General features: G+C 36.6%; 3 protein-coding genes and 1 long non-coding RNA gene across 5 annotated transcripts; all 4 read right to left on the bottom strand.

Annotated features, from left to right (window-relative positions):
* Nucleotides 1-2,041: 2,041 nt before the first annotated feature.
* LOC149012480 (uncharacterized) lies at nucleotides 2,042-21,418 on the bottom strand. The gene is given in 4 exon segments (XM_089157619.1): nucleotides 2,042-4,449; nucleotides 4,452-4,905; nucleotides 14,369-14,733; nucleotides 18,650-21,418. Coding segments are annotated over 4 exon segments (5,823 nt in total). The 5' UTR covers nucleotides 21,369-21,418; the 3' UTR covers nucleotides 2,042-2,164.
* LOC149012481 (uncharacterized) lies at nucleotides 8,465-11,619 on the bottom strand. Of its 2 annotated transcripts, XR_016173976.1 has the most exons (5): nucleotides 11,371-11,619; nucleotides 9,995-10,068; nucleotides 9,812-9,919; nucleotides 9,571-9,668; nucleotides 8,465-8,746 (listed from the first exon to the last, which is right to left on the bottom strand). It is a non-coding gene; the product is annotated as an uncharacterized LOC149012481 (long non-coding RNA). The 2 variants fall into 2 exon arrangements; XR_016173975.1 differs by lacking the exons at nucleotides 9,995-10,068; nucleotides 11,371-11,619 and having other exon boundaries at nucleotides 9,812-9,977.
* Nucleotides 21,419-27,057: 5,639 nt separating the features above from the next.
* Nucleotides 27,058-50,532, bottom strand: LOC149012482 (T-complex protein 1 subunit zeta 1). Its single transcript, XM_089160273.1, has 15 exons — nucleotides 50,224-50,532; nucleotides 50,069-50,132; nucleotides 49,747-49,882; nucleotides 48,156-48,307; nucleotides 48,016-48,063; nucleotides 47,727-47,819; nucleotides 43,072-43,178; nucleotides 40,037-40,151; nucleotides 39,877-39,963; nucleotides 36,576-36,780; nucleotides 33,177-33,271; nucleotides 28,738-28,806; nucleotides 28,480-28,587; nucleotides 28,214-28,332; nucleotides 27,058-27,385 (listed from the first exon to the last, which is right to left on the bottom strand). Exons 1-15 carry the CDS (start codon nucleotides 50,355-50,357, stop codon nucleotides 27,310-27,312), a joined length of 1,608 nt encoding a protein of 535 aa, XP_089016399.1. The 5' UTR covers nucleotides 50,358-50,532; the 3' UTR covers nucleotides 27,058-27,309.
* A 6,559-nt stretch (nucleotides 50,533-57,091) lies between these two features.
* On the bottom strand, nucleotides 57,092-58,665 carry LOC149012483 (protein PLANT CADMIUM RESISTANCE 3-like). The gene is made up of 5 exons (XM_089159630.1): nucleotides 58,609-58,665; nucleotides 58,356-58,523; nucleotides 58,212-58,283; nucleotides 57,911-58,120; nucleotides 57,092-57,384 (listed from the first exon to the last, which is right to left on the bottom strand). Exons 2-5 carry the CDS (start codon nucleotides 58,504-58,506, stop codon nucleotides 57,305-57,307), a joined length of 513 nt encoding a protein of 170 aa, XP_089015756.1. The 5' UTR covers nucleotides 58,507-58,523; nucleotides 58,609-58,665; the 3' UTR covers nucleotides 57,092-57,304.
* Nucleotides 58,666-71,406: the final 12,741 nt, after the last annotated feature.

The raw sequence follows: 71,406 nt of genomic DNA on the forward strand, positions 1-71,406 counted from the left end.
GGAGATGCAGCCTTTGTCGTATCTCTTCGCAAGTGGTTTGCTTTCAACATTGGTGTTTGGATTTCAATGAGAATGTCGCCTAGCCTTTGGGTTGTTAATTCGGTGTTGCTATTTTGCAATTTATTTTTCTCTCTTTTTGAGTGCCTAGTCAATTTTCTTTAAGAAGGTGCTTGGTTGGGGGTTCTCCCTCAGACTTAGTATACCACTTGATGAGGAACTGGTGAGCGATGGGTGCGGGGGCAACTATTGTTGTAGGCTTGAGCATTTTATTTTCCTTGTAATTCTTTTTCCGCTCTTTTAATAAAGCTAACTTTTTATTGGAAAAACTAGTAATAGAAGAAAAAAAATTGCTTTAATAAATTAAAGAGATAAAAACAAAGGGTATTTTGGCCATTTAAAAACAATAGTGAACAAGAGAGGAATTAGTTTACTTTTCAATTTTTTAAAATTTTTTTGTTGAGATCTGAGATTCATCCTAGCCAATTTATGTGACTATATCCTCAAAGTAGCTCTTATATATAACTTAAATATACCATTAAGGGGAATTGAACCTTGACCTCTGCACTAAGAGGGTTCATTATTGACAATGCCCAATGGGCTAACTCTTTGGTGGTCAGTTAAATTTTTTTGTAAAGCTTTACTTCATATATTAATAGGTGACCTTCTATCTATACATCAAATTAGAGTCAATCCAATAGTGTATGGTAAAAACATGACTCATGGAGACACCTCTATTGGTTTAAAAGAAATTTGTTCATAATATTCAATAATTTCAATATATTATCATGATTTTTTTAGGTAAAATATTGTTACCTCCTACTGCTCATGATAAAAAAATTTCATTATGAATCAAAATACAATTTTAGAAAACGGTAAAGGAGTAGACAACTTGTTCAAAGAATTAATGGTTCCATTTGACAAACCATTTGGCAAAAATTAAAGCCTGCCTAAAACAACTCTTTTGATAGGACCACCGCCTATAAATTCTTGTCTTTTAAAAAGGATAAAACTTGTGATTGAGTTATCTATATCAATGCTTATTCCTAAGAAAGAATTTAGCTTAAATGTCTATATCTTTATCAGCGATAAGGTTTAGATTTTTTTTTTTTTAATTTGATAAACTTGGTTTTATGCATGGATGAAATTAAAATGATAGTAATGAATTTTGAATCAACATGGTAAAAGTCATACCTCATGGTATGAGACCATCTATTCTAGTAACGTAACCTACTGGCATTCAAGCAAGCGCAAACATGAGGCACACCACAAAGAACGGAACTCAAAGCCTATGAGTGAAGTATTAACACCAAAACAAAAGTCAAAAAAGCAGAAGAGCCCTGCCCCAGAAAACTAAAAACATGGAGCAAGCAAAGCTTTTACTAACCATCCAAAACCTATCTTTATTAGTCGGATTTCTAAAATATACTTTATGATATTAAGTTATTCTTAAATCTAAAGCTTTAGACTTTCAAAAACAATATAATTATTGAAACTTTTTCAAGATTCAATAGCAACTTTAGGGATCTTTGTTTTCTATCCAAAAATTAAAGACAAAGACAATTAATTATAAATAAGAATTAATAGGGTAGATCATGAAATGTGTCTTTTTACTCCAAATACAGTAACTATAATGTGATATGACTTCTTTCTACCTCCCAACCCCTCTTCATATTTCATTTTTCTTTTAAAGTTTTCTGAAAATAATAATTATTATAATTTTTACATTTTTAGCAAGAAACTTGATATATCATTTTTTTCTCTTCCTATTGAATCACTTAATCAAACATAACATTTGTACGCATCCTAATTTATATAATGCATTAATTCAATAAAAAAGAGTTTAATGGTTATTTATTCAAGAAACTTTAAAAATTTATCATCTAGTATAAACTTCATAACATATAATACAACATCACAATTCTAAAATAATTAGGATCAAAATTTACTAAAATATACTTTTGACAAAAAAATTAATGATTAAAATTCTCAAAATTTAAATAGGATGTATGAGATTTACAAATTATTTTTCTATTTTATCCATGTTAATATACAGGTACTTCAAAAGCCCAATTCAAGATAAGCGTTATGTCTTCAATATCATAGTAAAAATGAGGAAAGCTTAAAAAGAATTACAATAAAAGTACAATAAAAAGCAGACAAAAAGTTAAATACCTGGAGCAATATATCCACGAGTTCCTTTAAGTGATGTCCAATTGGATGAGTCCGGATTTAAGAGTTTGGCAATGCCAAAATCGGATACATGAGCCTCAAGTTCCAAGTCTAGCAATATATTTTTACTTGAAATATCCCGATGAATAATTGGTGGAGTACAATCATGATGCAAATAGGACAAAGCATTTGAGATACTTTTAATGATGTTTACTCTTTTTGGCCAATCCAACTCTACGGCCTCTGCTTCATTGCTTAAGATATGTGCCAAGCTTCCTTTTTCCAAGTACTCATAAACAAGAAACATGCATCGTGGATGAGAACAAAACCCATAAATTTTGATAATGTTTCGGTGCCTGATGGTTGTTAATACATGCATCTCATTTTCAAAGCTTTCATCAATTATCACATTGTCTTCCAATGGGTGGAACTTCTTCAAGGCTACCACATGACCTGTAGGTAGGATTGCTCTATAAACACTCCCATAAGTTCCAGTTCCAACACAATATTTGACGTCAAAATCCTCTGTTGCTTGGATTATGTCATCATAAGCAATCTGGCCATCAAAACTCCATATTGACAATATATTTCCATGATTTCTTCTTGTTGCTTCTAAATTTATTTTTTGGATTCTTCTTTTCAAGAAGAAAAAGACAACAATAATTGCAAATGCAAGGATTAGAATTCCTATCAAAGAACCCATGATGGATATGGGGACTTTATGTCTATTTTTTCTATATCCTTCATGTAGATGAGATTGACGGCAAGGAATAAGAACTTGATATTCACCACATAACCCTTTGTTGTTGCTAAATGCTTGTGGCGAAGCAACACGTTGGAAAACTTTAGAATTAGGAACTTCACCATTCAATTGATTGTATGACATATCAAGAGATACCAAGCTGACCATCTCTTCAAGAGAAGGGGGAATGGAGCCCGTGATCATATTGTGAGATAGATTCATCACTACCAATGATGTAAGCTTTGCAAATTGTGTTGGTATCCTGCCATTGAATGAGTTATGACTAAGGTCTAGTAGAACTTGTAGGTGTACTAGGTCACCAATTTGAGATGGAATGCTTCCACTTAGTGAGCTAAAGCCTAAATTTAATGACAATAGCTTGGAGCATTGACTAAGTCATGCAGGGACTGATCCGTTTAGACGATTTGATGATAGATCTAGAGCCTCCAGACTGATTAATTTGCCAATTTCAACTGGTACATGCCCTGAAATTTGATTTTCATTTAAATACAAATAGATCAAGTTGGATAAATTACCAAATTCCTTTGGTATTTCACCAATAAATCTATTGAAAGAAAGATCAAGTCGTCCAAGTCGAGTTAATTGACCAATCTCAGCTGGTATCTTTCCACTGATACAATTTCTAGAAATTTTTAGCACTGATAAATTCTTGCATTGACCCCAATTTGTTGATAGCTCTCCATGCAATTTGTTGTGACTCATATCAATGTAGTAAAGATGTGGATGCACACCAAAACTGTTGCTTATATTTCCTAGAAACTGGTTGTCATCAAATTTGACTCTGATTAAACTTGTGCAATTTCTCAAGTCTGGAATAGGACCCATGAGACTGTTGTTATGAACCACTAGAAGTTGAAGTTTTTGACCTTGGCATATTTGTTGTGGTAAGCTTCCAGATAAGAGGTTGTTACCCAACTCGATATCTACAATGGAGGTTTGGCCACCCAAGTCTTCTGGAATTGGACCGGATAATTGATTGTCAAACAAGTAGAGCATCTTTAGTCTACTTAAATTAGCTAGAGAATGAGGGATCCGACCAACGAGCTTGTTTATGGAGAGGTTCAAGTCGGTTAGATTTTTTATATCTCCAATTTTTGAAGGAATTGGACCGGATAATTGATTCTGAAACAAGTAGAGCGTCTCCAGCCTACTTAAATTAGATAGAGAATGAGGGATCCGACAAATGAGCTTGTTTGTGGCGAGTTCCAAATCAATCAAATTTTTCATATCACCAATTTCTGAAGGTATCAAACCACTGAGTTCATTGGTGTGTAGGTATAGATACCGAAGGTTTCTCAAATTAGCCAGGACAGGGGGGACGACGCCAGTCATGTTATTCCATCTTATTGAGAACTCAACCAGATTTTTCATACTTGCTATTTCTAACGGTATTGTCCCACTAAATTCATTGGCATAAAGGATTAATAATTGCAGTCTACTCAAGCTGGAAAAGGTGGGAGGCAGAACACCGGAAAGGTAATTGTTGGAGAGGTCGAGGTGGGTGTGTTTGGTGAGATACCAATATTCAAGGGTATGGGTCCAGTGAGTTGATTTTTGCTAAGATTGAGACGAAGAAGATTAGGAAAGGAAGAGAAGGTGAAGTTGTGAAGCATACCTTGCAGCTCTGTTTTGAAAAGGTTAATCTCAACGACACTCCCAACTTTGTTGCAAGTTATGCCAAACCAGCTGCACGGTGACGATGAGGATGACGATGATGAGGAAGTGAAGTTCCAAGAATGAATAGCAGAAAGAGAGTAGTTTTGAAGGGTGGCTTTCCATTTGAGGAGAGCCTCAGCCTCAGCCTCAACTTGGGTTGATGACTGAATAGAATAAGATGTGCTACTTCCTGCAGCAAATGCATATGAAGAGAAGAGGAGGAGAAGGCAAATAAGAAACACTATTATGATAGTTGGGAAGAAGAATAATAAGGATGGAGTAGTACTAGTACTGGAGTAATGAGCCATTAATAACTTCTACTGTGGTTTGCAATTTGGTGGTGTGGTATTAGGCAGCTTCTAGGGTGTAATTTATAGAGAAATTTGCATAGGCATAGGATTAGATTGCTCTTAATTGTTTGGTTTTCAGTTCTTCCATGCTCCTACAATCAGAGAGAGTGACTTGGTCATCCACCACGATCTCTTAGAAAACCAAATGTGGTGGAAGATCGATGACCGATCATTTACATGTTTAGTTTAATATCATCGTTCACATATATGAATGTAACCTTCTAACCGATCCATGCTGATGAGTTTAGCTGCCAATCATCCTTGGTGGACTTCAAAGTCGTCAGCCCAAGTGAACGCCAGGAAGAGAGAGAGAGAGAGAGACAGATATTTTAGCTTAGCATAAAAAATAAATGAAAGACAAGTCTATGGTAAGATATGTGGGATATGGACCAGATGTAGGTTATATTATCTTGGAGATATTTTGGGAATTGTGGTGGTGGATGATCGATCAATGACCAAGTCACTCACTCTTGCTTGATGGTTGAACAACTACTTGTTTCCAATAATATTAGAATTTAGAGACATTAATTAAAAACACTGTTGATTGAAATCCCACCAAAGACGACCGATCAAATAATCTTCACCCAGGTCTTGTTAAAAGCATGGAAAATAAGACAAAGCCAAATTATTATTGTTGAAGTCTTCTTCCTAAACATTGCATAAAATCATTGCGAATTGAAATTTGCAATTAGAAAATTTGAAGTCTAGCCTTGCAATGAACGCATCTAAGGAAAAGATTAAAAGAAAGTTTCCTTTTTCTTTCATGGCCAGGAAACATCGAAAAAGTTTAAGACTCCACCAACAAAAAAGTAGACTTCCTTGAGAAGGATAATGGGAGCTCCATTATCATGAAGCTTTAGTTGGTAGATGTGGATGCAACCATTGTTGGCCTAATATTTCTATTACGTGAGGAAATGGACTAGGGTGGGCCCTTCTTAGCTGTTGTCAGAGACAATGAAAGGTGAAGCGATCGATCATGATGGGGCCCACACACTTCATTTTTCTTCCTTGCTTTTTTTTTTTGGCAGAATTTTTCTTCTCTTCCATTGTTGAATTCTTTTTCAGCTCTTTCGGACCATTGATTCTGATTAATTTCTATACATGACACAGGCTTATTTGTCTTGGGAAGTGAGTGAGGTAACCCTAAACCTAAGGTTTCTCAATTTTTTTATTTTTATTTTTTAATTTTTTTATAGACCTTAAACCTAAAGTGACCGAGACAGCAAGGGTAAACTCTTATTTGGTTTTTCCTAAAGCAAAAGCTACCTATTTCTCTTTTGGTTTTGAAAAATTGTTGACACATTTGTCATGATATTTATTATCGGGGTCCAATTTTGGCATCTCTAGAATCAATGTGACTTTTAGTTGAATTGATCTCTGGTGTTCAACCTTGAGGAAGACTGATTTCCCTGCCTTTCCCTGCCTTTCATTATGAAAGTCCAAAGAATAGGGCTACAAAACAGAAACCGTTCAAAGGATTTTGGGACCTACATGATTAAAACCGACGTTAAGAATCTTTTGGATCAATTAAATGAATTTTTGCCGCCTAAAGTTTTGATTCTTGGATGATAGGGTTTAAGACATAGGTTAGTTGAGGTAAAATGTCTCATTTTTCACACAAAGTAATATATCAACCGAGTGATCCAGCCCTCATGTGAATATTATTGATGGTTTCAGGGCAAATCTTGGTTTTGTTATGACCTGTTTTGTTATCTAAATCCAGAGATTTCAAATCCCTGGAAACATGATTCGGAGATTTATACTTGTTTGGTTGTAAAACGTCCTTGAATTTCATGAATCCAGGAATTTCACTTTTTTTCCTAAAAACGTGAATTAAGCCATTCTTGGGTATTGGGTGAAATCCATGGATTCCACTATAAGTATAAAATTGATGAATTTTTTTTTTTTTTTCTGGGATTCACACAGAGTAACCCAACGAAACTCTATGAATTTTGATAGATTTGAGGCTAACCAAACAATTGATTTTTTGAACCATGAATCCGTAGATTCGAAATTCGTGTAACCAAACATGCCCTTAAATATTGTCGTATCATATAGCCCATATCAAGGTTCCTGGAGAACCCAGAGAGAGAGAGAGGGGGGGGGGGTAAAAAAAACCCCTAGATCACCCAATTCCCTTGCAGCTCCAACTCTCAAGTCTTATTGCTTTACGCAGGGTTGTTGGCTTGCTGTGCATTATGCCCTGCGCGTGAGGGTACTCAATAGTAATAGACAGGGGAAATAAAGGTCTTAAGGATGCCTATATCATACCCTCACTGGTTTCAGGTTTGAAAAAAGATTCATTGCATGGTGTTCAAATGCTAGCAACAAGTCTATTTGATTTGGAATAGGTAATGGATCAGAAGAGTACAACCATCAGACATGAGGGGATTACATTCTAAAAGAAACCAAACGACCTCTCTCTTTCTTTTTTGTTTCTGGGTGTTAATGACTAAAATGGTCACCATACACAACCTGGTCTAATTATGTGCCTTGTTCGGTCCGACCCCTTAGTTTGGTCCGAACACACTTCATAAGTTCGGTTCGACCAGATTCAAAGAAGTCTGAACGAAGTAAACTTCTACCGAAAGGTAATCTCCTAGAAGGATAAGTCAGGTAAACAATTCTTCCTAGAGTTATATTTCGAATCTAATTGTGATACTTAAAACTATATAAGCACCTCAAGTAGGCATAAGAAAGTAAGTATCGATATTCGGTATGATGAGTTACTTGAGTCTCTTATTGAGTAATTGAGATCATATCTCCTTGGTACTGACTTGCTCGTCGGAGGCGTACCTCGACCCCCTAAAGGTCGAGCACGTGTTTTGCAGGAACTTGGTAGGGAAGGACGAGTAGGATTTCTTATCAACACTGGGTAATCCGAACGGTCTTTCCAAGAATGGAAACATATGCAACTGCAGGTGGGTGAAGTAGTAAAAACCAAATAGCATGTCACCAGGCAGTATCTCATTGTCCCTCTCAAACCCGTAGAAAGATCTATTGTAGACTTTTGAGAATTACCAAGTAGAAAAGAGATCTAACAAACTTCTCAGGGGCCATTATGTTATCATTGAGTAGAAAAATCTCTTGAAGATAACAGGTTTAGGGTAAGGGCAGCACCGCTCACAGGACCAGAACTCTCTTAATTAAATGTCATTGCCCATATATATGGTAAGAAATGTTTTCATCCCCTCCTCCATTTGGGCGCTGAACGTTTGGAATGGAACTCACAAATCCCACCAGGGGTTTCTGACGTCCTCACCAACTTGTTTTTTGCTACCACCATTACTTTAAATGAGATCCTGGAGACTTCATTTTGAAAACTCTAGTTTTCACAATATAAGGAGTAGCCAATGTGTAGCTACATGTTCACATTAGGTTCGGTTTCTAACAGCTTCAACTTTTTTTTGGTAGGATAACAACATCAACACATACTTTACGCAGGTACCCTAATAAAAAGTACAAAACTTGTGGAATGTGGAGAGCAGTCAGATGCAACTTAAAGCAAACACCCCCCCTACCCCCACCCAAAAAAAAAAGGAAAAAAACAACCCAACAAAAGACAATCAAAAGTCCACACTGAAGTTTACAAAATCAATGACACCACCCAAAAACTTGAGCAATGTGAGACCCTCAAGTAGTTCGTCAGTAGAAAAACAAGTGCTATGTTGATCTTGCAAAACAGATATTCACCCCAAATGCAGATCTCCAAACCCAAAACAAAAGAAAAAACTAGCTTGGCTTCTTCATGTTTCGACCAGCACGAAGTACTTCATCAACAAGCGACAATTGGGAAGCGATAACAGGCCTACACGACAAAAAGGACAATTCTTATTAGAAACAAAATGTAAAAGACACTAAAGAACAGCTATGTAAGAAGATCTATGTATACAAAAGACGAGCCCTGGTCCAAATAAGCACCCACAAGCCAAACACCTAGAAACCCATTGTTTCCATTCTTGGAACTTTAAATACAGAGAAGGCAGGGTTATGTCAAACCCCAAAAAAAGGGAAAAAAAAGGGCAAGATTATAAGTCTCCGAGAAACCTAAATACCCAGAAACATGAAATCGGGTATGGAATTAATCAGCATGCACCGATGGAGTTCACTCCCAAGAACTCTAAAGCTGGTCATCATATTAAAAAAAGGAACTTTCTCAGGGTTTTTTAGTGGAAATATGTGTTGGATAAATTGGAATCAGAATCAATCACAATCATTTATCCCAATTCTTGAAACCGTGGTATTCAAGTACAACCTTTAACATGGAATACAACAATGTTCACATAGGCGACGAGGTTCCCATTGAGATCAAAACTTGATCCCACCATCATTGGTCCAAGTGTACATTCAAAGACACATCTACAGCTCTTCAATTGAGGCACACCCATGCAAAAAGATATATGGGTTTAGAATGGGTGACAACAGTCCTGGTTGTCTTCAAAAGAGTGATACCCATTAAGGACAATTTGTGTAGAATAATGCAAGTCTGCCTTGGATTCAATTTCATGACTATTGAAATTGCTAACCAATAAGTGACTACCACAAAGAGAGAACCAAAGCCTTGTACGGAACACAATTGAAGCACATAACAATAAAGAAACAAAGATTGAATTTCAAACAATGTTACCATACCTCGAGTTTATTATTTGGTGTTTGACACAGTATTTATCAAAAATAGCCTCCATCCCTATGCTGTTCAATCCCACAATGTTCCCATTGTCATGCTCTCCCTAAAAAAAAGGGAGGTGAGGAATCAAGGTGGTTAGGCATCTTCTGATAAATGCCGTATACTCTCATTTCAAAAAACAAAGAAGCAGAAGAATGGGGCTGGAAGTTAGAGAAATGTGATGGAGGATCGCAAAAGAAAAATTACCATGAGCCCAATGACGACATCTTGAGTGTCGAGGCTGGAATTCTCTGATAGAGTTTTTGGTACCACAAGAAGGGCATCAGCGAATGCTTCAGCACCAAGTTGTGCGCGCTGTTTGAATCACAAAAGATGTTAGCACTCAGCAGTATCCAGAGAAATACCAAACAAATCTCACACAAATCTCACCTTGTCATTCCTTTTTGTGAATTTCCTTCCTTTAATTAGCTATATCTAGCTGCAACTTCAAAAGCCCCTGCACCCTGATCAGTAAAAAAGGTAAATAGATAAATTAGCAGATCTTTGCAAAAGAAGGGGAGGAAAAGAAAACATTTCTCAAGTATATATTTGAAAGATTGGGACAAAACTAAAGCATCATAAATAGAGGGATAAATCTCAAATTTTATATCTTCACCAAATATAAACAGTTATAAAATAAAAGAAATTTTGAATAAAATTTTACAATGTGAATAACTCAACATCCTGAACTTAAGAAAGAAAAAGAAACTATGAGAAAGTAATTCATTTTTTTCTCACTTGCCATTGCATTGTCAATTACAGATATTTCTTGCCATGATTCAATTATGAACTTCCTAAAATCTTTAACAACTTCATGAGTTATGCATAGGGAAACCCCCAACTTATTACCTTCCTCTGATTTCTTCAATTGATAATCAAATTTCATTCAAAATCTAAGCAAAAAGGAGGTATCTTACACAGACAATAAGGCTCAATAGGCCACCAAACCCAAAAGAGAAGCTTAGAAAACAAAACCCAGCAGAGAAAACCTTAGAAAACTACGAAGTCATGAAGCAATTCAATTTTACATGTCTCACTTTATTTTATTTTTCTTGTAATTCTTTCTAGAAAACAACGATCTAATTGAAAATTTTTAATTTAGTTATTGAACTAATTGAATTAATAGTTTTTTTCTATCATTGTATATTTGTATAGTTGTATTGATCTAATTATTGAAGAAATTGTTATACTAATTTTTTTTTATTGAAATACTTGAACTAATTGAAAGAATCTTGCTCTTATTCTTTTTAGAAAACCTATGTTTTCTACTTAATTTATGGTAATTGATTATTTTTCCCATATTTATTTAATAGACTTCAAACTTATATTTTCTCCCTACTTTCTTTTTTTTTTTAATTTTTATTGGTAACAAGTTTAATTGTATAATTTTAGCCTGTATGCTCTATTTCAATATATTTTTAATAACTTACTTATAATTGTTTTATCTATATTTTAATCCTCTTATTAATTTATATTTTTTTCCTGTGGACCTAGGGGCGGAGCCAAGGATTGAACACTGGGAAGCGTATATACGTGGGCCAATGCGGGACCCACAGTGGGACCCATCTCAGAATATATTATTATATTCTGACGTGGGATCTACAGTAAAAAAGTAAGTAAATTAATAGGAAGACTAAAAATAGATAATACAATTATAAGTAAATTATAAAAAACAGATAAAAATAAAGTAGGGATTAAAATTATGGGAGAAAACCATTCCCCTCCCTTGCATGAACTAACCAATAGGCTGCAATGGATGAACTTACCATTGTGTCCAAATCCTTCCTCTTCAATTTTGAACCAACAAGCCACAAGCAAAAACATAAATCATGATTCCTACATCACAAGACAAATATAGCTTTAGGCATTGAAACTTGCACAAGAAGTACACATCCTACGATTAACAACTAATAAGTTCAGATGACATTCCCAAGCAAGTTCCAAGATGCTCAACAAAACCATATTCACCTCCAAGGATGACAAAAGGCAATTTCAAATGGAAAATCGATCTTTAACTAAGACGAAAATTATCTTGTCTCAAGTAAGACACTTAGCGACATTATCTCAAATTCTTCTGAAATCCACCACCAACTACCATGATCCCAAGCATGGCCAAATGTTGACCGAGATGATCAAAAATTTGGTTGAATCTGTACTATTTATGGGCAAAACTTTATTCTCAAGTTCGAAATTTCAATCGAGATGCCTCGAAACCAAAATCTACAAAACTCTATTCACAGGTCCCAAATCTCGGACAAAATCTGTGAAATTTTGTAGAACTTGCAGATGTTGCTAATCAATTTTTTTGGCATTTCCCCCATTTTTTTCCAATTTCCAAAGTCTTGGAAGGAACACAGATGACATACATAACAAAAAGAAGAAGAAAAAAAATCAAGATTGAAAGTCATGTAGAGAGTGTCACATATGCTAGATTTATGATTTGGAACATGGTAGACTAGTTATATATTGAAAAAAATGTCTTCTATTTGAGGGTCAATTGACTCTCCAGTATGTGTTGCTTCAACAACTTCGCAATCTTCCCATTGTGATCCATTTTTAGATAAAGAGGGGGAGGAAGGGAAGGGAGGAAGAATCAAGGTGCAGGTTAGATTTTTCTTTTGATATATCCCATTTAAGAAAGCAAAGAAATAGAAGATTGAGAGTAGGGGACAGGGGAGATGGGAAGAAGGATTCTGATCAAAGGAAATTACCATGAACCTAGTGATATATAACATCTTCATCAACACTAGAAATCTTTTGCACGCGTTTTGAGTACCACAAAAATGACATCAAAAAAATACTTCCAACTTCATAATTTTAAATTAAAGAGATGTCAGCAATATCCAAAGAAACCAATGTTAAACTATCAATTGGTATTTTTTCTTATCCGTTATCCCCCGATCCCTAAGGTTAGGGTAGGGTATGGCAAGTGAAAAATCCTTGGATCCCCTGCCTTGATGTGAGTAAATCGATAAGCCCTAATACAAGTTTTGAATATGAGTCAACAGGTGCAAGGGGTATAGACTAGATGAGAAGAAAACTACTTTTGTAAGTGTACAAATGAGAAAGCAGATTTTTTTGGGTCAACAATATGAAGAGAAAGCAGATTTACCACTTATACACAAAAGCAGAGATGTTGGGATTCCCATCTTACGAGTCTACTAGCTTTTGAGAAATTCTGATCATGGTTGTCACTAGAATATCTTAGATTCTGAAACTTTCTTTGTTGTAATTACCTGATAATGATCCACGCACCAAGGCTAGCATAAGATAACAAACAAAGAAAAGAAACATGAGAACTTATAACAAGAGGATATGGTAAACTCATAAAACAAACTAACAACTACAAAACATAGAAATTTACAGAAATGTGGAATTAAAACCCAAAATTGGGAGGGAGTGGCTAGGCTTCCACATGTTTCAACCAACATGAATTACCTCTTCAACAAGTAACAATTGGGAAACGATAACATGATTGGAAATAGAAATGTTTGTTAGGAATACATTGTCAAAGACATTGAACGATCACACTTTAGGATCTATGTGTACAAACCAAATAACAAACCACTATCCACCCACCCTATTAGACCCATTGTTTCCATTCCTAGACCTTTGAATACACTCAAGATAGGGTTTTATACTAAGTACCAATGGAATCACTCTCCAAGAACCATGAAGACAATTTTAAACCATGAAATTTAGGATGGAAGTGTTTAGTGTGGACATAATTGGTCTCGAAGAACCCTATCTTCAAGTGAGTCTTGCCCATTGAGATACAAAGCATGGTTGGACATCAATTACGCCATATTGGGTGAAAAGTCCAAGGCTGCCCCATCTCATTAATCAATACATAACTCTTTTTTTGTTAAAATTAATCAATACATATATTCCCAAAGGAGTTGCACGAGGAAAGCACCAAAGCTACAAGGAACACTTTCCTACTACATAACAACAAGGAATAAAGTTTTTGAGTTTCAACTAGAGAGTATCAACATACCCTAAGCTTATCATCTGGCCCTTGGAAGTAATTAAAAAATGCCCTGCTTTTAGGGTCATTTAACTCTGCAGGTTGCTGCTTCAATTCCACAATGTTCCTCTTGCCATGCTCTCCCTAGATAAAGAGGCGGGGGGAAGGGGATGATAATGGTGGTTATTTAGCATTCTTGTAATAAATACAATATATTCATATTCCCACTAGCAAAGTGAACCACCCCCCCCCCTCCCAAAAAAAAAAAAAAGAAGATTGGTATAGAGGGAGGGAACTACGATGCAAGATTCTAGCAAGAAATTTACTGTGAATTCGAAGATAACATCTTCAAGTGTCAAGCTTAGAATTTCCAACTAGAGTATTGGGACCGCCAAGCTGTGCGCTTTATTTATATTAAAATAGATATCAACCATTCATCCATAGAAAAAACACTACCATTTATCTATCTTACCACACAAAAAAGCTTACCTTTAAGCCATAGTGGAGCAATGTCATTATCGTGTCAATGTCCTCTTTCAATTTCATACTCATAAATGACATCTATATCATGAATTCTGCTGCATCCTCTGTTCACGTAATAGAAAATTAAAAACCACTTCGATGTTTAAAGTGGAAATGTCAATTATTCAATACTTACAAAATGCTGGAAAAAAAATGAAGATATATTCTTGAAAACTAGACTGAAATTAAATACTGTAAATTGGTAGAAAGTTGACCTTGAGTGCTTTTAGCTAATTTCGAAAGTAGTCTCAAATGAATTTCTTTAACTCCCATTAGTTGAATGACTCTTCAACATCTCTCAAGTCACCTATAGTAATAGACTGAAAATTCTCCACAAATGTTGGTCGGAAAAAAAGTAGCTCTTTTGATACTTGACGCATGGTTGGACGAGATCGTGGATTATTGCAAAGGCATGCAATTGCTATTCTCACAATAGAAATGAGATCATTTGCAATATTCTGACTTGATGGAAAAGTGATGCGAGAGTCTAATATGTCCCGTAATAGAATCTTTTGACCAACTAATGATGTTAATGAAGAGATAAATTCCATTGGATGACTTCCCATAATTATTTCCAATGCTACTATTCCAAAACTGTATACGTCACACTTAGTAGTTAATGTCATGGTATAAGCAAGCTCTGCAAGAGAAGAAAAAAAATGCCTTATTGAAAATGTATAAACAAGACAACAAATAACTTTTACAATAGAAAATACAACAAATTACTATATATTTTAAATTTTATTTATAAAAGAGAATGGTCTAGGCATCAAAATAGCCACCCTCCCCCTGAACTTTGCTTGTGCAGAAACTTTTGCACCAAGTTTGTCCTTTTGTAAAGAGAATAGTCTAGACATACTAGCTGACATTTGACACTCAATTTTTTTAGTTATTTACTCTTTGTTATTCCATATTTTACGTAGTCCACGCATTGCTCTATTTTATTTTATTTTTTTAATTTCTTTCTTCTTCTTTCACAATTATATGATTTCTTTTTAATTTTTTTCCCTTCTTATAGAAACCCAATAAATGTAATTAGATGTTTTTATTATTTATTTCTTCAGAATCCATTAAGCATAACAATATGAATTTTTTTTTATTTCCACCAAAGGAGAAATGAAAATATTAATAAAAATTTTCAGAATAAAAAATTCATAGGGGGGGAAGTAAAAAAATTCACCTAATCAAGTATGTGGCTACAATAGGGAGAAAAGAAAGCAAAAAAAAATTACCATGGATGTTGTGCGCAAAGAGGTGAGGAATTGGATATTAGATTTTCAGGTGCTTTTTCATTCCATTAGTTGAGGTTTCGTCATTTTTTATTTGGTTCAGAAGGGTACATGATTGGAGTGTGGAGATGCAACCCTTGTCATATCTCTTTGCAAGTGGTTTGGTTTCAACGTTGGCGTCTGGATTTCAATGTGAATGCCGCCCAACCTTCAACAAAACTATTTTGGGTTGTTAATTCGGTGCTGCGAGTTTGCAAATTATTTCTCTCTTTTTGAATGCTTAGTTAGTTTTCTTTAAGAGGGTGCTTGGTTGGAGGGTTCTCCCTCAGACTTAGTATACCACTTGATGAGGAACTGGTGAGCGATGAGTGTATTGGGGGAAACTATTGTTGTGAGTTTGGGTGTTTTATTTTCCTTGTAATTTTTTCCCGCTCTTTTAATAAAGCTAACTTTTTATTTAAAAAAAAGAAAAAAGAAAAAAGAAAGAAATAAACTAGTAATAGAAAAAAGGGATAATTACTGTTGCCCCCTTGTACTCTAATTTTATTACTACTTTATCCCCTCTACTTTTTAAAATTGCTAATCCAACCTTTAACTTTGTTTAAAATTACTAATGCCCCCTTCCGTTAAGCTCAGTTAGTTTACTGATGATGTGGCATCTATATATTTTTTTTAAAATCAACTAAATAATCCTACAATTATCTCTTTACTTATTTACTCTTTTGCAAGTTATAATACTATCCTTAATTAATTATGGAGAAAAATTAACTTTAAATTAATTTCTCTTTTCTAAAAAGAAACTACCGAATAAAGAAAAGACTTGATTTTTCTTCTCTAAAAGAATTCGCTGAATAAAGGAAATATGTGATTAAATAAAACTTAAAATAGAAACTAAAATATTAGGAAATATCAAATGTAATTCAAAGTTGAAAATTGAAAATCTCCTAATATATGCTAACCATTGTACAAAGTGTGTGGTCCCACCAAAGCCAAAATTTATTGTAAAATATAAGATTTTAAGGATATAATTGATATTCAATATAGTTTCTAAAAATAAGGGTAATGTCATATTTTTAATTTCTTAATTTTAATGAAGGGCAAAATAGACATTACATATTTGATGTTAACAACCACTTAACACCATTAGAAGTGAGGGGGGCAACAGTAAGTTCATAAAGAAAGAGGTTTGATTAGTAATAAAACCAAACTACAAGGGGGCAATAGTAATTATTCCTAAAAAAAAAATTTTGATTTAATAAATTAAAGAGATAAAAATAAAGGGTAATTTGGTCATTTAAAAATAGTAGGGAAAAAGAGAGGAAACCATTTACTTTTTCTTTCTTTCTTTTTCCTTCTTTTTTTATTTATTTATTTTTTCTTAATTTTTTTAAATTTTTTTTAATTTTTTAATTTTATATAATATACCACCAAGGGAAATTGAACACAAACCTCTGCACTAAGAGGGTTCATCATTAGCAATGCCCAATGGGCCAACTCTTCGGTGGTCAATTAAAATTTTTTGCAAAGTTTTATTTCATATATTAATAGGTGACCTTGGGATCTATTTATACATCAATTGGAGTCAATCCAATAGTGTATGGTAAAAACATATGACTCATGGAGACACCTCTATCGCTTTGAAAGAAATTTGTTCATAATATTCAATAATTTAAGTATATTAGCATGATTTTCATAGGTAAAATATTGTTTCCTCTTACTGCTCATGATAACAAACTTTCATTATGAATCAAAATACAATTTCAAAAAACTATAAAGGAGTAGACAACCAGTCCAAAGAATTAATGGTTCCATTTGACGTGCCATTTGGCAAAAATTAAAGCATGCCTGAAACAACTCTTCTGATAGGACTGCCTATAAATTATTGTCTTTTAAAATGGATAAAATTTGTGATTCAGTTATCTATATCAATGCTTATTGCTAAGAAAAATTTAGCTTAAATGTCTATATCTCTATCAGCAATAAGGTGTAGATTTATTTATTTATTTATTTATTTATTTTTTAATAATTTGATAAACTTGGTTTTATGCACAGAAGAAATTACAATGACAGTAATGCATTTTTGATCAACATGGTATAAGTCATAGCTCATGGTATGAGACTGTGTATTCTAGTAACGTAACCTAATGGTATTCAAGCAAGCACAAGCATGAGGCAACGCCACAAGGAACGGAACTCAGAACCTATGAGTGAAGTACTAACACCAAAACAAAAGTAAAAAAGAACAGAAGAGCCCTGCCCCCGAAAAACCAAAAACATGGAGCAAGCAAAGCTATTTTACTAATCATCCAAAACCTAGCTTTATTAGCTAGATTTCTAAGATATACTTTATGATATTAAGTTATTCTTAAATTTTAAAGCTTTAGACTTTCCAAAACAATATAATTAGGGAAGTGGTAGCTGAACGGCCGTGTAAATTGCTTGGCTGAACGGTTCTCGAAATCCTACCATTAAATTTGTTAGAATTAAATCTGAGTCGTCCATCATAAACGCTTCAGATTTAATTCAATACATTTAATGGTAGGATTTATTTATAGAGCCGTTCAGCTACATTTATGCCATATAATTATTGAAACTTATTTAAAATTCAATCGCAACTTGAGGGATATTTATGTTCTATCCAAAAATTAAAAACAAAAACAATCAATTATAAATTATAATTAATACGGTAGATCATAAAATGCGGTATTTTTACTTCAAATACAGTAACTATATGACTTCTTTCTACTTCCCAACCCCTCTTCATATTTCATTTTTCTTTTAAAGTTTTCAATAATTATTATGTTTTTTTTTCTTTTTTTCTTTTTTACATTTTCACCAAGAAACTTGAGATATCATTTAAAATTGTTTTTCCTAACTCAATCACTTAATCAAACATAACATTTGTACCCATCCTAATTTATATAATGCATTAATTCAATAAAAAAGAGTTTAATGGTTATTTATTCAAGAAACTTTAAAAATTTGTCATGTATTATAAACTTCATAACATATAATACAACACGACAATTCTAAAATAATTTGGATCAAAATTGACTAAAATATATTTTTTGACAAAAAATTTAATGATTATACACTAAAATTCTCAAAATTTAAATAGGATGTATGAGATTTAAAAATTAATTTTCTATTTTATCCATGTTAATATACAGATACTTCAAAAGCCCAATTCAAGATAAGCATTATGTTTTCAATATCATAGTAAAAATGAGGAAAGCTTAAAAAGAATTACAATAAAAGTATAATAAAAAGCAGCTTAAAAAGAATTACAATAAAAGTATAATAAAAAGTAAATGTAAAATTAAATACCTGGAGCAGTATATCCATAAGTTCATTTAAGTGACGTCCAGTTAGATGAGTCTGGATTTAAAATTCTGGCAATACCAAAATCGGATACATGAGCCTCAAGTTCCAAGTCTAGCAATATATTTTTGCTTGAAATATCCCGATGAATAATTGGCAGTGTACAATCATGATGCAAATAGGACAAAGCATTTATGATACTTTGAATGATGTTTACTCTTTTTGGCCAATCCAACTCTACTGCCTCTGCTTCATTGCTCAAGATATGTGCCAAGCTTCCTTTATCCATGTACTCATAAACAAGAAACGTGCATCGTGGATGGGAACAAAACCCGTAAAGTTTGATAATGTTTCGATGCCTGATGTTTGTTAATACATGCATCTCATTTTCAAAGCTTTCATCAATTATCACATTGCCTTCAATTTGGTGAAACTTCTTCAAGGCTACCACATGACCTGTAGGTAGGATTGCTCTGTAAACACTCCCACAAGTTCCACTTCCAACACAATATTTGACGTCAAAATCCTCAGTTGCTTGGATTATGTCATCATAAGCAATCTTGCCATTAAAATTCCATAGTGACAATATATTGCCATGATTTATTCTTGTTGCTTCTGCGTTTCTTTTTTGAATTCTTTGTTTCAAGAAGAAAAAGACAACAATAATTGCAAATGCAAGGGCTAGAATTAATATCAAATAACCCATGATGGATATGGGGACTTTATGTCTATTTTTTCTATATAGATGAGATCGATTGCAAGGAATAAGACCTTCATATTCACCACATAATCCTTTGTTGTTATTAAATGCTTGTGGCGAAGCAACACGTTGGAAAACCTTAGAATTAGGAACTTCACCATTCAATTGATTGTAAGACAAATCAAGAGATGCCAAGCTAACCATCTCTTCAAGAGAAGGGGGAATGGAGCCCATGATCATATTGTGAGATAGATTCATCACTACCAATGATGTAAGCTTTGCAAATTGTGTTGGTATCCTGCCATTGAATGAGTTATGACTAAGATCCAATAGAACTTGTAGGTATACTAAGTCACCAATTTGAGATGGAATGCTTCCACTCAGTGAATTGAAGCCCAAATTTAATGACAATAGTTTGGAGCATTGGCTAAGTTGTGCAAGCACCGATCCGTTTAGACGATTTGATGATAGGTCTAGAACCTCCAGATTGATTAATTTCCCAATTTCAATTGGAATATGCCCTGAAATTTGATTTTCATTTAAATACAAATAGATCAAGTTGGATAAATTACCAAGTTCCTTCGGTATTTCACCAACAATTCTATTAAAAGAAAGATCAAGTCGTCCAAGTCGAGTTAACTGACCAATCTCAGCTGGTATCTTTCCACTGATATCATTTCTAGAAATGTTTAGCACTGACAAATTTTTGCATTGTCCCCAATTTGGTGATAACTCTCCATACAATTTGTTGTGACCCATATCAATGTAGTAAAGATGTGGATGCACACCAAAACTGTTGCTTATATTTCCTAGAAACTGGTTGTTATCAAATCTGACTCTGATTAAACTTGTGCAGTTTCTCAAGTCTGGAATAGGACCCATGAGACTGTTGTTTTGAACCACTAGAAGTTGAAGTTTTTGACTTTGACATATTTGTTGTGGTAAGCTTCCAGATAAGAGGTTGTTACCCAACTCGATTTCTACAATGGAGGTTTGGCCACCCAAGTCTTTCGGAATTGGACCGGATAATTGATTGTCAAACAAGTAGAGCATCTGTAGTCTACTTAAATTAGCTAGAGAATGAGGGATCCGACCAACGAGCTTGTTTACGGAGAGGTCCAAGTCGGTCAGATTTTTCATATCTCCAATTTTTGAAGGAATTGGACCGGATAATTGATTCTCAAACAAGTAGAGCGTCTCCAGCCTACTTAAATTAGATAGAGAATGAGGGATCCGACCAATGAGCTTGTTTGTGGTGAGTTCCAAATCAATCAGATTTTTCATATCACCAATTTCTGAAGGAATCAGACCACTGAGTTCATTGGTGTGCAGGTATAGATACCGAAGGTTGCTCAAATTAGCCAGGACAGGGGGGACGACACCAGTCAGGTTATTCCATCCTATTGAGAACTCAACCAGATTTTTCATTCTTGCTATCTCTAACGGTATTGTCCCACTAAATTCATTGGCATGAAGGGTTAAGAATTGCAGTCTACTCAAATTGGAAAAAGTGGGAGGCAGAACACCAGAAAGGTAATTGTTGGAGAGGTCAAGGTCAGTGAGTTTGGTGAGATTACCAACATTCAAGGGTATGGGTCCAGTGAGTTGATTTTCGCTGAGATTGAGACGAAGAAGATTAGGAAAGGAAGAGAAGGTGAAGTTGTGAAGCATACCTTGCAGCTGTGTTTTGATAAGGTTAATCCCAACGACGCTCCCAACTTTGTTGCAAGTTATGCCAAACCAGTTGCACGGTGACGATGAGGATGATGATGATGAGGAAGTGAAGTTCCAAGAATGGAGAGCAGAAAGAGAGTAGTTTTGAAGGGTGGCTTTCCATTTGAGGAGAGCCTTAGCCTCAGCCTCAGCCTCAACTTGGGTTGACGATCGATAAGAATAAGATACGTTACTTCCCACAACAAATGCAGATGAAGAGAAGAGGAGGAGAGGGCAAATAAGAAACGCTATTATGAGAGTTGGGAAGAAGAATAACAAAGATGGAGTAGTACTAGTGGAGTAATGAGCCATTTGTAACTTTCCACTGTGGTTTGCAATTTGGTGGTGTGGTATTAGGCAGCTTCCAGTGTGTAATTTATAGAGAAAATTGTGCGGGCATTGGATTGGATTGGATTGATGCTCTTTATGTTTTTGGTCTTCAGTTCTTCCCGCTCCTACGATCAAAGAGAGTGACTTGGTCATCCACCACGATCTTGTAGATAAACCAAATGTGGTGGAAGATCGATGACCGATCATTTACATGTTTAGTTTAATATCATTGTTCACATATATGAATGTAACCTTCTAACCGATCCATGCTGATGAGTTTAGCTGCCAATCATCCTTAATTGGTGGACTTCAAACGCCAGGAAGAGAGAGAGAGAGAGACAGATATTTTAGCTTAGCATAAAAAAAGTGAAAGACAAGTCTATGGTGAGATATGTGGGATATGGACCAGATGTAGATTATATTATCCTGGAGATATTTTGGGAATTGTGGTGGTGGATGATCAATGACCAAGTCACTCACTATAGCTTGATGGTTGCTACAGAACAAAACAACGGAGATTTAATTTTCAGCTGCCGTAGGATAGGAGATGGGGGGGAGAAGACTTTTAAGCAAACAAAACCCAAAAAACCAGAACCAATTCAAGACCACTAATATCCTGTTTAATGTGGTTTGGAGCATCGAGATCGTTAGGTAGGAATGAATTACTAAGAAAACATAACATATGCTGAAAGTTCAAATCAGTGACTAGACAGGTTGAGTTGGGTAGTTCCAGAGTTCCAGTGGTGGTTGGAATTAAGGGTAAATTAGTAAATAGGGGTTCTGTTAGGAAAGAAATTTCATACAAGGTAAAAATCTTTCTTATTGACTATTGCGTGGTATGTGTAATACCACTATTTATACAGTACGTACAAGGATGATTTTATCTGTACGTAGTACGTGCCATCAATACATTTGTCATGTATGGCATGTATTATCTATACTATATTACAATAAAAATAGGAAGTATATATGAATAAGGAAGAAGACAAGGTAGAGTGATGAGGATGAGAGTTGGTGAATTTGAATTTCATCCAATTAAGCAATTGTTCTTGGTGGACTTCAAGTCGTCTAGCCAAGTGAGCGCCGGAGAGACAGATATTTTAGGTTATGTTATCCGGGAGATATTTTGGGAATTGTGGTGGTGGATGATCAAGGACCAAGTCACTCACTCTTGCTTGATAGTTGCCATACAACAAAACACCAGAGACTTTTCGACTGCCGTAAGAGACGGGGGAGAAGACTTTTAAATTTGCACATGAGGCAGGAGAGAAGTGAACCCCACCACTACGAGCTGAATGTCCCTAGTAGAGCCAGTGAATAACACAAACAAAAACACGCGAAAAAAAATAAAAATAAAAATGAAAACATCACTTAATATCCCGTTTAGCTGTGACTTGGATCTAGATCTTCAGGTACAATAATAAAAAGATTTCTGACTAATGTCAGGAAACTCAATTTTGAAGTAATTAAAAAAAAATAATAATAATAAATTAAGTAGTCAAATTATTGAAGTTGAAATTAGAGATGATGAGGAAAATTTGATTGACTTGGAACTTCTCCTATTAACTAACCAAATGTAGAAGCAAACCCCCTTCTTGTCATTGTATAGTGTAGAAGAAGAGAAATCAAGGAATCAAGGCATTGAAGCATCGAACGGGAAGCTAGGGCCAAGTGGGCGCTTAGCAAGCAAGAGAGATCTCTTGGATTTTCTTCATATTTTTAATAGTAAAACAAACTCTTTGAACAAAGAAAAGTGAAGGACATTGGGGGCTTACTACATGAGGAATTAGCATTTTGCTTTAGTCCAACGCATTTAGTGTGCATGACTATTCTGCAAAAAAATAAAGAACCGTTGGATTGAGATCTCGGATGAAATTAGTTCGATCATTGAAAAACAAGCAGTAGTTATGATCAAAAACTCGCCCGAGATCTCAATCTGATGGCTTGTTTTCTAATTGAATGTGTCCTATGCATTAACTGAAGCTCAATCCGAGGAGATAGACTAGGAGAACCCTTCCTTAGCTATTGTCAAAGATAATGAAAAGTGAAGGGATCGATCATGAATGGGCCCCACACGCTTCATTTTTCTTCCTTTCTATTGAACTCCTTTTAAGCTCCTTCTGGCAGTTGATTTTAATTAATTTTTGTAAACACAAGCTTTTTATTTGTCTTCGACACATATCTTCGGATGCGAGTTAGGTAACCCTAAACCTAAAATTTCTCCTTTTTTCCTAAAACCCTAAACCTAAAGTGACCGAGAGAACATCGAGTGAACTCGTAAAATTTCTCTTTTTTCCTAAAACCCTAGATCTAAAGTGACCAAGAGAGCAAGAGTACTCTTAATTGGTTGTTTCTAAAGCAAAAGCTGCCTATTTTCTCTATTGGTTTTGAAAAATTATTGACACATTTTGTGATGATATTTATGATTTGGGTCCCAAATTTTGGCATCTCTAGAATCAATGAGACTTTTAGTCCTATTGATCTCTGGAGTTCAAACTTGAGGAAGACTAATTTTTCCTGCCTTTTATCATGAAAATCTAAGCATGGGCCAGAAAACAACAATCTCATTCAAAGGACTTGGAGCCCCAGATGATTAAAACCAACGTTAAGAATCTTTTAGACCAATTAATGAATTTTGAACACCTAGCTAAAGTTTTGAAAACTTTGGGTTTAAGACTTTTAAGCTTGTTTATGAGGCAAGCGAGAAGAGGACCACCAAAAGAAAATTAATGGAGACTTTTCACCTGCCGTAGAAGACAAAGCATGGAAAATAAGACAAAGCCAAATTAATATTGTTCAAGTCTTCCTCCTAAATGTTGCATAAAACAATTGCCAATTGAAATTTACAATTAGAAAATTTGAGGTCTTGTCTTGCAATGAGTGTTAGGAAAATACTAAAAGAAGGTTTCCTTTTTGCTTTCATGGCTAGGAAACATCGAAAAAGTTTAAGACTCCACCAACGAAAAAGAAGACTTCCTTGATAAAATAGAAGTAACAGACACTGAACAGAAGTCTCCACGAAATAATGAAATCATATTTATTACGACTAAACAAGGAAACAGAAGAACATAGCAACTGAATCAAAGGATCGGATATAGGCCATTCAATCGTAATCGTAACAGACTGGGCCCCCTTGATAGTGGTCAACAGCATGGTTGCACCTCTTAAAAACATGAAATAATTTATAATCCAAAAAACAACTACCAAGGTGGCAAATATCATCTAAGATGGGCTAAATGTCGTGGGCCACAAAGTGTGTTTTTTTATTATGATTAATGGACGTAATCAAGTCCAATGCATCCGATTCCACCTGCATATAGTCCACTCCTTCAGCGAAAGCGTAGAGTAGCCTAATCGCATAGCGAGGGCTTCCACCATTAGTGCCTAAGAGGTTTCTTCAGGTTCTGATACAACAAACACGAGTGTGCCGTTGCAATCTCTAAGAATGAAGCCCAACCCCATATTTCCATTTTCAACAATAAAATATGCATCTGCATTTAGCTTCATATAAGGCCTAGATGGGGCCCTCCATATCTGATGTACATTCTCAACAAAAGATCTGTGGGCCCTCTAGGAGATCATAGGAGATGAATGGCTGTTGACCACGTATTATGGGGGGGCCACAAGGTTAGGGTGATGGGATTAGAAGGTCTCAGCCAACTCGACAACCATTGCAAGGATTCTTATTTTTTTAAATGTTCTATTATTTTTTACTTATGGGCCCCACATAATTTGTGGTTGTAATGTCGTGGGAGAGTAAACATTGAGTGCTATCCGTCAGGGGAGATGATCCACACTCATATTTCTATTACGCGTGAAAATGGATTAGGGTGGGTCCTTCTTAGCTGTTGTAGAGATGTTGAAAGGTGAAGGGATCGATCATGAATGGGTCCCTCACGCTTCATTTTTCTTCCTTTCTATTGAACTCCATTTCAGCTCTTTCCGACCGTTGATTCTGATTAATTTTCATACATAACACAGACTTATTTGGATTCAACTTCAGTGTCGTGCAATAAGCTACGTATGGCCGCAATCTCCTCGAGTGGTTGAGGTCAAAATCTCAAAATATACAAATCGGATGGTCGAAATTTCACCATCGATTATCCATTCCATCTCACCGTATGCAGTTGAGTGCTATGCATTAATTACGCAGCTCAGCATTGAAGATCCATCCGATTTATTTGTCTTCAACACGTATCTTGGATCATACCAAAAAAAAAAACACGTATCTTGGAAAATGAGTTAGGCAACCCTAAACCTAAAGATTCTCATTTCTTTTTCTTTTTTTTTTTTTGTTAGACCTAAAAGTGACAGAGAGAGCAAGAGTGAACTCTTATTTGGTTTTTCCTAAAGCAAAAGCTACCAATTTCTCTATTGGTTTTGAAAAATTGTCAACACATTTGTCATGATTTTTATTATCTGGGTCCCAAATTTTGGCATCCCCAGAATCAATGACTTTTAATTGAATTGATCTCTGATGTTCAAACTTGAGGAAGACAAATTTTCCAGCCTTTCATTATGAAAGTCCGAGAATGGGGCCACAAAACAGCAATCGTTTAAAGGATTTTGGAACCTAGATGATTAAAACCGACGTAATTAAGAATCATTTAAATCAATTAAATGAATTTTAGCCACCTAAAGTTTTGAAACAAGATTCTTTGATGATAGGGTTTAAGACATTAGTTAGTAGAGGTAAAAGGTCTCATTTTCCACACAAAGTAATGTATCAGCCAATTGAGTGATCCACTCATGTGAATATTATTGATAGGCCATTTCAGGCTTTTCATTCTTCGAGAGATTTAACTGAGACCAAACTGCCCAAGATCACCCAATTCCCCTGCAGCAGCAACTTTCAAGTTTCATTGTTTTACGCAGGGTTGCTGGCCTGCTGTGCATTATGCCCTGTAGGTGAGGGTACTCAGTAGTAACAAACAGGGAAATAAAGGTCTATTTCATACCCTCACCGGCTTCAGGTTGGAAAAAAGATTCATGGCAAGGTGTTCAAATGCTAGCAACAGGTGATTAAATTCTAAAAGAAACCAAACGACCTTTCCATAACTGAAAAAATATGCAACTGCAGGTGAGTGAAGTCGTAAAAACCAAGCACCACGTCACCAGCGAGTATGTCATCGTCCCTCTCAACCCCCTAGAAAGATCTAACAGAGATTTTTGAAACTTATCAAGTAGAAAAGAGATCTAGCAAACTTCTCACCGGCCATTACATTATCAACCCTGTAGAAAAATCACCTGGAAGACAATGGGTTCAGGGCATGGGTAACACCGCTAGCAGCACCAGAACTCTTAAGCAGCATTACTCATACATGGTAAGAAATGTTTTCATTACCTCCTCCATAGGGGCACCGCGCCGTACATTTGTAATGGAACTCACAAATCCCACCAAGGGGATTATGTACTGACCAACTTTTTTTATCTGCTACTATACGGGTGGGGGGGGAATTTTTTTACCTGCTACCACCATTACTTCAAATGAGACCTGGAGAGTTCATTTTGACAACTCTTGTTTTCACAATATTAGGAGTAGCCAATATGTTTACATTAGGTTCAGTTTCTAACAGCATCAGCTCATACTTTGGTGCCCTAATAAAATGTACAAAACTTGTGGAATGTAGAGAGCAGTCAGGTGCAACTTAAACACTCCTCTTACCCCCCCCCCCCCAACCCCAAACAAAAAAAACAAAAAAAGAAACAGACCCACCCACCAGGAGTAAAAAACAGAAGCAAACTGACAGAAGACGATCACAAGTCCACATTGAAGTCTACAAAACCAATGACACCACCCAAAAACTCGAGCAATGTTCTACCCTAAAGTTGTTCGTCAGCAGAAAAACAAGTGCTATGTTGATCTTGCAACAACAGATATTCACCCCAAATGCAGATCTCAAGACCCAAAATAAAAGAAAAACTAGCTTGGCTTCCTCATGTTTCGACCAGCACGAATTACCTCATCAACAAGCAACAATTGGGAAGCAATAACAGGCCTGCACAACAAAAAAGGAAAATTCCTATGAGAAACAAAATGTAAAAGACACTAAAGAACAGCTATGTAAGAAGATCTAGGTATACAAAAAACATGTCCTGGTCCAAATAGGCACCCACAAGCCAAACACCCTATGAAACCCACTGTTTCCATTCCCAGAACTTTAGACACAGAAAAGGCAGGGGTTATATTAATAAATAAAATAAAAATTAAAAAATGCAGGGTTATAAGTCTCCAAGAAACCTAAACACGAGGAAACATGAAATCAGGTATGGAATTAATCAGCACCAATAGAATTCACTTCCAAGAACCCAAAAACCGGTCATATTCAAAAACAGGAAGTCTCAAGTTTCAAGTGGAAATGTGTTGGATAAATTGGAATCAGGATCAATCAAAAGCATTTGCTACCAATTCTTGAAACCACGGTAACCAAGTACAGTGTTAACATGGAATACAACAATGTTCACATAGACGACCAGGTTCCCATTGAGATCAAAACATGAACCCACCATCATTGGTCCAAGTGCATATTCAAAGACACATCTACAACTCTTCAATTGAAGCACACCAAGAAAATATATGGGCTTAGCATGAATGACAACACTCCAATCTAGGACTACTGTCTTCAAAAGAGTCATACCCATTAAGAACAGTTTAGTAGAATAACGCAAGACTGCCTTGGATTCAATTTCATGACTATTGAAATCACTAACCAATATCACCATATGTGTGACTACCACGAAGAGAGAACCAAAGCCTTGTACGGAACACACTTGAAATACAAAACAATAAAGAAATAAAGATTGAATTTCAAACAGTATAACCATACCCTGAGTTTATTATTTGGCGTTTGACAGAATAGTTATCAAAAATGCCCTCCATCTGAGGGTCAATTGGCTCTCCAGTATGCTGGTTCAATCCCACAATGTTCCCATTGTCATACTCTCCCTAGAAAAAAAGGTAGGTGAGGAATCAAGGTGGTTAGCCTTCTTCTGATAAATGCCGCATATTCTCATTTCAGAAAACAAAGAAGCAGAAGAATGGGGCAGGGAGTAAGAGAAATGGGATGGAGGATTTCGGAAAGAAAAAATTTACCGTGAGCCCAATGATGACATCTTGAGTGTCGAGGCCAGAATTCTCTGCTAGAGTTTTTGGTACCACAAGAAGGGCATCAGCGAATGCTTCAACACCAAGTTGTGCGCGCTGTTTGAATTACAAAAGATGTCAGCACTCAGCAGTATCCAGAGGAATACCAAACAAACCTCACCTTGTCATCCCTTTTTTTTGGCTGAATTTCCTTCCTTTAATTAGCCATAATTAAGGCATTTTGAGAGAAGTTAAAGTTACAATTACCCCTTGAACAGTTTTCTTAACTTCGTTGATTAGATACTGTCTAGCTGCAACTTCAAAAGCCCCTGCACCCTGATCAGTAAAAAGAAGTAAATGAATAAATTAGCAAATCTCTCCAAAAAGAAAGGGAGGAAAAGAAAACATTTCTCAAGCATATATTTGAAAGACTGGGACCAAAACCTAAAGGGTTATAAATATAGAGATGAGTCTCAAATTTTATATCTTTACCAAATATAATCAATTGTAAAATAAAAGAACTTTGAACAAAATTTTACAATGTGAATAACTCACCATCCTAAACTTGAGAAAGAAAAAGAAACTACGAGGAAGTAATTCATTCTTTCTCACTCGCTGTTGGAATGTCAATTACGGATATTCCTTGCCATGAATCAGTTATGAACTTGCTAGAATCTTTACCAACTTTATGAGTTATGCCTGGGGAAACCCCCAACTTATTACATTCCTCTGGTTTCCTCAGCTGATAATCAAATTTCATTCAAAATTTCAGCAAAAGAGGAGGGATCTTGCACAGACAAGAAGGGCCAGTAGTCCACCAAACCAAAAGAGAAGCTAGAAAACAAAACCTAGCTTTAACATGCAACTATTCCTTCATGAATTAATCTATAATTGAAAAGAACTTGAAAAACATATCAGCCACAAAGTAATAGATTAATGCACCTTCACCCATGCGTCCGTGTGTGTGTGTGAGGGGAGGGGGTCAAGATCATCGCCACAAGCACATGAACAGAGTTGTACGGCAGTTTGAATAATGCCAGCACAAACAAAATAACATTTTTCAAGAGAAGATTTTGTATGCCATGGAAAGTCTCTTCCTCGTGACCAAATCTATCACAACTAATTTACTTTCAGATTTCAGTCTGTGCATTATGATTGAAGACTTTTTGACACCATACAGGGGTATTGCAACACATAAGTATGACCGAACTTTCAACGGAAAATATTCTCGATACTCTTGGAGTTCCAATCCCCTGATCATTTCCTTACCTAAAATCCCCAAGCCCATGGAACGTTGGTCTTTCTCATTGAATTCACTAGGTTCTCCATTCCCATGTTCTAAAATAAGTTGGAACCACACTCGACCATTTATGTAGCTTATAACCAGGGTTTCAATATCATCCAGTCCAAATTTTGTACACTTGCACCTTGACTTCAATGGTTAACCTATTACTTGATCTCTAACAGTTAGGGCTGGGTACGACAAGTTAAGAACCTTGCAGCCTCTGCCCTGATGTGGTTGCTAAGCGAAATCAGTAAGCCCTATGCAAGTTTCACAAGGCAGACAAGTGTCAAGCAATACACAGCGCCGAGTCCATTGTCATCCTGTGAAAGGGGTATAAGCTAGATTGCTAGAATCGACAAAATAACTTTCATAGGTGCACCATGCACCAATGACAAAGCACATTAGTATCTGGACAGCAAAACAAGATGCTAACAATCCTATGTAAGGATCTCTAAGCCAACTTTTGAGAAATTCTGAAAATGACTGGCCTAGAAACCCTTACATTCTGAAACTCCCCTTCTTAATTGCCTAATAGTTATGCAAGCACCAAGACAATCATAAAATAACAAACTACGAAACCTGAGAATTTACACCAAGGCAATAAGTTAAACTCAGAAAACAGCTTAAACCAAATATCCATTACCAACTTTCAAGAGAGTGTGTGTGTGTGTGTGTGTGCAAGGGCTTGAGGGAACAAAATGATAAAGCTGTATCAGGTTAACCTCAGCCATGAAGGCAACAGCATAAAATGAAGTCCCACTTGTGGTCGATCTTGTGTAAATTGGGTCTGAGAAATCATTTTAGTGGTTCGCGTTGAGATCAAATCTTCATCTCCAAACCCATACCATAAAGTTCCAGCACCAGCAACTGGAACATAGCACTATGGCACCCTTCATGCCTCACAGAAGATTAAGCAGCCCATCACGGATCGAGCCACAGAAAGGCCAACAGTATTAAAGGTCTCAGGTACCAAACAGTTAAACAAACTGTTAAACCCCTGTTAGAAACAGGCAGCTGGGCCATATATGAGCACCCATATACAAGTGTGAGCTCAATTTGAAAAAACCCAAAGAAAAAACCAACCCAACCTCCCAGAAAGGAGAAAGGGAAAAAAAGCAGTTTGGTGAGCACCACATCCATCAGTAGCGTGACTTAATCAAAAGTCCTCTAAACATCCCATCATGAAGAACCCTTCACTTGTTACTTAATGAACTTCCTGGGAGCAATTTTAAATCATACTTAATGAACTTCCTAGGAGCAAAAATTTCACATCATAACCAATTAATAAAATGCGAAAGGTTATGAAGATCCTCAATTTCTATTGCCGTTAATGTACACCTACACTGCTCAATACCAATTATGACTTTTGAAAATGTTTGCTCAGAGATGACACTCCAACTTCAATTTCAAGTAGCATACCCAGTGCACAAGTCTGATGAGGATAATAATGTACACAGCCTGACCCCTACATTGCAGAAAGGCACCTCCCTTACATGAACTCACCAATAACCTTACCATTGTGTCAAAGTCCTCCCCCTTCAATTTCACACTCACAAGTCACATACAAAAACATACAATCATGATTCCTACATCACAAGACAAATAAAGTTATACGCATTGAAACTTGCACAAGATGTACACATCCTACAATTATCAACTAATAAGTTCAGATGACATTGAGCCATTGCTTGAACATTTCTCATTCTTGGCCCTGCCCAAGCAATTTCCAAGATGCTCAACAAAACCATACACCTCCAAGGATGACACAAGGCAATTTCAAATGGAAAATCGATCTTTAACTATTATCCTGCCTCAAGTAAGACACCTTATCTCAAATTTTTCTGAAATCCACCACCAACCACCATGATCCCAAGCATCGTCCAAATGTCAACCGAGATGACCGAAATTTTGGTCAAATCTATACTATAAGCAAAACTTTATTCCCAAGTTTGAAATTTCAATTGAGATGGATCGAAACCAAAATCTACAAAACCCTATTCAGAAGTCCCAACTCTTGGTCAAATCTGTGAAATTTTGCAGAACTAACAGGTGTCGCTGGTCAAAAATGTGGGGATTTCCCCCATTTTTTGCCAATTTTATCTCTTTCAACCTCTTTTTCACTAAAAATCATCAATCATTTGTCTTCCTTCATCTTGTTTGTTGCTTGTTGAATAGCTATAAAGTCCTTACGGAGTATATGATGGAGTTGTTGGATATAGAGTACTCTAAAGCTTTACTAGAGTATGTGTGTCGATGGATCCACCCAAGCAATCAACTTGAAACTGAAGCCTAGGAGTTTCTTTTTGGTTATTGTATTTGTAATCTTCTATCAAACCTTTGACATATGCAATACAATTTGTTCAATTTTTCAAAGTTGGTGTTTCTTGGAAACTCTCATGGATACTAAAACTTGATTGTTAACTCTTCACAGGTCATTTTTAGCAAAATGCTTGTGCCATTGTGTTCTTTATGCTTTAAATAGGTAGTATGCAAGAAATGAAACCAAAAAAAGAAGAAGAAAAAAAACCCTGGAACCTGGTGTCAAAACTATCTAGAAAAATTCCCAAGTTCCGACTAAGACCGAAATTTCAGTACCGTCTCGATGAGGCTGGAAACCAAATTTTGAACCTTGATCCCAAGGAATAGAAGGAAATCAGAAGTCATTAACTGAAGTAAACAGATTCAATGAAATGTAGTAACCTATTCAACATCCAACCAGACAGCTATATGTAGAGTGAACTCAACCATGGCCTAAAAACAAGTCAACTGGGGATCCTACATTGACAAAAATCAGATCAATGTGTTACACATGCACAACTTGTTGAAAAAACACAGCATGAACCCATTACCGAATGTAGAGACCACTGCATGTCTGGTAAGGGTCAAAATGCAAACAGCCTCACCCCAATACTTTCACGGAAAGACTGCCACGAGACACAAAATTGCAACCTCTAGGTCACTGGAAATTACAGTGCCTCCATCTAGTGATTCTAGTCACCTGGTCAAAGCTGAAAATTATAATATACTTTAGAATGTCGCAATCCCAGGAAAATCATCCTGATGATCAAGAAACTATGACCCAGTGCAACTGAATTCAGAATAGAGGGCAAGATGATTTAGTTAATAAATAATACTGAATGTTCGTGCAAATCGCCAACAATCTATTTCCCATTTTGGTAAATCGAAATATTAATAATTTTCTCATAATAATATTGATGAAAGGAGGAGCAGAGTGAGAAACCAACAAAGGAGATCATGAAATAACACTACTGCTAATAAACTAAGCATGGCTTCTATGTATCTTTTACAAGCTCAATATACCTAAAAGATAATAGAAGAAACACTGGCACTAAGATATTTACAAAATCAAATTGGACCGTGAACAGAAGCATTTACAGGAAGCTTGAAAAGATAAGCTCACCAATATAACCGCTTCATCTTCAATTGTATTTTTGACTGCTCTCAGACCATCACGAACGGCATCCTTAATTTGAGCAATGGTATGGTCATTAGGTCCTGCAATATATCATGACAACATAAGAAATTCGAGAACCTGAATGCTTGCAAGAAAGAGAATGAATAAATAAAGGAAGTACACCAAACTTAGATTCAAGGATTTAGAAGGATTTAGCCAGATGTATATTAATGGCAAAAGCCTACTATACAATACCCAGCCAAGGGAAATAGTCGACCATATACTCCAAACATTTGGGGTTCTTTGGCTCCACCAAGGTGGAAGCCTTTGCATTAGTCACAGTTCATCACACAAATGCCTCACCATACCCGTGTAGTTTATTCCTGACTTTCTGCAAGTAAATTTTGCTCAATCAAGTATCATTAAACTAAGATCCTGAAACGTTGGGATAACTGAAATATTTTATTGTTGTTGTGATGTAAACCAGATCTAAGGGTACAGATATTTTAGTAAATTCCCTAAATCTGAGGGTTCCCCAGGAAATCCAGCAAATAGAGAGACTGAATCAGGAGGTTTAGGGTATCCTGGGCTCTAAAAACCATAGTTGTCAAGGCGGCGCTTAAGCGTCTTGGCGGTCTCAGCCATGGCAAAGCAACCATCGTTTTTCTTTAAACCAATAAAGCGGTCGTTTTGTCAGTCGCCTAGGCGTCAAGGCGGGCACCTTGGACGCCTTGGTCACCAAGGTGACGGCTTTATTGGTTTCTATGTTTTAAATTCTTTTTATAAAAAAAATACCAAATCAATTATATGAAATATAATTGCATTTGATTCTAATCTAACGGTTTTTATTGGTTAGTTTTACACATTTATAAAGGACTATGACACATGGAATCAAATCAAAGTAAAATAGGGTGGGGGGAAAAAAACCGAAACTAGATCACTCTTCCTCACGAATTCACAGAACAGAACTCTAACCTAAATAACTTTCACTCTCTCACAAAAGTCTTCATCCTCACGGAACTTCTAGGTTATTAAACTTTGAAGTTTGAATTGTGACTTTGATGCGGTTATGTTTGAAGTTAATGACTATTTTCATTTTTCAATGTTTTGTACTGATTATACGAATGAACGTTTCATTTAAGTTTGCAAAATGTTTCATACTTAAATGCTAAGAATTTCATGTAACTTCTGATATTTGGATCAAATATCAAAAAATTAACACTAGAATGCCTTGACCGCCTAACAATTAACAGCATAACGCTTTGACCACTTATTCGCCACTTTATTAGCGCTTTGTCACCTTGTAAGCCCTCCATCGCCTTGATCGCTTTGACAACCTTGCTAAAAACCCTGCCATAATTGGTACTTCTGATCTCAAAATTCAAACAAAAGTCAAATTAGGGTTTGTACAGGATTCGGCTTGCTAGGGTTAGGGAAAAGAAGAACCTTGCTGTCCTGCAGTTTTAGAACAGTAGAAGTTGATGTTCTGCAAGTTCAGAACTTGATCAGTGGGTCAAGCGCTTCAGTATATCTAAATTTGAGGAACTCAGTCTTCTTGAAGTTTAAAATTCAGCAGACTTTCTTAAGGAAGAAGATGAAGTGCAGGATAAAATCTAAATCAAGAAAACTAAGCAGACTTGGGGAAGTAACTTTAGGATTACAACCTAGGGCTAGGTGCGATATCCTAGGGAAGGGGGAAAGAGACCTAAAGGGTTGAGGATGAGGGATAACAGGGGGTGGGGGCTGCTAAAATCGCAGGGGAGAGAAAGGGACAGGAGAGGCATACCCCACATACGGTTGCAAGGAGAAGTGGTGGGGACTTGCTGAAGCAGAAGAGGAACAGAGTGAGAGGGGTTGCAATGAGGGGGGGTTGTCCAATGGGGCCACACAAGAGAGAGGAAGCGTGGGGATGGTCTGCAGACAAGAGGGATCAGGGAAGGCAGGGAAAGGTGGGGGAAGCTGTTCTACTTACTTGATCTTACTAGGCGGCTGTGATTGAAGGATCAAAGCTTGATGAGTGCTTGCAAACTGCTGGATTGATGATAAGAAGCTGAACTTGAACAATTTTACTCAACTAGGAACCCTGATCCTCAAAACTCAATCAACTTTATTGATAATAAAAAACTGAAAAAAAATATATATAGTATGCTTGGCAATTTATACCTTCAAAGACTCTTTACTTGCATGGAAAATCCTTAACAGACAGAATCTCACCACTTGGCCAAAACTATTAAATTGGAGTCTAATTACTTAAAGACCTCAACCTTTATTTGGAATCTACTTAAAAACACATGCTAATAACTAGACTTTAAACTTAAATAAGCACATGTAAAATTAAGAATTCCAAACTCAACTCAACTCAAATAAAATTCTGAAATATTCTAGAAATACTTGAAGAATTAAGAAAAGGGAGCAAAATGCCCAAAACAACCCCCAAATAGGGGTCCCCCAAGTTATGGACTTATGGTGGCTTCTTGGAACCATCCTCGGAGCCCCACTTGAGGTTTCAGACCAGGGGGTCCTTGTGTTCACATCATGTTGTTGCTACTTTTTTTGTGGCTGCTGCTGCTATTGTCGATGTTATTCCTGTTACTATTGTTGCTGCTGCTGTAGTTCAATTTATTGTTAACTGTTGAGTACAATTTGTCAGTCTTACAGAAGACACTAATTAATATGTAGCTGCTGTTTCTTTTAATTTGGCTGTTAACTCATTTATGATGCATCAATACATGGGATAGGTGGGGAGCACTATGCCCATGTGTCACCTGGGCATATTTGAGAATATGGCACAGCAAGAAAAACACTGCTGCACCTTGTCACGTAGGTGGGCATCTTGGGTCACCTTGACAACTAGGATACAAAAGCAGGCATAGGAATAATCAAGACATACTTGGGCCACAGTTCTTCAACTCATGGATTGAGGTTTCGGTTTCGAGGCTGATTTCGACCTGGCAAAAAACTGAAATCTCCAGGTTTCGACCGAATCAACCCTAGGTTTCTGGCCTTATATGACCTCCATTTCATTTGATTTCTTTCCTACTACACATTTAAAGCATAATAAACACAATGGAACTAGTATTTTACCAAAAAACCACTGAAACAGTTCACTCAAGAATACTAACAAATGATTGGTTCCAAGAAGTACAAACTGTTATTGCATACAGCCATAGAATCATCAACAATTCAGCATACGTGAATTATTTGATGCTAGAACACAAATAAAAAACATTATTTGTACGATCCATATTAAAAATACAAACTTTACTATAGCACGGAAAATTAATATAAGTGTTTCGGTTTCTGCCTTCTGCCAATTCACTCAAGCACACATACCCTCTGCTTGCTTAAAGAAAATGTGTATTTCACTGTCAAGCACACTATGATAATTAAGAGCATCTCATGTACCTTTTATTAAAATTGTACAAGACTGAGGGTGCTTCACATTCTCAACAAATGTATACTTTTCTTCCCCAAGGACATGCTCATACACTAGACCAGCCCATCCCAGACAATCTGGAGTAACATCATCCACAGAATTCACAGCCTCCCCTCCACACGCCAAAACAAGTCGTTCCATATTCCTTCTTTTTGCTCTTCGCAGTGCAATGATCTAAAACTCACAAAGATGAGGTAAAAATAACTGGAATGTCAAAAACATGACCCATAACAATCAAGAATAGTACAACATTATGCAACCACTTCTGAGAATGCATCTGAGAACCAATTTGAGATGCTAGTATCAAAAATAATATGATGTAAGCTTCTTCCATAGTCCTAATAATGCATCAACGTAATAGTTACTAGAATTAAACAAACCTAATTATGACATAGAAAGAAACATATTAGGAGGAAAGAAGAAAAAAAATCCCTGAAGACATTCAGAAAATGTTCCTTCACATAACTACAGTTCCACAACCGTTTCAACAAGAAGCAGATGATAAACAGTGGGACGAGGATCCACCAGAATATATAGCTTCTACAGATTTGTTTTATGAATAGGCTTAATATTTATGCTTTATTATGTAATGGTACTTTTCTTGAATATGTCCATGTTCAAATGGTCTTCCAAACAAAACAAGTTAGACGTCCTACATGATCAGTTAAGAGCTTTGAAATAGATTAGGGTTTAGAAATTATGCTTTAACAACTTTGTTTAGTTCTTCTCAGCTTTAGAAGCAACGGAAATAGGAAAAAATAAGCAACTTCTATTCTTCAGGGACATGAATAAAGTGTCAGTTCAGAAGCATAGAGCTTTTCTGCTCTTGGTTCAATCAGGTATTCACACTTTCACAGCAAGTGCTGATTGCTACTTAAGTTTATTTGATGCTACGTGGCATTTCAAACTGAAAAGTGGCTTTCTGACACATGTTTAGATTGAGTTCTTCAATCTGGTAATGTTTTCTTCCACAGCAAAACCTAGATTGCCTCAAGTAATATCTGACTCAATTAGAGAAAACCTGTTTTGTTAATTTTATCTTCATGATTAGATAGATCCCTATCTAAATTTGTAAGATGACCAATACTCACGGCAAGGGACTAATGACTATAGTTCTAATGCAGAATTGAGGTTCCAGAAGCAATATCAAGAGAGTAATAAGAAGACGACATTCCGAAATCTAACTGACTAGAAATCACAGGCAGTATGAAGATAAGCACAAAGTAACTCAGCTTTGACATGTCATGCAGAACCTGGGAAGACTTAAACCAGCCAGGACCGATTTGAACCAAGCATTGGAGGCCAGCGCAAAACAGGTAAAAGAACCCGGGCGGATTTTTACCAGCTAAGACCAATTCGACCAGAATTAGAAGCCAGCTAGAACCAGACAGCTGCCTCAATTAGAAGATTCCCCAACCAACAAAAAAAAAAATAATTTAACCACACAACTTGGACTACTGCACTAGGACAAAAGACGAAGAAAAGAGGTCTATACACTGTTCACATGAGTAGTGTCACAGACCCGTATTTGATTTAGTGGAAATATTCTTAGAAGTTCTGTACGGCAAAAGACCAGATCGTGTGCCTTCAGTAATTACTATAAAACCACATTAACTAGTTTCTAATTTTGTTCCTTGCATGTTGACTGAATTATAACCCTTAATTTCTATTTTTCGAGTTGCTAATTTTCTATTTTCATTAGGCTGCTATTTCTTAAGTTGTGAATTTCAGTTCAGTTTCAATTTAGAAAGTCCTACTTCTTGTGAAGCTTTAACGAATCTAAAAACAGGCTCTTTCATTGCAATAGAAGAATTTCTTTTGGAAATCAAAATTGCAAGCCATGTTGTCATTGCTTATACTGTAATTCATGTTCAACAGCTAAGACAACCACCCACACCCTGGGGGAACCCCTTTTTTTCTCCTATTTTCTTTCCTTCTTTCTTTTGTTTGAAACAGCTTGTGCTGAGAACTTGAGGTTGCTAACACTGATGAAGAAGACCGTCAAAACTGCTACTAATATCATAAATCATCAAGGTTGCAAGTTGTGTTGTTGCTACTCCCTTCACTCTACCCGATCTTGCTGTTACCCAGAAGCTTGATTTGCTGCAACTTCCAACCCTTATACCTTCATCTTCCATTCAACAAACTTCATAGGGTTAAAGACTCCCACCCCACCTCTTACATTTGCTCCATCTTCCCATCTCACCTTTTAATTGCCTCACCAGTTGACTTAGGCTTCTTATTTCACATTTATTGATGTGATGGGCCTTACAAATAAGCTCATTAAGAAGGGGTAATTTTGGTGCATGGTGTTAGTAGTTAAATTGAGAGTCTGAATTAGATCAGGAAACTTAATAGCAACACAGAATTCTTTATAGAAGTTATTTACTATACCTTAATCAGACTTTTAGAATCACGGTCCCTATCAATTAGATATGATTTGAATAAAGAATACAAGTCTCCAAGAGTTCTGCTGTTGAGCAATGTACATGGGATTCAAATCCCAAACCTGATCTCCTCTTCTTTTCTTCCTCCCAAGAACATCTTCAACCATTCAGCTGCTGTCCAAGAAAGTCTTCAAAACCATTAAGTTGAACACATCCACGAACCCACTTTTAATATTCTTAAACCATAGCCTTAACTTTTCCTCCATCTCTTGAAACCACTCACAAACCCTATAACCTAGACAAAACCATCCAACTATCAGAATACTACTATACTTGGATTCGATCACCCTCAGAGACCTTGGAGAACTCTATCAAAGCTGCATCCCATTTTGCCCATTAGAAACCTCAGATTTATTGTTAATTTAATTTCAGCAATCTTCCACCATAAAACATCACCACACCTTGTATTCCCTACACTCACTTGAGATACCCCCATTATCTAACCCTAGTTTGACCTAAAATTCTATTTTAACCTGATCGAATTCACCACTACATCTCTGATCTGGGTTATTAGCTTCGAGTCGGATCCTTAAAATCCATAACTACATTACCATGGATTGGGAATTAAAACTTAAAATGTGGAGTCAATAGCATGTTAATAAGTTACACTCATTGCATCATTTATTTTTTTGCATTTTTTTCACAATTCCAACAGATGAGCACCTAATCTTGATCCTACGGTCCACGAGCAAAACCCACTTTTCCACTGTGTATTGAAGTGAAAAACCTACGTATGACTTTATAAGAATGAGTAACAAGTCTCAAACCTAAGTCTAGACCAAAAAACAAATCAAGACAGCATTGAAAGTAAGCTATCACTAACCCCTGCTCTAGCAAGAAGGTCCAATGATGGAGGATCAATCCCTTTCTGATTGATAACAACAAAGTTCTTGTCATTTCCTGAGCAAACCTGCATACCAGAAAAGAAGCTTTAGATACTGTTAATACCATTAACTTAAGCATCCTGATTTAAGTCCTTATACCTTGTTTTTTAGTTCGATTATCTGTTTAACTCTCTCATCAACTTGACGCCTTTCAGCTGCAACCATTGCTTCTCTTTGCTCTGCATTTGAGTAGAAAAATCCTGCATTTACCTCACTGAGGGTAACATATTATTAGTACATCTCCTGAAATTTAGTAGCATTCACAATTAAGCTCTACCAAATGTCATGAAAAGAAAAATTAAGTAAAAGCATTGATACACTTAGGGTGTGCTTGTTTCGAAGAAGAGTGGAAAAGGTGAAAAACATTGAGAAACTAGTACTTGTTTCCCACAAATTACCATAAACATGGTTGTTTGGTTAGGTTGCATTGAAACTTCAAGACAATTACATTAAATGCATTTATTCTTGTCTGGTGAAGGTGAAGTGTAGCATCCCGTTCATTCTTTTGAGTGTCTCCTCTCCCATTTCTTTTCTTTCACATATAATAACACCCCATCTTCATTCCCTCCTCCTCCCACTAAATCGGTAAACCCCAACCCTATACAAAGTCCACATTCCATAATTTCATTTCCTTTTCTTTCCTGGTCAACCCAACCCACAACACATGGAAACCTATAAGTTCCCCCCACCTTCTTTATCCACCAAAAACAACAGACCCTAATGGAAAAATGTAGACTGCTGGAACCTGAGACAGATAAGCTCAAATGTAAACAGACATTTTTAAGGTCTGCAATGAGCCAATGACTGTTCAGAATATTTTTTAAGTTTCAAAACACTTTTCTGCTCAGCAGGTTATGCAGTGGCTAATAAGTATGTGTGGGAACCCCTGTGATAATTCATCCTTAAATTTGTGAAAAGCAGGCAAAAAAAACAAGCAAACAGATTTTCATCCTGGTAGTAGACTAGTTTTTCATCCTTTTTATCCCATGACAGATTTTACTTCCTTGATGACAAAAAAGGTGATGGGTAGCACTACAGGAGAGGATAGAGCGAGAAACTCTGAAAATTTCTATCAGAGTGTGGACAAAAGTGTTCATTTAGATTTCTAGACCGTGGACAAACAAAGTCAGGATGCCAAGACTTCCTGTCAACGCCATCTCCTACACCCCACCTCACCCAAACCCCACTAATCTTGATGGAACTCATAAGTAGTAGTGGAAAGTGAACAACAGTCATAAGGAACAATGGTGGTCAGCCACAGGGGAGGAAGGTCTCTCTGGAAGACAAGAGTGTTTGTCTCTCTGGAAGACATGAGTGTTTGTTCCTGCCCTTCTATGCAGTCACTGTTCCTCCCCTTCCAAAATTAGTGCATCTAAAGATCATCTAATGCTATAAAAGAAATTCATCAGATAAAAAACAAGGACAGCAGAATCTGATACAAAGATTGCAACCCCAAGCTGATGTAAATCAGCTGCCTAAGACCAGTCGCATGTAGGCTTATTCCCTGCACCAACAATAGAGTAGGTTTAGGGTGTATGGATTCACCCTATACCAGTGCCAAAATTGTGAAGGCACTTAAACGTTACTTGGAAATTTTACTCAGTCTATGATTTCAGTCATCTTTGGAGTCATAACCCTAATTGGGATTTAGCAGTGAACCTAATTCTATTTTGAGTTTGAATATCTTTATTATCAGAAGTGGTCTACGGATACCAAAAGTAGGCAAATATAAATTAGTGGAAGATGAGGAAGTGATCAATATTCCAAAAGAAATCCCTGGCATTCATGATTCAATTCTTGAAGAGGTGCAGTTGATGGCTAAAATCCTTCATGAGAAGATTACCAACGTTGAGGACTCTAGGCGTATGATGTTCACTGTAAGTTTTAATTCAAAAGTCCATCATATGGAGTTTGTTATACCACCATGGCTATTTGAAGAGAAAGTTCCACACCTTGAAAACATCAATCTTAAAATCTACACGCACCCCCAAAGTCTGTATAAGAAGGTCCAGTCTGTTTTGACTTTTTTTTGGGAGGGTATTTTTATATATAATATACCCAACAACTACAGATGCTTTGGGTAAAGAACTTGAATGTTTTTTAAGAGTTTTGGTGTTGTTGATCAGGGTATATGGGTTGGTATCCCGATCTTCATTTCTTATGTTCTCTTCCTCACTCTTCTTCCTACCCAGCAGATTGATCTCATCTTTTTATCCAACCCCTCCAACAGTATAAATTCTTCCCTTAAAAGGGCAATTGTTTCTTTGATCTCAGATAGGATCATAGATTCAAATATTTGGCCTGCTTGAGTGAGATGATCAGATTCATATTCTCGATTCTCAGATTGCATTACAATTATGTAAAATTTTTAAATGTGCCCAATCATGGTTTTAGAAGGAATCACAAATTTTTGAAACTTCTGGCATGTGACTTCTTATTCCTGTGCTGCTTATCACAAATTTATAGTAATCTAGTTTTAGGAGTAAATCTTGTCTAGTGCCAGCTAATTCATTCACAAAATGTGTTCAAAGTTCACATGAAAATTTTACACATCCAAGGCAAGGACACTCACGAAAAGTCTGAAACAAAGGAACAATAGTGACACATGTTTTCAATACAGATCAACAGCGACCTGATCTCTGAAGGGTTTTATAAGGCCATGTTCAGTCAATTTGCTTTCAAATAATAAACATAGCCAGCCAGGACAAAGAAACAGGGCTCAGGATGTTATAAATTATTGGGAATTCAGAATGAAACTTTATCATGGGAATTTTCAAAATCCTTTACAGTACCAAATTTCTCAAGCCTTTAAGACATCTTTATTGAAACAGACAATTTTTGAAGCACAACTATTTGCAACCCCTAAGAAAAATTCAAATCCATCTAATACACTGTTTTGAAATTAAAAGAGAAGACTCGGGCTCAAACAATAAAATCAACTGAACGGTGCTCTACAAGGAAACCATGTGATTGCACTTTAAATCCCAACTTAAGAACCAGTTGATAAGGCGATTCTTGCTGACCAATAAGTGCAAGTTCATCATAAACCCAACAAAATTGGAGAGTTAATAAACCCAAAAGAAAATAAGTAGAATCATTAAACAGCTTTGACGAAAAAAGTCTCAGATGTTTACCTCTTTTCATACTCCAATGATACATTACATGTCAAAATATAACAATTCTCGGCTCTTCGTTTCATATCAGGATGTCTAGAACCATGATCAAGGACAAGACCCTCCACCTGGAAGAGGGGAAAAAACACATAACAACAGTGGCTACTACTTGAAACTCAAAAATTTATGAATTGAATAACACCCCAGGAGAATAAATAAAAATGTAGTAATAACCACATCATATCTTACAGACCTAGTATTCACCTCATTTCACCAGAAGGGAAAGGGGAAGAAATACAGTATCATGCAAAATTCACAAATATATAAGCATAAGAAGAACAACCAATCTACTTCAGGTCTATCTCAAAACTATCTTCACTTGAACCATAAACCCAAGAGAGAGGGGGGAAGTCTCTTATTTGACATCAATCTGAACTGTGTTCAAGGATGATCCCAACTGATAATGTGTTACTTACAATATCATGTCTCCAAGTACAGTCTAGAAAAAATCAACCATACACAAGCTCCAGCATGCTCCAAACACTCAATCATCCCGAAGTGTTTGAGAAGTGTTGCATTTACTAACTCATTGTAAAGATATATCCCCTGCACATTACATAAGTTTTTGCATGTTCGTCTTTAGATCATTTAGATGTGATACAAAACATCTCCAGTAATAATCAGCCGTTGGTTTGTTTCAAAGAATATCATTTAAGAAAGCAAACATAGAAGTGGGATTATAGGAGATCTATGGAAATGGGATCATCCATAGGTGAAGGAACATGTTTGTGATTCTTATTTAAATATCAAGGATGAATTAAAGGGTGGGTTTTGTGATCCTTACCAGGATTAGACAACAATTATATGTTTAGTTCAGAAATAATCTTATCTATACGGTGAACAACAACAACTCAGCCTTATCCCAACTAAAGGGTCAGCCCCATGGATCCATGCCCCATTATCAGCTCCCTTCAAGGTCTTCCTCAGTTAGACCTGTAAATGGATAGTTGAAATCCGTCTCCGAATTTGCATTTGTACTAGTTTAAGAGTGTCCGATATGAGAACTTTCTTACCGGAAAATATTTGTACCGGTCCAATAAGCAACAGGATTCGTATGCAGATAATTGCTTACAGGATCAGATAATATCCAGTTAAGGGTAAAAAAAAAAATTTAAGTCTGGTATGTTTAAATTTTAAATGGTATATCACCCAGTAACATTTGACACTCACTAAAGTCTGAACTGGTTGACCCTAATTAATAGGTTGAACTAACCCTAAACCCCAACAATTATCCACAGCCAATTGGCCAAATTATGGAAAATCCATTAGATTAAGCATTAATTTTGTTTTATGCACTGATAATTGGATTTGAAAACCAGTAATCAGCAACTAAAAATTGGAAATCGAAATCAAAAAATGACAATCGGCATTCAGTATTCGGATCGAATAATTATCAGGTAACCGATAAAGTTTCAGATTTAAATTCGGATACCTTCTAGCCGGATATCGGACTGGATTCATAAGGTAGTTTTGCTTATCGGGTTCAGATACAGAAAGCGGTGTATCCAAGCCAAATCAAATCTGTTTACAGGTCTATCATCAATACAAGGTCTATGCTACACATGCCTTCTCACCACTTCTACAATAATTTTTGGTCTGCCGACTCTTCTAGTACCTTCAATCTGAATTACGCGACTCGTTTGTACTTGAGCATCCAAAGTCTTCCATTGAAGATGGCCATGCAACCTCATACAATTTTTTTAGTAGGTCATCATGCAAAGAAGCTACTCAAAACTAGCTCTAGTATGATCATTCCTCGCTTTTTCCTCCATGATTTCGCCACTCATCCATTTCAACATCCTCATCTCGTCTGCTCCGAGTTTCTCTATATGATGTTTCTTAACTGCCCAAAATTCTATGTCATGCATCCCCAGATGTAGGATGATCCTATACAATTTTCCTCTTAAGTTTAAAAGGAAATGCCAATCACACACAACTCCAAGAATGCCTCTCCACTTACATCAATCCAATATTAATTGTGCAACATCATGATCGCTTACTTTATTTATGAATGAGCCAAAATACCTGAGATAAGCAGTTATCTGAATCTCCTTCTAATCAAGTATCACCATCTCAGTATTCATCCTAATGTAAACAAAGCTATGCACGATATATTCTATGTTCTACAAATTTTAAAACCTTTTGATTTCAAGGCTGATCTCCATAACTACAACTTGGCGTCAATACCTGATTTGTTCATTTACCAAAACAATGAAATCAGAAATAAAAATACACCAAGGAATCTCATCTTCAACATCTCTAGCATGTAAGTTTCTAACATTTGGTGTACACCGATGAGAACGCAGGAAATGGGACCTTTGCCATGCCCAAGTATCCTTAGTATGCCTGTGTAACATAAATTGCTAACATAAATTGCTAGTTTTTGAAGTCTAAAGAAGTTCACTCGTCAGACACCCAAGTTGTATGTCAAAAGTCTAAACAACCAAAGAAGTCTATAAATCAAAAACACAAAGTATAACACAAAACTAAGAAGTCTAACTTATCCCTCTCCTCCACCCACGGATTAAAGAGATCCAGCTAACATCGACTATGATCTACTCAATACGGGTTATATCACTATCAATGCTACTTCTCTTCGTAGATTATTAGTCCCACTTTGCAAAAAAAAAAATTCTATTGCATTAGATTAACAAAGGAGATTTATATAGGCCACACAGTACAATCATAAAACGTAGAATCTGGCTGTCTTTCATTTTCCTTTATCCAAATCCTACTGCTCAGAGTACAACTTTGTTCTCCCCCAAACCTTTTTGCTTTTCAATTCTTTTGCTATCCTAGAAATCCCATACTTAGATAGGATTCACTTCTATGGGGGGGCCATAACGTCAGAATCACCCCCCCCCCTCCTTTCTTTCTCCAGTTATCACCTCAGGACTTCACATATTATTAGACCAAGAGCCTTGACTACAACAACCACAAAGGAGAGAGCAGAGCAAACTCATGAAGGACCATAGGCTTACAAATATCCCCTTCAATGTACCATTAATAAGGATGAACCACTGTCTGAATTTGAACCAAGTACAACAAAATGCAGAGTGAACACAAGTCCTTATTCTTGAGATGATGTAATTTTTCTTCATCAGAGGCTACATTTCTAATTTTTTTCATCAACTGCTCATTCTTTCCCAGTTGAACACTACAAAAACTAGCATCAACATATATTAGTAAAATGCCAAAAGGCATCAATTCGGTGACTCAGTCAAGTTGATTCAACTCCCAAGCACCAGGTGATATGTCGACTCCAGGTGCATAAGACTCAGTCTAGACAACGTAATGACTTAAGGGACTCCAATGATTGCCTACAAGTCAAACACTGAGTTACTAACACTACACCCTTTACTGGTTCTTTGTTACTAGTCAACAAAGTTTAATACTTTACCTATAAAATTAATAAATTTCCTTGTTATGAAAACTCAAGTTTGTCTTCAAATAATATTTATAACTTATAATAACTCAAACACAATATCTTCTGACCTCCTCCTAGCACAAAAATAACAATGTCATGTCCATGACAAAGGAAAAAAAAAATCTTATTGACAAGACTTCCAATTGACTATACACTCTCCAAGTTGACTCTGCTCCTAAGGTCCCAAGTCCAGTCAAATATGGGAATTAGCAAGCTACAATAACTTCTTCTGCTAGCGAACAACCATTAAGACGTTGATCTGCTTCTAGCACAGGTTGTAGCCTCCTATATAGAGGCAGCAAGTCCAAGGAACTCTTGGGTTCAAACCTCTGTCCCTCCACACCTTCCCTCCTCCTCCCTCTTCCTCCCTCTTTCCATCCCCCAGGCCTATAGGCCCCAGTCCTTGTGACTTTTGATGATGCCTTAAAGAAAAGAAAGAAAAAAAACTAAGACTGCATCCAACATTCCATTGCTAGAGGTTAAGAGTCAACACCTTTCTAGGTAAATTCCAACAAGGCATTGCATAAGCAGGTCTATATTACAGTGGTATCAATCCAGTTGGTCCTAATCACTCCAATGCCCTTAGAGTTGGGACATAGGACCAGACCCCACTCATAATTGGCCCGGTTGGTTCTAGTAACTGTCCCAGTTAAACAATCCTAATTGATCTGAAGACCAAAGACCAATTGAACCCAAAAGAAAGTTATCTTCAGATCATATATACAGCACAAGCTCAAAACCTACAGTAAAAAAAGACAATAATCAACAAAATTAAAGGCCAGGGGACAGAATGGCCCATGATACATGCCATGCTTGGTCCAATCAGTCCTAATTAATTATTCAGTTGTCCTAACTGGTTCTTCAGTTGGATTCTGTTAATGTTTCAGTGTACATCACCTTAATAATTAAGAAACTGGAATAACTATTAATTGGTGCAGTCTGTCTCTTTGAGCCAGATAATCTAATTGTATAATTTGAACTCAACTTTGAGAAATTAAAGTTATGTTCCAATCAAATACCATAAGTCCCTGATAACTTCCCAAGGAAAATCAGAAGAGTGCGCTAAGAAAATCAATATCATACATCTGCATAGACCCATACTTCTAAAAAATATATCGTTTTTGCATAGAGACATTTTACAGGACATATAGCATGAGCCAATGCTGGAGAAAATCAAAGGCAAACATACCAAACGTGTATCTACGTCAAACTTATGGCGCATATGCATAATTTCCACCATAAACAAGTCAATAGGTTCAGCAGGCTTGCGAATGCAGAGAACCTGTTCATATCAATGGCAAACTTTATTAAGCACCAACAAATAACAAACTGTATTGTATGGATCAAAATAGTCTTTCCACTCAAAATGCCTCATGATTCACATCGAGATAAGTATAAATCAAAATAGACTAAACATCTCACTACAATGTATTATACAGATTCAAAATGCAAATTTCTTAAAAAAGCAAAATACTCACCCCATTAACTACTATATCTGTCAATTGATCTGCCAAAGCTTCATATAACTACAACAAAGATCAAACAAGTGAGAACTATAATGAAGAACAAAGACAAATAGCCGAACAAGCAATACAGGGTCACTGAGGATGGATTATACCTTCGTCCTAAGTGTTGTTCTAGCAACCATTTTCAAAATCTCTTTATCAGGCTCATCACCCATCACAACAGGAGTCTTAAATTTCTCAAGAAATTGTAAAGTAGCTCTTTTTGCTACGTCAAAACCATCCACTAATACACGTGGATGCATTCCTGGAAGAGGCACAATTTCCCAGCAAAGACAAAAATTTAGTAAGAGTAACATAAGGGACAAAAATGGGTGGGACTTCTGATATTTTTCCCTAAGCATTCCCACACCACGAATGATACCCGAAAAGAACTTCCAAAATCATGAAAGACTATTTTTAACTTGATACAAAGGAAACATGTAAAGACAGAAAAATAATAATATACACACACACAGACACAGGGTGTAACAAGCATATAAACACATACTGGCACAGGAAAAAACGGAACACCGACATATCTTATTGGTTGATCATCTAATAGAGTATGAATCCCTATAGGTTTCTAGTGTGTTCCCCTAAATTCCCTCCTGTTACCCTTACATGCTTCAAGCTACCACTGCAAATTGGTTCTCACTCACTGTGGCTGAAGGAAAACTTGATATCTTATTCTAAATGCATCTCCTATTTGCATTGCTCTAACACTCTTTCAGCACCATCTTAACCTTGGATATTATTTTGTTCCAAAATTTTCCAATCCAACAATATCTGCACGATAACTAGTCTCCTTAAGTGTGACCTGTCAATTTCATTCTCAGCCCAAAGATTTCAAAGCGGTCATCTCCAATACTGATGATGGTGAACTGTGCTGAAACTAGTGCAATTTAACATGGAGATATTTTATCCTTCATTTAAGTTGTTTAGATTTACTAATCCATATTCACCATATAAAGAAGATATACCCAGTGCATGAAGCTCCCAACAACTGCAGGGTCTGAGGGGATCATAATGCATGCCACATTACCCCTCTGCCTCTGCAGAGAACCTGTTTTCACACCTGAATCAGTGCCCACTTGACCATTTTCAACATACAGATTTCATAGAATTTTAATCCCCCAATTCGTTTGCAGCACATAGAGATATGAGTGAAATTAATTCACAGCTAAACTTCACAAAAATGGCTCATTTGATACAAACAATTGATTCCCTACTAAATAACTGTAGGAAAAAGATTTAAGAAGAGATATAACTTGAAGTTGGAAGTTGGAACTCCAAGGTCATTGTCAAACCCTGTCTTCACCAAAGTAGACAAACAAATATAATTTCTCTGTTTCCCTGCAAACCAAGACGCTATTTGGCCAATTCTGAAACATACTAAGCTTTATCTAATGTCCCTCTCTTCAAGTGCTTCAACATGAAGCACTAGCTTCTAGCTAGTTAGGCAGGTACGACGACTGTGCTACAACAGATCACTCAAGAATGGGACACAACGCACTCAAAAGGCTGCTATTTATCAGAAATACCCAATCCAATTGTATTCAACTTCCTACCCTGTTTTTTCCATTCTAAAAAAAATGAAGAACCATAATACAATACAGTCAAGAGACCGTAAAAGAAACTTATTAGAAGACCTACAGATTTGAAATAAGAAAGCACATGTAAAGAACTCTTAACAGTACTACTAACCTTCGTCAATGTAACGCTCCGACTGTTTCATGAGCTCGCCAATGAAAAGAACAGTAGACGTTGTACCATCACCACTTGTATCATCCTGTGCTACAGCCGTCCTTGCAATCATAATAGCCGTCGGGTTCTGAATTTGCTGCGAATCACCGCCCACAAAACAAGATACAGAAGATTTTCAAAACAGAGACAAAGGAATCCATAAACATGCACCATTATCAACTATATCATAATATAGTATTATAGTATACAAATAGTAGTATCAATCACAACTATGTCCCCCACGGTCTTGGATGAAAAAAAGACTGGTTCTTTTAGGGCTAACCATTTCCTTCAAGAGAGTATTGCCATCTTTAGTGAGCTTGATGTCTCCCGCACCTCCAACAAGCCTGAAGACAGAGGAACAATAGATTAAAAAAGAACACACAGAGATGAATGTGTTGGCAAGGATTGAATATGGAGATAATGAAGAAAACTTACATCTTGATGGTGCCTTTAGGTCCAAGATTTGTCTTGAGAACATCCTGCAAACCCTTAGCTGCATTGATGTTCATGTGCAGAGCAGCAGATTTGTTAAGAACTTCCGCATTTGGATTCAGAACTCTCAAAGACATTGTTGATGCTCTTGCACTAACGACCGAAGCAAAAGGAGACCGGTGACGCGAAAAAGTAAGAGCAGATCGAGTAGGGCGCGAGAGCTTAGAACTTCTACCGGGGAAAATGTGTAGTCGAACGTTCGAGTGTTTTAGGGCTTTCAAAATTCCAACATGAACCCAAGAGTCTACCGATTTTGGCTTTCCAACATTAACCCAAGAGTCTACTGATTTTGCTTCAATACTGTTCAGCGAACCGTCCGATGCCCTTAAATCAATCTTGACCGTTGATGCAATTTGTAGAGTTAAGTGAACAACCCGGCCGGTTTGTTGTCTACAACCGAACCATTCCACTTGACCAGAAGAACTGAGGAAATACGTTTTTGAAAATCGTTTGAAAAACACCAAATCAAAATCGATAGGGTTTACGTTTTTCAAAATCGTTTGAAAAACACCAAAATAATGATCGAAAATCGTTTTTCAAAATCGTTTTTCAAAATCGTTTTTTCTTGAACGAAAAGGGATCGAAGATCAAGTAGATCGTTGTTCTTCTTCTTCATTTTCCTCTGCTTCTTGCTTTTTCTTCTTTCTTCTCCAGTTTGTTGGTGATTTAACGATCAAAAATTTGATGTTTTTTACTGCCTGAAAAACATTTGTTGTCGCGCAAAGTTTAATTTGCCACTTTCTTTTGCAATGTAAAATTTATATTTTTTTTCTTTTTTTCTTTGTGCTGCGTTTTGATTCTAGTCGTAGTTTCCCTCGCTGTTGAATGTTGTTTATTGGTTGCATTGGAAGATATAGAGAGAGAGCTTTCCATTTGTGGCTTGTCTCTAGGCACTTTCACCGATCAAAGCAGCAGAAACTCGATCAAAGCCTCTTCGGGATTTATGCGAATTCTGGGATTTATGCGAAATTTCTAGATGAACCTGCCCTTCAGAGATGGAGGACGATGAAACTTCTTCCCAATCAGAAACAAAATGCAGAAGAAGACGACGAAGAGCAACGATTTACCTGGTCTTCAAACCCCTTCCGTTTGAAAACCCAGAGATATTCTTCTTTCGTTCTAAACCCACTGTCGTTCGAAAAAAATGTTGTTGCAGAGCTAAAAATTAAAGCCTACAGACGAACCTTCTCTCTGTGATTTTGCTTGTTAAGAGCTTCTTCTTTTTAGATGAGGGTAGAAGACGAACTGGCGCTCTCTGTTTTGGCGTTTTCTCACACGATTTTGAGAAATGTACAACTTCAGTTCGTCTGGTCCAACAAGATGGTTCGGTTCAACGGTCGAGTCGATCACTTAACTCTCTCAAATTGAATCAACGGCCAGGATTAATTTGAGTGCATCGGATGGCTCGCTGAACAGTCTTGCACAAGCATTAAATGCGCAAGACTGAAGCAAAATCGAAGTTGAAGAGCCAGAGAAAATGAATCTGTTAGAATCTGAAAACCGGATGACTTTATAACCCAATAAAGGGCAACTTGGGATTGAATACTGAATAGATGTAACCATATAACATTTCCTTCCCTTTCTTTGTTATTTTTTCAATTGGTTTGTTTGAATTTCTACCATGTGTTGATCTTGAAGATGATCAGAGAGGCATTTGGGTCAGTGATGGTAGTTTAAAACGGTGGTGGGTACTTTTCCGACTAGGAAGTTTGTTTGTAAACACCATTTCTGAGAGAGAGCAAATCAGAGTTCAAAAGCTTAGGGGAATCAGTGAACCCAAGGACCCTTTTTTTTTTTTTTGTAGATTTAAGAAAATTAGGTGAAATTTTTATAAAATAAATTTTTTTTATTTCTATTCAATCCATGGCCAAAATGTTCATTTTAATTTTAAAATTAACAGAAAAGTAATTGTAGGTAACTTGTAATTTTTCAAATTCACTAGTGCGTGCAGTGTATAATATTGGCCACATAAGTGACACATTAGAGTTTATGCCTAACTTAAATGGGCAACATGAAAACACTCTATAATTTGTAATCAAACTTCATTAAATATAATTTGTTATCAAACTTCGTTAATACCACTGCTTGTTTTAACAATTAGATGTCATTTTGGTTTGATTTTCTTTTGATTTTATGATTCAATCTTTTCAGAATTGAGTTGGGGAAGAAAATTAGAGAACTAGTAGTAGGTAAGGGGAAGATAAGGTGAGAAAAACCCTAATTAGATTTAATGTTATATGCCATAGTTCTAGAATTCCATTACCTTTATAATGTAGATTTCATGGGAGAAAAGAGTAGCCTTGCAGCTTGTTAGTACTTCAATAACATTACGAGAACCACTTGTCTAGATAATTTGGATATTGAATAAATCCGACTGCTTTGATATTTCAATGTGTGTATTGGAATTATTCAGTATTCGGGTAGCTGTAATCTGCCATTATTCAGTGATCTTTTATTTTAGTTTGAAAAGCTTCTATTCTTGTACTTAGCATTGAAAATTAAACTATACTGACATTTCGGTGGACGACCAAATGACCCAATTTCTTAGATCAATAATAGAAGCAGAGGACTTGGTTCGACTTTGTTACCTGATTAAATTCTATAAATACATACTTTATATTCTCTTATGGAGTCATTGTGAGCTTTGAGATTTCCGCCCTAGGGTTTTGGGTGGTAATTTTTGTTAACGCCATTTTGAACTAGTTGAAATATTTCTCTCTACATAGTAAAAGGTCTTCTCTACGGCGCCCGTGGGTGTAGCACACCACGTTAAATTGTTTGCACATCTGTTCGTAATTTCTTGATATTCATTCTAACATTTCTATAAGATGATTCTTAGATCAAAATATTTTACCAAAAGGAAAAATAAATTAACATCCAAGGAGCAATGGCCGGGGGAAGGAAAAATAAATTAACATCCAAGGAGCAATGGCCGGGGGAAGGGAGAAGAAAATTGACAATACTTGAAGAATTTGACAGCATCCAAAAGATCCCATTTTCTTATTTGATAATTTTTATTCTTATAATTGGAGATAATATGAGAACGCTAAAAAACAAGACTGCTGCCTCTCCAAGTATGGCATCCCGTCCTTGAAGGTTCTCTATTAAAATCTCTGCCCTTTGCTAGCCTGCTTCTTCGTTGAGTTTCGGGTCTTCTTGGGTTTCCCTGCAAAACAATAACCAAAGTAGCAGTTAGTATGGTCACATTTTTAGACGAAAGTGAAACTTCAAGCTTCTCAAAATACTAGGGAAGTAAGTACCAGATTCAGTCTTTGGTGTTGGAATGGAAACTGGGATTATGGCACGATGGACGCCAGAAGAACTCTTATGTTTTGGTATTGAGTTTTTAACCAGAGGGACGAAGTTGCTATCAAACTGGCGCTCTGGTTTTGATTTGGGTATTGGATTTGGCACTCGAGGGATGAAGACACCGGTTCCCTTCATCTTATTTGGGGTGGTTGAACGCAGGGGTTCAGTATGCTTCACTTCATCATCATCTGCTATCAAAAGAAGCATCTGGTTTTGCAGCTGAGTATAGAGACCATCATCATCATTGATGTGGCTTTGGATTTCTGGTTTCATGGTTTTCATGGGGTATAGGTTCCCTTGGAAGTCCATGAGAGATTTGAGTTCGAGGAAATAGGAGAATAAAGTAGTTGAGGGTTGGCTCGTTTGGGTAGAGAACACAGTGAAAGTTGTGTTGTAAGAAAACCTTACCATCTTTAAGTCTTTGGACAGCTTGCATGCACTTTCACTAATCTTAAAAAAAAAGATTATATTAGGCATTGAATTAATGACCTTTTAATTAAGTTGAAGGTTATTAATGTAAGATTTTTGAAGGACATGGATCCTCTGCAATGCAGCTAGCTGAGTTTGGCCAAAAAAAGAGTGGCCAAGGTTAGTTCGCACATATTGAACGCATCTTCATAATGGGGTCAATCTTAACTGATATCTATTATTCCTGGGGTGGAGAGAGACTAGGCCCACACCACATACAGGTTAGATTCTCACCTTCGAGATCTGAGACTGATGGGTCTCAAAGGTGGGGCCCTATTATAGGGACTCCAACGGATCTATTTAAGTGTTTCTTGTACATCACTATAAGAAAAGATATTTTTGGTTACCAAAAAAAAAAAAAAAAAAAAAAGATATTTTTGGTGACGGGTTTTTTCCCAACGGTAATAAAATCATCGGCCAAAAATAGTGACCTTTTTTTAGGAAAAATGAAAACATGATATTTGGCGTCGAGGTTGTTGTGTTATTTTGGCGATGGTGTCTTGTGACTGTCGGGAAAAGTGTTTTTCGCTAACATTTAGTCAAAAGTATGGGAGAAGAAGATAGATATTTGGTGACGGTTTGAGAAAAGCGTCGGGGTTGTTGTGTTATTTCGGCAACGGTTTCCTATACCTATCGGAAAAACATTTTTGTTGACATTTAGTCAAAAGCAAGGGGGGGGGGAGAAGATAGGAGCGGGTCGAGTCCGTATCGCCGTGGAGCAACAGAGAGCGTCCGGATCTGATCTATCTACTCGGCAATTCATCCAGTGACTTCACGGTCGCCAAAGAAGCCCCAAGAAGCATCAAACACATTCGACGGTTTGAGAAAACATCAGGTTTGTTCCATATTTTGGGTTACACTTTTCTGTAACTATCGGGGTAAATTGTTTTCAGTGACACATTTGGTAAGTCGATGGGGAAATATAAGTAATTTCAGCAATGGTTTATGAGAAGTGTAGCTGCAAATGCTTGTTTCACTACAAGAAAATGTGTCATTGGTAACCCTCTTATTTTTTTAATTGTGGCCATTTCTAAAACTTCACCAGTAGACTTCAATTTTAATTTTTCCATCAAACTATATATGACCGTTGTGAACTATATAAGCTAGGATCGGAATTCAAATCCTCATCCCATGCATGTTTTCCCTTTATGTATTATCCCATATAATTTTTTTCATTATATACAGCATGCCACATTTATTTTATTCTTTACTTGATTGTATCATATATACACATGAAGAGGTAATACAAAATCACTTCTATACAAAATCTTCTTAACATGATATTAGTTTAGGACGATCCAAACCTTTTCAAGTGAAGTTAATTTATATTTTTAAGAGCAGTAGACGATCCCTACATTGTTGTTTTCTTTCCGCTGCCTTTAAATGACGGATCCATCTCTCAATGCTCTTGCTACAGTTGTTGTTGCTTCCAATAATGTTGTTTCGATCCACTTTGATGGTTCTTCTCCATATTTTCTACATCATTCGGATAATTCTGGTGTTGTACTCGTCACACAACTCTTACGCGGCGACAATTATCCCACTTGAAATCATACGATGCGAATGGCTTTTGAGGCCAAACATAAGCTTGTTTTTATTGATGGCTCCTTGCCTAAACCCTCCGTTGATTCTTTGGAACTTCAAGCATGGACACGATGCAACAACATGGTCCTCTCTTGGTTGCTAAATGCTTTCTCACTTGATATTGCTAATAGCATTTTCTTACAAATTAACTTTAAGAGTGACAAGAGTGTTAGCTATTTCCACCAACACACTCTTTAGTTTTATTTTCACTATATATAATTTACTTTAAGATAAGGTTATAAAAGAGATTTCAAAAGTCGAATGAAATTAACTAGTAGTATGTTATGATTGAAATGTATCATCTTCAAGTGTATCTTACAAATTTGCATACGGTCATGAAGAAAAATGTGAATCAAAGACAAAAGTAGCAACATTTTGACTAAAAAGACAAAAACAAAGGGTAATTTGATTATTTTTTAGACATCAAAGGATTAGAAGGAGAGGTAATAGTTTATTTTTTAAGGGAATTAGAGGTGAAACTTCAAAAAGGGGCCAAAGGAATAGTGAGTAAATATGAGAGAAAAAGGTGTTGAATAACTTGTTGAGGAATCTGTAAATACACTTGAACGCTTGTTCTCACAATACTTCTTCAGAGCTGAAATGTACCAAAGGTACTTTCTTTAAGGTATGTAGACACCCCGATTGGTGCAACACGGGTTCTACAATATCTTCACCCTAAGATCAGTCAATCCAAACCTTTAAGGTTGCACCCCAGAAATGTTACTTAGGTGGAATCAGGTTATGACTGCTTAATAGAATAACAACAGGGAGAGAGAGAGAGAGCGAAAGAGGAGGAGGAAATTCTGTGTCATGAATGAACACTAAAATGGGTTTATATAGAGCCCCAAAGGTTGTGGGTGAAAGGGTAAGGACACCTCTCTTTGTGAGGGTAGCTTTCAGCTCAACTCTCTTCAAGAAGGAACCTCCAGCTGACCTCCCTAATCTCCCTACAGGAGAGTGCCTCTCAAATGACATCTCCACGGTTTCACCTAGAAATGAGCTTTTCTAGAATAGGGGCCCATGTCAAATGGGCTTTCTGAATCAAGGCATATGTCCCAAGTCATATAGATATATTAATTAATTAATATTAATATATATCTATATCTATATAATCATGGGAGGGTTACAACAGGGTTCAGGCTCGGTTCGTGTCACACAAATTAATATTTCATAAGCCCTTACTATATATAAACTATATAATCTGCTCCTCTCAACCCGATGTGGGACTAAATAAAACCATGGATAAAAGATACGTCATACGATTAAAACAGATATTTATTTAAAATAACATTAATAAGTTTTAAACTTATTTACAACAATTGGTAAAACTTTTTCGTTGATATTAATAAGTTTCAATTCCATGAACAAGAAAAAGAAACACATGAACCAAACCTAACAAATTTGCATTTTATCAAAAAAAAAAAAAAAAAAAAAACCCTAAAAGAAAAAAAGGAGAAATCTTTCATTAGAACAAATTTATAAATCTTCAAATAAAGTTACAACTCAGCTCCAGGCCTAACTTACAGAATTGAACATCTTTAGTAATGTTAACAAATTGAAAAAGTATGAATACAAATACAAAGGAATTAAAAATGCATAATCAAACCTTAGAAGTCCTAATATTCATGCCCGATCGATGTAACATATAATCTTCTCTCAAACCCTAACGAGTCATGCCTGGTTTAACAGTTGGGGCAGTTGTAGTAGCTTCTCGGTTCCACTTCTCAACATTAGCTTGCCAACCTTTACATGATCACCAAAAGCCAAAAATACATTAAACATATTTTATTATTTTCGAGTGACTATTAATTATAAGTAATGTTTTATGTATCATTAGTATCAGAGTTAGGATTTAATTTGTCTACGTTAGGAAGTTGGTGCTTTTTGTTCTTTCAGCCGTTGGATTAAGGCTACATAGATTATTTAAATTCACACAATTAGATTTCACAAATGTATAAAACCACAACTTAAAATCTTTAATTGTGCATATACAAAATTCGACTGTGTAGATTTAAATAGTTCATGTGGCTTCATCCAATAGTTGGACAAAAAACAACTTTTGGACAAGAATGTAGAAAACCAGTAATAAACTGGTTCTTGAGACCCAACCAGGTTTTGAACCCACCGAGCCAAAACCACTTGCAATAGGATATTTATATTTCTGAACTAAGCTTTAATGGCTCATTCCAAACACAGCTTCACTGTTAGTCCCAGGCCATTATTCTAAATAAGTGAAGTAAAGCAGAGATCGAGTTTGCTAGGTATTCACCTATAGCAGGATCAACACCACGGATCTTGAGCTCCCTGTACTCTTGACAAAGGGCACAAGACATGCAGCAACAGTGAACAGGGCAATCTCCACACGGATCTTCCTGCAGGGAATAGAGTGCCCTCAGCTTTGCTCGATATGTACACGAGTAGAGACAGGCACAGCCAAATATTGCAAACGCGTAGAAGGTGATGCCGGCCACAGCACAAGCTGCACATACACAAATGGTACATGAGAATGAGAATTACAGTAGAATCTGGTAGAGCCTGATCAGCCTGCAGCAGTACTGCATGTTACTTACATGGGTTTCCTTTGTCTACTACCTCAGCAATCTGTCCAAAGGAAACGCAAGGGCAACACCAGGTGATGAAACCTTCACAAGAAGAAAGAAATTAGAAAACGATGGTTGAAAGGTTTAAGAAAAGAAGAGAAGAGAAAAACTTACAATTTGTGGGATCATCAAAACAATCGAACAGACCAGTGGACCATGGCCCTATAGAAGAAGTGCCATTAAACATCTGGTTTTGCCCATTTGTAGTTGCTGTAGAATATGGTGCAGCTGATTTCTGCTGGGCTTCTCCGTTTGGTTGATTCATTGTTGCCTGCAAAGACACTATGTAGAGAAACAAGGAGAGTGCTTAGTGGGTGGTGCAAATTTAGTATTTAAATAGCAGAGAGGTTATTCATGGATCAATGACCTGAGCCTGGGATGTTATGGCCTTCACGGCTCTTGTTTCCTCTACAATCACTTAAGAGATGAATAAAATTATGAAATTTCAAGGATTTTTCAAATCATAAATAATTCCATATCTCAGGTTCAAACTTAACCTAAACTAGTTTAACTTAGATTTTTTATTGGAGAAAGGTGGCGGTGGTGGCCCCAGATGTCTGCAGGAATAGAATTTTCATTCGTAGTTTATCATTCCTTCTTAAAAATAATTTATATTTGAAGTTAGCCCCAAAAAATGTAGAAAAATGCAACTGGGTAAGTATTGACGATAGAATAAATCTGAACTTTCCTATAATGATATCCGTGTAACTTAGCAACTAATATATAATTAAAGAGAGAGAGAGAGAGAGCAGTTGAACCAGTCACCGTGACCATAATCTATTATTTATGAATTTAAGAAGTGCTACTTGACTTGAGAAGAGATAATTTGATATACATGAATTTTAGGACGTGGGTGCCGGCATAAACAATGGAAAAATTACAGCTCAAATCATGATCCGTGATGATCCATGACCTGTTTGTATTATTGAGACGGGTGCTCACATTGGTACATAGAACAGTTACTCTGAATACAAGGTTTGTTTTTAAGTATATAGCTAGGTTTTGTGTTTTCTTGACTCTGTTAGGGTAGGGGTAGCCTGGATTTGGGTTGAGAATAGGGGTGTAAATGGATAACCGAAATCTGCTTCCGAATTCGCATCCGCATCCGTTTAGAGGTATCCGAATCCGTCCGATTACTAATAGGATGCGGATATGGTATACCCCTTTCTATCCGGTTATTATCCGTCCGATAAAATTATCCGATTAAGTTACTTATTTGGATTTGTTTTTCTTATTTTATATATTTTTTACTTGAAATATGTGAGTATTTTTCTAGATTTTTTATTAAAATAACTACTAAAGTTGTTAAATTCTTATACTTGAAACCTAACACTTACAAATAAAGTGGTAAAGATGTTATTAAGTAGACGAAAACTTGTATTCAATCTATATTCATTGCCATTTAGAATAATTTATTCAAGAAAATAACTATCCGATTATCATCCGAATCCGGCTGAATAAGTCCGAAATCCGATAGGATATTATCCGAATCCGTCCGAATATAATAGGATGCGGATATGGTATTACCACTATCCGATCCGAATCCGATCCGTTTACACCCCTAGTTGAGAACTTGATCTTGATAGGTCAATTAATTTTTTTTGGGCAAAAAAAGGCTTACATTATATTATATATGAATAAAGGCAAATTTGGTGTCAAAGGCTTCAACACAAGTAAAGGGTCTGGGGAGGGGAAGGTTGGGGAGCAATTTTCGTGTGCAACCTTACCCCAATGACCATTGTGTCATATTAGAACTAGAAGACCAGAGGCACAGTATAGACAGATCAATATCAGACAAAGAGAAATAGAATATAAAATAGTATACCTTATGTCAGAACAACTTACCAAATGAAGTAGAAGAAGCGAAACAAAACCAGTACGAACTCGACCCAAGTCCCAAGTCCCATCATAGATATTTAATATTATTTAAATAATATTATAATGCCCGAATTGGCCCAGCTCGGTTATATAATTGCCGACATACACCCCACTTAGGAGCAATCAACGTATATATAATTAATATTATCATTAGCTCCATCCAATGTGAGACTAAACAAATATGGTAAATTAAATTACCTTATATATGCCGAACTACCAAAATCCTTGGATCGGAATCTTCAAATCCAAAAGAGTCCTATAGAAGCAAGAATCAAACAAGAGTCCTAAAATAACACAAGGGAGATAGAGTTTTAATGTTTTGAAACTTATCTAAATAATATATTATATTATAATTATTTATTTATTTATTTTAAAAACAAAAACCAACATGTCAAAGCCCACCCTTATACTATAAATATAAATTTTTATAACGAAGTCTAATCATTCATCATTTAATATATCTTCACTTCATCTCTTTTATTTTCATTAATTTTGTTCTAATTTTGTTATGTAAGGTTACATCCCTTCATATCGCACTATAAGACTACACTTAGATGATGATTTGGATGTCATGTTCAAGGTTTAGGAACACCAGCTGTTTCTTTTTGGGTCAACTCATTTTACTTATTTATATTTACATCCCAAGGGAACGTTACAAATAATACAAATCATGGACACCATGTTAGCTATTCCTTAAGCTTTCTCCAACTAAAATCCAGCAAATTAAGAAACAAATTGACGCAGACATCCCAACTAAACTCTACCCACATTCTCCCACGTCCCTAGTTTTTGGTATAAGTCCCCACATAACTTGCATAAGTATTCGAATTAATGGTCAACAATGATGATGTATGTAATTCTTCCTCAAGTTAAGCACCTCACAAATTTAACAAAATAAAATATATACAAAAAAAAATAATAGAAGGACGATTTGGAAATAAAAGAGAATAGGGGTTTAAGTTTGGCCTGTTTCATTTGTCGTGGCATGCCTTGAGTCTGAACCAGACTCGGTTCAAAATTCTGACCCTATAAAGGGGTCAATGGCCCTAATTAAGGAAGAATGTTAAGGTTGAGTGTTTGTCTAGGACTTGATCTCATCCGACTTTGCCACCTTTTGTAGTTTAATTTTAGTCGAAGTAGGGAAACAATATGGAATTGTACAATGCTTTCTTGTTTTGTGGTGACAATCAAGGTTAGGGGTAAAGTGGGGTAAAGGCCAGGGTTATGGCAAGGATAAGGCTAGGATTAGGATTACGATTTAGTGTCTACCTTAGCTCCGCCCATCCCATATGGTCAAGGTTAGGGTCATTATCGAGGGTCAGGATAAGGATTTTAAAAAGCTTGACCCATCCCTGCTTTGTTGCAACCCTATAATGGAAAGATAAGGGGGGGGGAATATACCATTTTTTTTCCTTTCTCCCTCTCTTTTTTTTTTTTTTTTTTTTCGAGCGGAGCACATATATAATGCCCCAATAGAAAATAGTAATGGTTTTATGGTTATTTTCTAAGTCCTTCTTGACTTCTGCTCTCCCTTTTTTTTTGTGTACTTTTTATATAGGGGGGGGGATTTTAGCTGAGAGGTTGAAACCCCACCCCGAGGGGCAACCTGAGTTTGTGCACCACTCTTTGACTAGGGGTATCTTGTAAGTCCTGGAATGTAGCTATAACATGTAATTTAAATATAAGATGAGACTACACCTTTCGCTCCAAGGAGTAGCTGTTACATATAGAAATTTTTGTTCACCACTAATACTTTGAAAATACTAATTGGTTTTAATGGTTATGTTTTTGTAAGTCCTTGAAAATTATTGACATAGCTATTCGTCCATGAACCCTTTTTTTTGTGTGTGGATATAAGAGAGCTTTTTATGAATATGGGGAGGGGATATTAGATGTACTATTAGAGATAGTTGAAACCACCACCTCTTCACTAAGAGTTGTTGGTCATTACCATATGAGCAACCTTGTGATGGTCATAGACAAGTTTTCTGAGTATTCAGGATAAGGAATGAAAGGATGCTAATGAATCGTGCATTTTGCATGGTTCTTATGCTTAGATACATAAGGTGCCTAGTGCAGTAAGCAAGATTCTTGGGACAACTGGGTGTAGAACTCAACTCACCTTCCTTTGCAAAGGACCCTCTTTAGAACCAGCAACTCAAACAGGAGTTTTCCCTTTGGATGATACCTTTAAAATTTGGCTCTACACTTATTCTTCTTCAAATCACATACATCTTTTTTCAAACATATTTTCTAGGCTTCGACTTGACAAGGTTCTTGTAGAACCAAAGAGAACAAGTCTAGTTCGGATATGAGAATAGAAATCAATAGAAGGGAGGTCCAAGTTGACACTTCCGTCCACCAACTTATGAAAGTTGCAGTAACCATCATCATGGGTGACAAGCCACACCATGTCCACTCCAAATCGATGGCTAAGATGCTAACTGACGAACTCAAAATGAAACATGATTTTTCTCTTGAGTAGTCAGAGGTATATACCTAACTCTTCAGCATTAAGCTGAATTTGTGAAATCCCCTAAAATCCTAACCCATTAACCCATCATTGTAGGTCCATGAACTTGGAGTTTGAGTTGAGCCTAGAGGTTTGGAAATTGAACCTATGGAATTGGATGAACAAGAACAAGAGCCACTTTAATGGAGTTGAGGAGGGGAGAAGAAGTCAGTCTGAAAGACAGTAAAAGAAGATTTTGGCATGCACGAAAATCAATGGCTATGGGACTCACATGTCAAGGTAAACTATACCATTGATTAGGCCTTGATTAGAGCTTTCTACCCTTTGAAGCTAGTTGAAATTGGATTTCACAAGAAGGAGATAGAAGACCGGTCGATTGGGGCTGGTTGCATGGCTAAATTGACCGTCCCCTACCCAGATTCGGTGCAGTTTCGAGATTTTGGGTTTAAAACCATATTTTATGATTCTCCCACCTCATAAACGCATTATTTATATAGAAGGAGGCTGAGAATGTGGGGGGGGGGGGGGGGGAGAGGAAGAACTTGGATTTTTGAAGAATCCTTGCACATTTGGTGGTGCCAAAACATGAATCACAAGGAGAATCGCGTGTTGACGTAAGAAGACTCTAAAAACCCTATTTGCAACCTTTCTATTGGAGTATTTATGATGAGATATTGTAATAATGGTGGTTGTTGTGGGAGTTGGATACAATTGAATGTTAGTTGAGTTTAATAAAAGCCTCTTAGCCTTTATTGAGTGTTTGATGGTCCCCATTCACCTATTTGGGACCGATTGGATCTCTCTTTGGGAGCCAAATTGGAGCTTTTTATTTGGGGACTAATTGGTATTATTGGAAGGTGTTTTTGGAACAATACTAGTGTCCCATTGAAGTCCCAAAACCCCCAAGTGAGTTGATTTTGAGAAAGGTTTGAAATCAAGCAAACTTGGTTGTAGCCCTAGGGTGGGCAGTCGACCGGCCCTAGTAGGCTAATCCAACCACCCCCTAATTCTAGTATGTGTTCTGGCTCATTTGAAGCCCAATTGATTCCCGGTTGATACCCATTTTGATCTTCATGTTTTTAGGATTATTTTGGGTCATTTGCACTCACAATTTGTGGATTCCTTTGGACTTTGAAGTTTATATCTATCAATGAAGGTGAGGGGAAACACTATCCTAAATCATGCATTTAATTTGATTTACTTCTCATTATTATCAATGTCATTTATTCTCTTATAAATTGTGTGAGACTTTGCATGGACGAAAGGTAACTCGATGTTTATGTTCATGTTATTATTCATTGAAATAATTGTTCATGTTACTTGTAAATTCATTTGAATGATGTGTTGAACATGATGTGTAGGATTGCCACCTACATATTTGAGTACTACTACCCTTTCAATAGGGGTATGGAAGTTGAGTGACTCATGATGATAGTGGTTAGGTCCTGTGAGCATCATGCAGGTCCACTGTTATCATGTAATGGTAGGATTGCATATGTTAGGGATGGGCTCATGGTGCGTCCAAAAGACGGCTTGAGTGTAGGAGGAGATATGAGAGGCATTCGCCCCAACATATGTAGATGACCATAGGATTAAGGAATGACATTCCAAAAGACGGCTTGAGTGGTGTGAGAAATGGCATTACTAGGTGGGAAGGATATGCAGACCAAAAGGGCACTAGGCATAAGGGAAGGTATTCGAAACACATGTAGTATGAAACCTAGTTGGCTTTGCATTGGACTTGGCTTATCCTTGACATGCGCCAGTTCTTAGACCTGGTTGGTGAGAGAGTGGTGACCTAAACTCTAGCCACGATACGATGTGACTTGACCCAACTGTCATGGAGAACCCAAAAGACGTGCTTGAGTGTCGTGAGGGAGAGTGACTAGACCGCCCAGAGGAGGTTGGTGTTGTAACTTAATGTGTGCCCAGAAGAGGCTGGTGTTGTTAGAGTCTAGGATCATATTTTGCATTATCATTGTCATCACTGATTATCTCATTATAATCATATTGTATATACAAATGCGTGTGACCGTTGCGTGATGTGTGATTGTGTTAACTTTACTGAGTTCTTTGGAGCTCACTCTTTTTATATGTGTATGTTTTTTTTCTTAGAGGTCAACCTGCTTCTATGCTTTTTCTTCTGCAATTTCCAAAGACAAACTAAAGAAAAAAAGCAATTCCAATTACCTTATACCTTATTATACCTTATTTGATTTTGAAATTTTATTTCAATTTAATTGGAATTCTGGTTTTTTGCAGGTCATGGGGACCCCATTCTCTTGGAGAGTTGGTCGTTGATTGAGTCCTACGAGGGATCCATGGTAGAGGACATAAAGTTACATGGCAAATTGTGCCCCTATGCCGACTATGCTTATGGAGTCTAGTCCTTCTAAGATCATGGAGATACTAAGGGAGAAAATAGTCACTGTAGTGGCTGTCATTTTTATTCTTTATCATTTCATTAAGTAGGGGCATTACTTAGATTCTTGACTTCTCTTTGATAACATTTAGACTTCCATTGTGAACACATACTTCTTTTAAACTCTGATGTTTAAGTTGACTAACTTTGAATTTAAATTCATGGATGACCATAATAATAAGTATTATTTAAACATTTGAAACTTTATCTTTCCTTTCTTGCTTTTGGATTATGATGTGTTGCATTATTGTTATTGATTGTCTATGAGCCTAGTCTTGTAGTGTTATCACCCCCGGGGTATTCGGGTGAGTTCGGATCCAACTGAGTGGGGTGTGACACAAATTGGTATTAAAGCTTAGGTTCAGTTTCAATCCTAACCTTAATACTACATAGCTGGAGCATGCTGAGTCACCGATCCATAAGTGACTCAACTAGATTAGAAGTTAATAATAGGGTTAAACTTCTAACTTGAAATAAACAATAAAGTGTTTGAGCCTAAAGGAGCTAACTAAAATAATACACAATAATTATATTAAATCTAAAGTCACACGGTCTAAATAAACAAACAAGCATAAGTCACAATAAGAAATGTGAAGTAGTAAAAGCGCATAAAGTCTTAAAATATTACAACCCCAATATCAAGTGCAAGAGTGTGAACAATCACGCATAATAAGTACATAAAACATGTCCATAACTAATACAAGCCGAAATAGGTAAATCGGGGATCAAACTAGCATAAAAAGAAATGTAAGCCTCAATACTCTGGATGTGGTGGAAGCGGAGGCATGTACTGGCATAGAAAGTTCTCCCAGTGGATAACACGGTCCTGTACTTCCCTCATCCACCGGAACATTCCTACTGACGAGTCTTAATGTCCACAATCCGGCTGTCACATCCACCCAGCCGGTACCCTATCTGGCATACCTAGGATGTGATCCACAGCCCCAAAGATCCATAGTCCAGGGACCACACCACCCACATCGGCGATAACATAATCATGAACGATCAATGTCAAGCTAAGCAAATTATAATAATAGAGTTCGGAAATGAGATACCAAAGATAATCAGAGTGCTGAAATAAATATCTTATCAGATAAAATAAAAAGGTAGTGGGCGGAATCCACTCCTTCAATTAAGCGGAAAGTATGGTCAAATCTAGTTAATTACAAATCCCAAGTTATGAAGATAAATCAAAAGTTATTACAATTCCTTCCAAGTTTAACAGACACAAAAGAAAGGGGTTGGGCATCTACTCATAAGTCTCCTTTACAAAATATAAGTTTTCTTCAAAAGTGAAGACCATAGAAATCCAACATGGCTGCTCCCAAACTATCCAAGGGCTAACCATGATACGCCGAAGGATCTTCTTCGGTACCGTCACCGAAGTCTTCATTGTACCTAGCCTCCGGATAGTAGTATGAGGTATCCGGGTCCTCCTCGGGGAACATACCATCTGAATAATCACCTGTAGAGTAGTCTAACACAACATTGCAACAGAGAAGGAATGAGTTCAAAAGAACCCAGCAAGGTAGTTATTCCACAACACATAATCCACATGATAACAATAATAAAATAATGCAGACGATATGAGACATATGATGTAATATGATTCTAACTCTAAGTATGCTGGTCATCTATGGTAGACATGCTTTAAGTCATAGCACCATACTTTTTTAGGTAGTCTCAGTCACTCATCACCAGGGGGAATTGGGTCCTGCATCCCTCTCGAACAAATCCATGGTTGGGGGTTTCAGTCACCACTCTCTCACATCACCATTTGGTTTAAGTATTGGCGCATGTCAAGGTAAAGCCTAGCCCAATGCAAGTCATCTACTTAGTCATATCATGTCAGTTTCAGATACGTCCATTCCTCCCCTCTCGGGATCCTTTCCGGTATCCTTCACACTAGAGTCACGGATATTACTCACCGGACTCATCAACCCTATTGGTCATCCACAAATAGTAGACGGGAAGCTCTCACGTCCCCTCACGGATCATTTCACCGGTCTTGAGTGCCCATGAGCCCAAGTCTAGCCATTTGCAACCCTACCAATAAATGGCCCCTTTCGGGTATCCGCAATGCAATTTATGTCCTCTCACGGAATGGTTACCGGTCTTGAGCTCCCACAAATCCACACTACTACCATGGGTCGTTCGGTCTCAATGCCCTTTCGATTCGGGTCTGATATGATAGGGACATCCTAACCAAACACCACTAGACAAGTCTTATGTATGACATCCAATAACCCGGGAAAGCGTCGATGGACATCTTCGGAGAACATCCCATACTATTCCCTCCGATGTCAAAGGACAGAAGCACCAGTAGGGTACTCCTCAATCCCAAGTTATACTTAAGCAATCACATGCCCAAGTCCATCATATCAATTCACAAGATACAACATCATAGTAAACATTCTATTCATAACATTGACATAATTCATCATATATTGAAATTGATGGACATAATAAAGCATTGTAATAAAACTAATGTAAACACAATGCTACTGTTATAAGACATATGTATCAAGTCTAAAATGATAAGAACATGAGATAGAGACTATGTTCACTAGGTTAGGAATATCAAGTCAAAATCACACATCCTAAGTAGTTATAGCGATAACCATCCTTACCTTGAGTTGGAGAAGAAGATGGTCCAAGATCACAAGCAAGTGGCCCAATTAGTCTTAAAACCCTAAACAAACATATATGAAGAATTAGAGAAGAAATCAAAACAATCGGAGATCGAACGAATCAAAACTAGGCAAAAGTTGCTGACAACAACTCTATTGGTCAATACTTTGGGTCGATGGTATCGACCAATAGTATCGACCCAAAGAGTCTCGGACAACAAGTTGGATTTTTTGGGTTTGGGCTCAAAATTGGTCTTTCGGGTCTCGGATCGATACGAAACTTGGGGAACAGTCTAAACACACTATAGAGACCCTAATTATCAAAGAATTAACATCATCCAATGGTCAAACTAGAAATCCCCAAATTGGCATATCAAGTTCAAGAGTTGTTAATCATGGCATTGGCTATTTCTTAATGCAAGTTGGGGGAAAACATAGTGAATTAGGTAGGGAATAACTTAGGAGCAATATTGAGATCATATACAAGGTATAGATTAGGTTAATCATAGGCTTTATCTCAGTTTTGGTAAATAAAGTAAGTTGGTAAGTAACAAATCATGGAAATGCATAGTTAATGATCAAGAGGTAAGTAAATCATAGCAAGATTGGGGAAAACATCAATGTATGAGGTATAGAAGACTCATGGCAAGGTCTTTGCAAGGTTGCATCACCTTGGCCATGGTCCCAATAGTAAAAATGAGAGTAAAGATGAGTGAGAAAGAGACTAGGAGAGAGAGTCTTACCTTGAGAGTAGAGCAAGAGAGTGGAAGTGGGTAGTTGGCAATGATTAGTGGGGAAGATGCTTCACCATTACCAAGGAGGAGTTCTTGGGAGTCTCATCCACTTTCTCAGGTGCCTCAATGATTAGAATAGGGTTCAAAACACGAGGATGGAATAAATAGAGTAGGGAATATTTCACAGAATCTTTAAATCCGGATTCAGCATGTGTTGGTCGATACATTGGGTCGATGGTATCGACCAATAGTATCGACCAAAACATGTTTTAGGAGAATTTTTCAGAATAGTTCAGCAACTTTAGGTGTGGACTTGGAGGACTATACAAGGTCAAATTGCATGGGGTTTTCTCCTATAGTTCACTCAAGAAGTCTAGTTTCGGGGAATACCTTCGGATTGTACATAGGAGTCCGTTTGATATCTCAATTGTCTCACTCTTCATCAGTGCGCAGATTCTAACTTAACACTGATAATGTGTTCAAGGAAGGAGCAACATCATCAATGTCCATAGAATGGAGTTCCGACACCACGTCATCAACTAGTAGGGTCCACAAGTCCCTTCTACCACCACTTTGGGTCTTCGGACCTACAAATACAACAATTTCGGGTTGGGTCAAGGTTAGGTAAAAGCTGGATTTTACATTCTCCCCCCCTTAAAAGAAATTTCGTCCTCGAAATTGAAAGCGTACCTGTGCTTCCAAAAAGATGAGGAAATTTCTCCTTCATTTCGTTTTCCTTCTCCCATGAAGCTTCTTTCGGGGTATGATTCTTCCACCGAATCTTCACCAAAGGGATGGTGGGATTCCGCAGCTACTTGTCCTTTTTATCTAGGATTTCGGCTGGTCCTTCATTGTAAGAAAGATTGGCACTAAGTCCTTCGGGTGCTTGCTGTAGTATGGTTGTCTTTTGAGAAGGAGATGGTCTGTTTTTAATTTTGATTGGAATTGATTGATTGATTATTTATTTATCTACTTATTTCTTTGCAGGGACCAAGACGACTATGAAGTAGTGAGGAAGGTGAGAAGGGGAAAATACAACGAGGTATTTGAAGGTGTCAATACCACCAATAATGAGCATTGTGTCATAAAGATCCTCAAACCGGTGAAGAAGAAAAAGGTGAGGCCTTTGCATCCTTCAAGTGGTCGTTCTTTAGGCCTCTACATTGTTGCTTAATAAAGATTGTAAGAAAAATTTATCTCTTGGTTCGTTCTTCGTAGTTCGTTATATCTTTATTTATTTTTATGGGATCCTTCTGAGATATATTAACTTAATGATATGGCATGTAAACGGTTTACGATTACAATAATAAAGAAACAATCACAACGAAGAAAAAAAACCACCCTATTCAGTGTATTAGTTGGCTGGTTTCGTGCCATCTTCTCGCTGAATACCTCTGGCAAGTTGGTGTGTGTGTGGGTTTCTTGAATTACAAGCTTAAGGCATTCTCAATATTGAGCTCAACCGCACCCCCCCCCCTCATCGTTGAGAAGAGGTTATTGAAGAGTAGAGGAAGCTAGTCTAGCCTTAGAGACTTGGAAGACTAAGCCTTATTTGAGTAAGGTTACATCACTTAAAGTAAGTTCGATGAAATCTTCTCCTGTAAGTAAATCATAAATATGAAGAATCCTCAAATGCTGACTCTAGTCATATTTGTGAAGGCTTCTTAAAAGTTCCAATCAAATTTATCACAAAAAACAGTTAAATTTCTGTTTATTTTAAAAAATATCCCTATAATAAATAGTGTTTGAAAGGTTTTCAATGATAAATTGGACAAATATATCCAATGAAAATTCAATTTTGGGGTCTCTGTGCTTTTTAAACATAAAGTGGGGTATCAGTGCTTTAAAGCCTCCATTTTGGGGTGCCAGTGCAATTTTGCTCTAGAATTAACTTCTTGTATAACTCTTACTCTTTTATATTTAAAGATAATGAAATTTATCCCAGAAGTCAATTGAGTGGAGTTTTCTTGTCATGTATATAGGCTTCATAATGAATGCCGAACCACGTTAATTCTTGTATGTAAATGTTCATGATAAAGTTTAAATTTAGTTTGAATATGATTAATTAACAAATGCCAATTGCTCTTATATATTAGTGTGTTGATATGAATCCTTTGCAGGGTGGTGAACATTTGGATGTAATATTTTATTTCAAGGATTCAAAAAATCAAAAATTATGAAAGGATGCATTTTCATTATTCTATTTGATGCAGTGTGAATCAATGTCATTCAGGGCCAACAAGATTAAGCAGGGACAATCTGGACTAGCCCAATCTAACCAGGGTCAATCATAGCAAACCTAGGCTGGACTGAACCCGATAAGGCAGGTCCTCAATTGAGACATTTTAACCCTGAGTCTAGGTTAGGGTGAGCCTGGGCTGAACTAAAGGGTCTAATGTGGGTTTTGCTCAGGTTTAGAAAAACCCGAGCCAAACCAGGCCCTTGTTTTGACCCCTGGCCCGACCACTAGAGTATGCAATTAAAATCATATCCACATTGATGCCCTTTGTCCTTACAAGTACTCCCAATTGATCTCTCGCTCATTTGACCTTGTGTTGATTTGATGATACGACATAACCACACGTAATCTCTTCGCTTAATTCTGAGTCGACTGTTATCAAATTGATATTTATATATACATCAGTTTGGTTTACATCGTGAAAGACATTCATGAACAGATGAGAATGCACCCAGCTGGGAACTCGGTTTCTCCAGTTCTCATCATGAAAATCTCCGGGAAAAGAAAAAAAAAGAAAAGAAGCAGCATGGAATAAGGTAGAAACCCACTTGCCAACTTGCATGGTTTAATTCAAACCTCCTAGGCTTAGAAGAATGTCAATCATTTTACCAAGTCAATGGAAACCGCTTCACAAAGCATATTTTATTTCGAATAATTTGATTTAATAAAAAACTGAGTTGATATATATATAATTGTAAATTAAATTATGTGAATTTTTTTTTCCAATTTTTTCCTAGCAAATTGCATGTCCCACTTTTGAAAGACGATGTACACCGCTGGCAGTGTATA

This window comes from Hakea prostrata, chromosome 6, assembly GCF_041222555.1.
Source record: "Hakea prostrata isolate BN-2017 chromosome 6, UWA_Hpros_2, whole genome shotgun sequence".
Lineage (NCBI taxonomy): Eukaryota > Viridiplantae > Streptophyta > Magnoliopsida > Proteales > Proteaceae > Hakea > Hakea prostrata.

Coding starts and splice junctions, on each gene's coding strand:
- LOC149012482 (XM_089160273.1), bottom strand. CDS start 50,357: ATGTCTTTGAGAGTTCTGAATCCAAATGCGGAAGTTCTTAACAAATCT. Junction 36,781..39,876: donor ACCTTCTTGCTAGAGCAGGG/GTTAGTGATAGC, acceptor TGTGAGTTTTAG/ATCATTGCACTGCGAAGAGC. Junction 28,588..28,737: donor TTAAGAAAACTGTTCAAGGG/GTAATTGTAACT, acceptor TAATTCAAACAG/CGCGCACAACTTGGTGTTGA.
- LOC149012483 (XM_089159630.1), bottom strand. CDS start 58,506: ATGAATCAACCAAACGGAGAAGCCCAGCAGAAATCAGCTGCACCATAT. Junction 58,121..58,211: donor AGTAGACAAAGGAAACCCAT/GTAAGTAACATG, acceptor GTGTATGTGCAG/CTTGTGCTGTGGCCGGCATC. Junction 57,385..57,910: donor TGGTGTTGATCCTGCTATAG/GTGAATACCTAG, acceptor GATCATGTAAAG/GTTGGCAAGCTAATGTTGAG.